Raw genomic sequence first — 72,089 nt, 5'->3', positions numbered from 1 at the left:
GAAGAGAGGTGAAATATAAGCTAGTTTAAGGGGGGGTGGGACAAGTAGAGCTGAATAGAGGGCCAGTGATAGGTGGAGATAACCAAAAGATGTCACAGACAAAAGGGCAAAGAGGTGTTGAAGGTGGTGATATTATCTGAGGAATGTGCTAATTAAGGGTAGAAAGCAAGACAAGCAAAGTACAGATAGCCCTAGTGGGGGTGGGGTGGAGTGAAGGAATCAAAAAAGGCTAAAAGGTAGAGATGAAACAATGGATGGAAATACATTTAAAAATAATGGAAGTAGGTGGGAAAAGAAAAATCTATATAAATTATTGGAACAAAAAGGGAGGGGGGGAAATCGGAAAGGGGGTGGAGATGGAGGAGAGAGTTCATGATCTAAAATTGTTGAACTCAATGTTCAATCCAGAAGGCTGTAAAGTGCCTAGTCGGAAGATGAGGTGCTGTTCCTCCAGTTTGCGTTGAGCTTCACTGGAACAATGCAGCAAGCCAAAGACAGACATGTGGGCAAGAGAGCAGGGTGGAGTGTTAAAATGGCAAGCGACAGGGAGGTCTGGGTGATGCTTGCGGACAGACCGAAGGTGTTCTGCAAAGTGGTCACCCAGTCTGTGTTTGGTCTCTCCAATGTAGATGAAACCGCATTGGGAGCAGCGAATGCAGTAGACTAAATTGAGGGAAGTGCAAGTGAAATGCTGCTTCACTTGAAAGGAGTGTTTGGGCCCTTGGATGGTAAGGAGAGGGGAAGTAAAGGGACAGGTGTTGCACCTTCTGCGGTTGCATGGGAAGGTGCCGTGGGAGGGGGTTGAGGTGTAGGGGGCGATGGAGGAGTGGACCAGGGTGTCCTGGAGGGAATGATCCCTGCGGAATGCCGCTGTGGGGGGTGAAGGGAAGATGTGTTTGGTGGTGGCATCATGCTGGAGTTGGCGGAAATGGCGGACGATGATCCTTTGAATGCAGATGCTGGTGGGGTGATAAGTGAGGACAAGGGGGACCCTATCATGCTTCTGGGAGGGAGAAGAAGGTGTGAGGGCGGATGCGCGGGAGATGGGCCGGACACAGTTAAGGGCCCTGTCAACCACCATGGGTGGAAAACCTCGGTTAAGGAAGAAGGAGGACATGTCAGAGGAACTGTTTTTGAAAGTGGCATCATCAGAACAGATGCGAAGGAGGCGAAGGAACTGAGAGAATGGGATGGAGTCCTTACAGGAAGCGGGGTGTGAGGAGCTGTAGTCGAGGTAGCTGTGGGAGTTGGTAGGCTTGTAATGAATATTAGTGGACAGTCTATCACCAGAAATTGAGACAGAGAGGTCAAGGAAGGGAAGGGAAGTGTCAGAGATGGACCATGTGAAAATGATGGAGGGGTGGAAATTGGAAGCAAAATTAATACATTTTTCCAGGTCCAGACGAGAGCATGAAGCGGCACCGAAGCAATCATCGATGTCCCGGAGAAAGAGTTGTGGGAGGGGGCTGGAGTCGGACTGGAACAAGGAATGCCTTAACCGAGGTTTTCCACCCATGGTGGTTGACAGGGCCCTTAACCGTGTCCGGCCCATCTCCCGCGCATCCACCCTCACACCTTCCTCTCCCTCCCAGAAGCATGATAGGGTCCCCCTTGTCCTCGCTTATCATCCCACCAGCCTCCACATTCAAAGGATCATCCTCCGCCATTTCCGCCTACTCCAGCATGATGCCACCACCAAACACATCCTCCCTTCACCCCCCCCAGCGGCATTCCGCAGGGATCATTCCCTTCCCTGGTCCACTCCTCCATCACCCCGTAAACCTCAACCCCCTCCCACGGCACCTTCCCATGCAACCGCAGAAGGTGCAACACCTGTCCCTTTACTTCCCCTCTCCTCACCGTCCAAGGGCCACATGTCCATCCTTGGCTTGCTGCATTGTTCCAGTGAAGCTCAACACAAACCGAGAAACAGCACCTCATCTTCCGACTAGGCACTTTACGGATTGAACATTGAGTTCAACAATTTTAGATCATGAACTCTCTCCTCCATCCCCACCCCCTTTCCGATTTCCTCCCCCCCTTTTTGTTCCAATAATTTATATAGATTTTTCTTTTCCCACCTACTTCCATTAATTTTAAATGTATTTCCATCCATTGTTTTATCTCTACCTTTTAGCCTTTTTTGATTCCTTCACTCCACCCCACTCCCACTAGGGCTATCTGTACCTTGCTTGTCTTGCTTTCTACCCTTAATTAGCACATTCCTTAGATAATATCACCACCTTCAACACCTCTTTGCCCTTTTTTCTGTGACATCTTTTGGTTATCTCCACCTATCACTGGCCCTCTATCCAGCTCTACATGTCCCACCCCTCCTTAAACTAGCTTATATTTCACCTCTCTTCTATTATTACTTAGTTTTGTTGAAGGGTCATTCGGACTCGAAACATTAACTGTGCTCCTCTCCGCAGATGCTGCCAGACCTGCTGAGTTTTTCCAGGTATTTTTGTTTTTGTTTCACATCTTCACTAGTCTTTCCAGAAGTCTTTCATCCCTGATTTGTTCCAGAGAATCTGCTCTGCACTCCCCCTAAGGCCTCAACATCCTTTCTAAAATTGATGCCCGATTACCAGAATTGGCCACAAGATTCCAGCTGGGGCCTCACCAGTGTTTTTTAATATATATATAAACGTTTAGTATAACTTCCTTGTTGTACTTTTATGGCTTTATTTAAAAAGTCAAGGATCTCATATGCATTTTAGACAGCCCTCTGAATTTGTCCTGCCACCTTCAAAGACTTGTGTACATACTCTCCCAGACCTCACTGCTCCTGCAGCCCTTTTAAAATTATCCCATTTAACTTATATTGTTTCCTCATTCTTCCCACAAGAATAAATAGCTTCACACTTTTCTGCGTTAAATTGCACTGGCCACGAGTCTGTCCATTTTACCTGTTCTCCTGGTCTGTTACTATCCTCTGTTAACTACATTCCTGAGTTTTGTGTTATCTTCAAACTTGATTATGCCCTGCATGTCCAAGCACAGGTCATTAATACCTGACATTATCAACAAATCAAATACAGTATTACACATAAATGTCTTAACTAAAATTAGTTTTTGTGTCAGGAAGGCTGTCACTGACGTAATGTTCATCAGGCATAAACCACTAGCCCTATCTGTGCACTGATGATACTGATAACTTCTGCACGTTGTTGGGTGTAACCTTTTCTGAGAAACGTTGTCATTTTCGATCTTTGCTGAGAAGTTTGAGAGAAGCAGTTGCATATCGTCTCTATAAATAAACTGCAGATGCGCTCGAGTCTCCAGACACTACTCACGTCCTAGTTTTGCTCTGGCACATTACAGTATCATGGGCTCTGCAGATTATTTATTTTTGATTTGATAGTGATTAAGTATTTGAACACCATTGAAATAGACTAAATATTTCCGGTTAAACTGAACTCTTTGTAGATAATCCTATGTTTAAAGGAACTTGATTTCAATTGTTTGTGTAATAAAGTATAGGAAAGAAAAGGCCAGCCAGTCAAATCCTTTCTCCCTACTCACAACATATGATTTGCCAGAAAAGAAAAAAGAAAAGCTCCACAAGGCTTTTCAAAAAAACAAAGTGAAAGCCCAAGATATCAATTCAACCTTGAATCTGCACTACTCAGCTTTGACTAGTGGCACTTATCAGCTGACTTATTCATCACGCACAGAGAAATGTGTCCCCTGCAACATTTCATCACTGTTTTTCTGTATATCCTTTAATCTCATGTACGTAGTGATCTGGATGTTCCACTGCTATCTGCTGATTAGTAGTAGAACCAGTGGGTAAGCTAACATACCGCTGAGATCTGAGTTTTCCTTTCCTCTCCAAGGTTGGCAACAGTACCCTTTCTAAGTTAACATCTAAGTTAAGGTGGAGACCATCAAAATCCCCAGGATATCCAATTGAGCCATTGAGCTGCCAAAAATCTTATTTAAAGTTATTTGGTACTTTAGGTAAATAGTAATTTGTGAACAAAAATAACATTAAAATCTGTACCAATACTTCAGCTGAGGTTTTAAGTTTAAGTTTGTAGAGAGACAGAGTGTAAATGGTGTCTGCTATTTAAAATTCAATTTTTTCATGGATTTACTGATCAGTTTTAGCAGATTCAAAATGGTGAACTTCATATATTCTTCGGGTTATAGATACACTTTTATTCATAACTTGTTTTGGTTATCAAAACTTAGATAATTTTACATGTAGGTCGGACAACATGGTTCTTCTCACCTGCTAAGTTTATTTTTTTTTATAGCTAGAGGACCAGAATACAGGGGTGTGGAAGTCATGTGGGCACTTTTGGCACCAGGCCTTAAGAAGGCATACTGGCCTTGGAGGGAATACAGCACCAGTTTATCAGAATGATATCTGGACTCCAAGGGTAAAATTATGAGGAGAGATTACACAATCTCAGGTTATATTCCCTGGAATTTAGAAGATGAAAAGGCGATTTAGTTGAGGTTTTCAAGATATCAAGAGGAACAGATAAAGAGAAACTATTTCTGCCAGCTGCAGAGTCTAAGGCTAGGGGGCATAGTCTAAGCATGAGATCAGAACCTTCAGGAGTGAAATTAGAAAACATTTCTACAGACAAAAAGGGTGTGTACTTTTTTTTGCAAATGGCAATTGATGCAGGATGAATTGTAAATTTTAAAAGGACGATTAATAGATTTTTGTTATCCAAAGGCATCAAGGGATACAGGAAAAAGGTGGATATAATTAGGTTAAGTCACAGATCAACCACGATCTTGTTGAATGGCAGAAAAGGCTCGACCAACGAAATGACCTACTCCTAGTCCTCTGTAAAACTGTGATAGATAAAATTAAAATGAGATTCTCTTGTTACCATGGAGGACATGGAATTAGAAACTCTAGAACTGAGCTATGTTTGTACTTTGATCCATAAACAATACGGCAGAAGATCAACTAGTATACAATAGAGGCAATGGGAAATTAATTTATGCCATTAACACTAATTTAATTTGTCTCTAAAACAATCATACCAAAATGTATTAATATTTCACATTTCAGATAAATTGTGACTATGGGCAGAATTTTCCCAGACTTGCACTGAGTGCTGTAGCGGACGGGTAAAATGGACTCCTACCCACCGACAAAAATGGCAGGTTTTCACGCCATATCGTCCTGAGCCCGCCTCATTATTTTATTCACTCCCGCGAAACACGCTGTTTCCATGGCGGGTGGGCTCTCATTCGCCCACCCACCATCATCCCGCTGTTGCAGCACACAGGCCGCCATCTTTAAAAGGCAGCCGCCAGCAAAGCGCTCATCTCCACCAGCTCACCACCGCTGCCCGGGAAACATGGCCAGCAAAGGGCAAAAGACTGCAGCCCCCCCACTTCAATGACAGGTCCCTCGAGCGACTGCTGGACGCCGTGGAGACCCACCGCTCTGGCCGCAGGATGGGTAGCAAAGTCACCAACCCAGCTTGGGAGGTGGTGGCAGCAGTGGTCAGCGCCAATGCCCTGCAGAGGTGGACAGCCACCCAGTGCCTCAAAAGGATGAATGATCTCCTCCATTCCTCCAGGGTAAGTCATTCTTTTCATCGCTCTCAACTCTCACACTCACAGACGCATCAGACATCCACAGGGCCCTCACTCACTGCCAGTGCAAGGGACATCTTTCACTCTGTCACACACACCATCCTTGTCCTCATCCCATCCATGGGACCACTCACCACCCATACAGGCCAGGCATACTTATCATCTGGCTCAGCAGGCATCCTGATACACTCCCCATCTCTATCCATGCAGGACAAACGGGCACACAACAGGAGGGAAAGGTCGCAGACAGGTGGAGGGATGCCAGAGATCAACGTTCTGACAGAATTTGAAAACAGAGCCATCCAGCTGGCTGGCGAGGATCTGGACCAGTCCTGTGCTGACGGTGAGGTCGGTGGTGCTCTACCAAGTGAGGATCCAGCAGTACAACATCCATCAGACAACCATGCTGTGAGTAATGTGTCCTGTTTCACAGGCCACTGCCATGCAGTAATTATCTCTCCTTGCTTTCGCAGGCACATCTGCCAAACAGCCGACGGAATCTACAACCCAGAGCCTCCAATCAAGCTCTGAAGAAACCTCTGAAGAGGAATCTGAAGGCACCCTCCCTGAAGTCCCGTCACAGTGCTCACCCACACCCTCCACCAGCGCAGAGACACACACCTCGGTGGGACCTAGCTTTAGAGTAGCCTCGGGATCTCAATCTGATGAGCACATCACACTGTCTGATCGACAGCAGGCGGAGGCAGGGACTTCCCAGGTGTCCGGCACTCGGAGGGCTGCTGGAGGCCAGAATGTTGCTGAGCCCGAGTCAGATGATGAGCCTCTGGACTCAGTCATGTCACAGTTGCTGAAGCTGCAAAAGCAAGCTCGGGAACATCAGGAAGGGATGTCCACTGCACTCCTTACATTGCAAGACATGATGGAGGAGTCCATTCGTCTTCAGGCTGAGGTAATAGCGCCGGCAACTGCAATGCACCGAGGTCAACACTGGCAGGATGGTGGCTGCCATGGTCCAAGACGTCACTCCTGCACTGCTGCGCAGGCTGAACTCCATCGCTGATGCCAGAGGGGTGCTGGGCAGCTTGATCTCACGCCAGCTGCTGTCCCTTCTGCTCATGGAGTCAACCAGGGGCCCTCGGGCACCCGTAGGGAGGAGGATCAGCAGGTGCACACTCTGGGGCCATCCACTCAGGTGATTCAGTGAGTGACCAGCCCATCCAAATCCCCTTTTCCTGTGACCTCCACAGCTCCAGCTTCACAGGCTGAGGAGAGCGCCACACAGCAGGGTTCTGAAAGCAGGCCGGGGCCCTCCATGTCTCGGCCCTCCAGAGGATGCCCGCCAAAGTCATCACAGTCAGCAGGCTGCCTCCACCTCTGCTGTGGTTGTCTGGGGAGCACCAAGACGTAGCCACAGAGTTGGGAAATTTAGGTAAAAGTAACTCTTTTTTGAGTCAACCAAAAAAACTAAAGTAACAAAATTAGGGACAAAGTAAAAGACAGCCCCTTAAAAGGAAACTGCAAAAACAAAGACAAAATTTAAAGGAAACTTGCAAACATTAAACCAAAATGTGATTAACAGGGTCAATAAAGCACCCCAGTCCCCGCGGTGCCCACCAAGCATGGGAGGCCTCGACTGCCTGCTCCCTCTGCAGGGACACGCGGCCACGAACAGAGCCATGGAAGAGGGGCAGACCCCCTCGACCGTCTGCTGCCTGGACCTGTTAATGGCCAACTTGGCCAGGCCCAGGAGCAGGTTCACGAGGAGGTCCTCCTCCCTCCCGGCCCCCCTCCAAACCGGGTGTCCATAGATCAGGAGCACGGGACTGAAAAGGGAGTGCAGCCTACAACACCCTGTATATACATGGTCCACGGACTCCAAAAGGCCACAAAAGACACAGGTATCTTGGGAGTCCGTGAACCGACACAACCTACAGTTGTAAGGGGCTGCTGCGTGCATCACCCTTCACCCCAGGTCCCCAATGGAAAGTGGGAGGACACCCCTATAGAGGGCCCCCCACTGGGGACCTCCACCCCCGGACGGCAACAAGGCTCACCCAGGTGTGTCTGGGCAGTGGGCAAGGGCAAGGAAGCAAAGAGTATGCAGCATCAGCCCATACAGGAATCCACTCCGCACCGTGCTAAAGGGCACGGAGGGCATTTCCGCGAGGCGACTCAGGTTGCTCCTGAGGGAGGGTTCGGAGCTTGGGGCCAATGTGGAATTCCACCTGAACAGGGGTACGCTCAGGTGGAAGACCACCGCGCACCTGTGCTCCCTCGCGTCCCAGTATGACACGGTCAAGCACGACCATCCTAAGGTCTTGAATGGCATTGGCCGTGAGTCGGACATCCATGGACGCACGATGCATCAACTCCTGCGGGAGCGTCCAGTCCACTCCACCACCGCCCAGCACGTCTCCGATCATGGTCACCCCGGCAGCCACAGCCCTCCTCTCCGCCAGTCACTGAAAAGGGTGGAGGGGTGGATTCCTGAGCAGTGGCTCTCTGATGATAGCCGCTACTCCTGACGGCGGAGAGCTGCATTGCGAGGAAGAGTTCCACACTTAGATCAGGTCCTGGTAAAAGACGGGCAACACCCGCAAGGAGTCATGAAGGCTCCTCAGGCCTACCAGCAGGAGCTGCGCATCATAATTCAGGTGGCGGAAGAAATACGTCACCAGGGCACAGCATCTCGGAGGGGGCTCGACGTAAAGGTATCGCTGCAGGGCCTGAAGGCGGAAAGTCGCCACCTGGGTGCGAAGGCACACCAACACCTGACTGCCCTCCCTAAGTGAAAGACTCAGAACCTCAGCAGCGACCCAGTGCAGTCTTTTGTCCCAGAAGAAGTCGACGAGCACTCTCTGGATTTTCGTGACCAAGTCCGGGGGAGGGGTCAAAGTGACCAGCCGGTACCACAACATTGCGGCAATCAGAACTCGACCCTGGTAAGACAACACTCGGAGCAGTCCTGTCCAGCGCCGCAGGCGAGTGGTGACTTTGGCCTCCAGCTCCTGCCAGTTCGCTGGCCAGGATTCCTCACTGGGCAGAGATGGACCCCCAGGTAGAGGAGGCTGGTCCTGCTCCAGGTGAAAGGCCTGAGCTCGTCGGGTAGGGGATCCATCTGCTGCTGACCAACCAGGAGTCCAGGCTTGCTCCAGTTGATCCTGGCAGAGGGCGCGGCAGAGTAGACCTCCTGGCACTCGTGCATCCTCCGCAGGTCAGCCGTGTCGATGAACACAAGGAGCACGTCGTCAGCATATGCCGAGAGGACTACCCCGATTCCCGGCCCGCGCAGAACCAATCCCGACAACCTCCTCCGCAAGAGGCGCAGGAAAGGCTCCACACAAATAAAATACAACTGGCCAGACAGGGGGCAGCCCTGACGTACCCCTCTCCCAAAGCGAAGGGGCACAGTCAGGGACCCGTTAACCTTAACTAGACACTCTGCGGCGGTGTACAGAAGTCGGATCCGGGCGACAAAATGCGTCCCAAACCCGAACGTTCGCAGAGTTCCGAGTAAATATTCGTGATCCACCCTGTCGAACGCCTTCTCCTGGTCAAGAGACAGGCGCTCGACAGACCAGCCCTCTGGGAGTAGTGGATAATGTCCCGGACCAGATGGATATTATCAAAGATGGTGCAACTCTGGATGGTGTAGGATTGGTCAGGGTGGATCATGTGGTCCAGCTCAGTGCCATGGCGAGAATACATGGCCCTGGCAAAGATTTTATAGTCCGTGCTGAGGAGGGAGACCGGGCGCCAGTTTTTAAGGCGTCGGAGATCCCCCATCTTAGGCAGCAGGGCAATCACGGCCCTGCGCCACGAAAGGGGCATCTCCCTGGTAGCAATACTCTCCCCCAGGACCCCCGCAAAGTCGTTCCCCAGGACGTCCCAGAACGCCCTGAAGAACTCCACAGTCAGCCCGTCCAGCCCCGGGGACTTGCCCCTGGAGAGACTGTCGAGGGCGCCGGTCAGCTCCCCCAGACTTATCGGGGAGTCAAGCTTTCCGGCGCCCTCCGGGCCGACCTGCGGCAGGTCCTCCCACAAAACTCTACGAGCATCCTCGCTGGACGGATCCAGAGAGAACAGGGCAGTGTAATAGTCTCAGGTAATGGTCCTGATGCACTCCGGATCCGAGACAATGGATCTGTCGTCGGCCAGCAGCGTAAGGAGCTGCTGACGGACCCCGTGCCTTTTTCCAGAGAGTAGAATAAGGTGGAGCCGCGGTCCAGGTCCCGGAGGAACCGGATCTGTGACCTCACGAACGCACCGCGGGACCTGATGAGTTGCAGGTCCCACAGCGCGCCCTTCTTCTCATCGTACACCAGCCGCAGGGCCAGGCCCGCCTCGGGCTGACAGAGACCTGCCTCCAGGTCGAGCACCTCCTTCTCCAACTCCTCGACCCTGGATATCTGCCTCTTTGTCGACCCCCTCGTGTACTCCTGACAGAAGAGTGGACGTGAACCTCGCCCACGTCCCTCCATAGCCTCAAGGAGGGGAAGCCTCCCCCCTTCCTTCTCCAGCCGGCCCAGAAACGATGGAACCAGACCAGGACCCGCTCATCCTCCAGCAGCAGCTTGTTAAAGTGCCAGGACGCGGACCCCGTCCGAGCACAGAATGGAGCGAGCTCCGCCCACACCAGACGGTGGTCCGTGCACGGCACCTGCTGCACAGAAGCCAATGGAATGCAGGACACATGCGCCTTCAAAACGTAAAGACGGTCGAGTCTGGACGCTCCGACTCCAGGTGACACGAAAGTGAAAACGCTGGAGTCAGGATGGAGATTTCACCAGACGTCCACCAAGTCGAAGGACCTGACCAGGTCCTGTAACTTACTCACACCTAGCGTGCGGTGCTGGGTACCGTGACGGTCCCGGGCCTCGAGGGTGCAATTAAAATCCCCCCCCGAGGACGATGCACTTGTCCGCGTCGATGGAGCCGAGATGAGTGGACACTTCCTCAAAGAGTCTCATTTGCTGCTGTGCACCCAGGGGAGTGTACACATTCACAAAGTGAAGCGCCGCACCCCCCAGGCGCACAGTAAGGTGCAGCAACCAGCCTGGCACCAGCTCCTTGACCCCCAAGATCTATGGCTGAAAATGTGGGGCCAACAAGACCCCGCCAGAACTGGAGGCTAGGTGAATCACATAGACCCCACTTCGCCACTCCAGGAGCCACGTAGCTTTGTCTCCCGGAACAGTCTGGGTTTCCTGCAGGAAGCACACCACATATTTCCCGTCCCGGAGGATCGGGAAGTTCTGGAATCTGCGCTGTGTGTCCTTGCTGCTGTTGGTGTTGAGACTATGGTAGTCGTCATTCTCAGAGGTATGTACCACCATCACCTAATGCAAAGTGCAAGAAGGAGAGGGCTATTTTAATCCTTCCTGTCCTTCAGGAGCCCAGTGAGAAACATGTGGACCCTCCTCTTAACGTTCCGGTCCAGCCCAGGGGCCATGAGGGCCTCAAGGGCGGAACTGAACACGAGGAAAAGAATGCCACCGGCCCAGGGTCAAATGGGCCCTGTCTCGGCAACCGCAATTACTCGCTAAAAAAACCTGGAGCTCCCGAATGGGGATGAGGGGAGAGTCAGTGGGGGGCACCAAGGGATCCACCACTTCACCCGACAAAGACTCTAAGTTGTTCCCAATATTCACCACTGAAACTCCGTCCTCCTCCAGGTCATCGCCCTCCAGCTTCCAACCCCTCCCCCGTATTGAGTACGTGGGCTGGTTCGGAGCTGCCAGTCGGCTCCACCTCCACCTCGATCCCACCCCCAGGATCAAGGGCAGAGGGGCCCTCTCTGGTCTCCTCTTGGGGATATGGGCCAAAGGGCGATGGTGGCTCAGAGCCCCACTCTCCCCCCCCAGGCACAGGGTCGCCCGGTGAGTCCAGAAAAAGCTCTGGGCCTAGCACGGAGGCTCCCGGTGCTGAAGGTTGGAAGGGAGCCGGGAGGCCTTCCTCACCACCGCCGGCCGTGGACCCAGCGGTCGGGGCCCTGAAGGGACTGCTGCAGCCCCCTGGTGGGCCAGATGGCATCTCGGGGGTATAAGGTGGGTCGGAGTGGGGCACCACCGCCAGGGCGGTACCTTCACCGACCCCCGAGGGGCCCTGCTGAGGGGACTGCAGCGAGGGAATGGGGATTTGGGCTCACTCCAGAGGGCAGAGCGAGGACTTACGAGGCAGAGACGCCACCAACTCTTCACTGGAGGAGGGGACATATCCGACCTCGCAAGTCGCAATGCCCTCCCCCTCTGAGGGTTGGCGTCTCTTCCAGGGTAGGTTGGAGTTTGTGGAGACATCCATCCATGAGGCCCCCACCGCCCTGTCCAGCCCCTCCGGATGTTCCGCCCTCTGGGGTTTGGGCAGCTCCACCCTCTTTAATCGGACCACCGGCTCAGGGTCGCGCACCCCACCGCCTCCGGACCCGGGAACCCGCGCGGGTACGACGCCGGGCCCAGCACATGGCGCTGAGGCACACACGTTCACCACGCCGGGCCCAGCACATGGCGCTGAGGCACACACGTTCACCACGCCGGGCCCAGCACATGGCGCTGAGGCACACACGTTCACCACGCCGGGCCCAGCACATGGCGCTGAGGCACACACGTTCACGACGCTGGGCCCAGCACATGGCGCTGAGGCACGCACGTTCACGACGCCGGGCCCAGCACATGGCGCTGAGGCACACACGTTCACCACGCCGGGCCCAGCACATGGCGCTGAGGCACACACGTTCACCACGCCGGGCCCAGCACATGGCGCTGAGGCACACACGTTCACCACGCCGGGCCCAGCACATGGCGCTGAGGCACACACGTTCACCACGCCGGGCCCAGCACATGGCGCTGAGGCACACACGTTCACGACGCTGGGCCCAGCACATGGCGCTGAGGCACACACGTTCACCACGCCGGGCCCAGATGGTTTTTGTTCCCCTGAGCCAGTGTCTTCAGGGGTGTGGAGATCAGGGTGGGTTTGGGGGATCTGGTGGGGCGGGGCGCCTCCAGGTGGCGGGTCTTCCTCTGCACCTTCTTATGGCCCGGAGGGCGATGACCTGGAGGAGAACGGAGTTTCAGTGGTGAATATCGGGAACAACTTAGAGGTCGGGTGAGGTGGTGGATCCCCTGGTGCCCCCCACTGACTCTCCCCTCATCCCCATTTGATCCCTAGTCCAGGGCCTCTTCCCTGTGCTCTGTGCAGCCTTCAGACCACAGTGATGGTCCAGCCTCACACTCCCTGGAAACATTACTGATGCCTGCACCTCAGCGGTGCTGGTCGTTACTGCCAGAATGTAGTCGGCGGGAGCCCAGAGTTCTCTCATACTCTCTGTGTGCTCTCAGCTCCTTTAAGGTGGGGCTGGCCCCCATCACACCAGCATCTGCGACCAGTGATGCTGTGCACCAGCTCCTGAAGGCAGACACAGCATCAGATGCATCTTAAGTTTCATGGCTGCATCTCTAAGATGGCCCAGATCATGGAGCGCAAACAAGCTGCCCTCGGCCAGACAGGAGTCAGACATTCTCAAAGGCCATGTGAAGATCTATAGAGTGTCCTCGCTGCATGTTGTCATCATCCTCCTGCAATCAAGTGACTATTAGGGCCTCCATTGCATCTCCATGACAGGAGCATTCTCACAGAGGGTATTGACGCTGCCATAAGCCAGACACGAGTCAAACATTCACAACTGCGATGTGAGGATCCATGGGGATACCTCATTGCATGTCGTCATCATCCTCCACAAATCTGGCAGCTATGAGGGCCTCCCAAGTGCACCTGCCTCGTCTAGCCAGTGTGAGAGCCTCATCCCCATCGTCGTCACCACCGAGGACCCACTCACCCTCATCCCCGTCAGCGTCCTCCTCATGGGAGGGGACATGCAGCTCTTCCACCTCCTCCTCAGCCAGCTCATCTCCTCATTGCAGTGCCAGGTTGTAAAAGGTGCAGCAGACAACGATGATGCGTGACACCCTCTGTGGACTGTATTGCAGGGCTCCACCAAACAGGTTCAGACACTGGAACTGCATCTTCAGCATCCTGATGGTCTGCTCTGCCAAGTTTCATGCTGCTGCATGAGCCTCATTATAGCGTCACTCTGCTGCAGTCTGAGGCCGCCACATGGGTGTCATCAGCCACGGCCTCTGCAGGTAGCCCTTGTCCCCAAGGAGCCAACCCTGCAGCCTCTGTGGACCCTGGAAGACTGCAGGGATCTGTGAGCGACTCAGGATGTAGGCATTGTGCACACTCCCTGGAAACCGTGCGCATACCTGCAGGATGCGTTTCTGGTGGTCGCACACCAGCTGCACGTTCAGTGAGTGGAAGCCCTCGCAGTTGATGAAGTCCACTGAGTGTAGCGATGGAGACCTGAGCACCACATGAGTGCAGTCAATCGCACCCTGCACATGTGGGAATCCCGAGATCTGGGCGAATCCAATGGCATTTGCATCCTGGCTGTCCCGGTCCCGGGCGAAATGCACAAAGTTGTGTGCCATGGAGAAGATGGCATCTGTGACCTCATGGATGTATTTGTGGGTGGTGGATTGTGAAATCCCACAGGGGTCACCTGTGGAGCCCTGAAAGGAGCCACTGGCATAGAAATTGAGCACCACGGTCACTTCCACAGCCACTGGCAGTGGATGCCCTCCATGTCCCCTTGGCACCAAGTCCTGCAGTAAGTGGCAGATGTGAACGACCAGGTCCCTAGACATGTGCAGTCGTCAGCGACACTGATTCTCAGTCATCTATGGGAATGGTAAGTGGCGTCTATAGACCCTGGGTGTCACTAGGCGCTGACCAGCCACAGCTCACTGTCACTCCTGGGCAGCGTGTGCGGGACCCCCTGCTGCCCCTTCTTCATGAGGTTGCTGCTCCTACCTTTGTGCAGCCAGGAGCCTCAGTCACTCTCTCCTCTGTCTTCTACCATTTCTGTAGACCATCAGGCATACAGCTGGGTCACCAGGATCCATGATCCTGATGTGGTCCTCCTGCAGCATGAAAGAGAGAGAGACGTGGTTATCATGGCTGTACTTAGCACCTTTCCTAGCCCTGTGTGACTGCCCCTTAATGCTTCCTGGAGAGTGCTGGTCACCCCTTGGATGGCTAGAAATGAGTGCGCTGCATGGCTGTCCGGTCAACCTTGGACATGGGGACACTGGTCCAAACCAGGATGCTGAGATTGCAAGGGGCTGTGAGCACCTCCAGCAGTGACTGCTACATGGCCAGCGTTGGCGAGGAGATTGTACAATGTATGCAGTCCAACTGCTCCACGGTCCAGTAAAATCGTAGCGGACTCGAAGTCTGTGCCAGGGGGGTGGGGGGTAAGTTATGGAGCGCTTGGTGTCCCTTTGGTGCCGCCACGTTGCTTGCATGGGTGGGCAGGCTAGGAGCCCAACCCCAGTCATATCACTGTGGCTGTGCCTGATCTGTCTCAGTTGCAGAGGCATGGTCCGTTTATTCGGGTGTCCCTAATGCGTGGCCACTCCCCTCGCTTACCCTGCCCCCCACCTCGATTGCCTGTGCACGGGATGCAGCACCAGGGCAGCACTTGACCCCCTCCCCCTGCCACCGACAGTGGTTGCCTCCGAGGCTGGCCAGCACTTGCCCTTGGACAACCCCCCCCATCCCGCCCCCACCCCACCACCTTGCCTCCGGGCCAGGCATCAGTTGCCTCCTCCCCCGGCATCATGAGGCCTGTAAACACCAGGCGAGCTGTGGAGAACGCTGCTGCTCACTCACCTCCGTTCCCCCAAAGTGAAGGCCGAGGCCACCAGGTGCACGTCTCCTGCGTGCTGTTGTGAAACACGTCGGCGTGCTTTCCCGCCAACATGGACGGATGGTACAGTGGGTTTCCAACAGCCTGGCGGGATGGCCTTTTAATTACAGGCTGATGTGTTACAATTAGCTCCCCACTGACCGTTGGCGGGAAACACAGCCCCACCGTCAGCAGGCTGAGTGGACGATCGTGTCCTGCCTTCACGCCGTCTTGGAACAGGTCACGCCATATTTTCCGTGGTCGCCACCTATCATGCCCGCCACAAGCAGGCCTGGAAAATTCCGCCCTATATTTCTATTTCTAGAATTCTATTTAATTTAAAATTTGTGACGGGTAGTTATTGCACTTTCAATGTATGTTAAAACATTTAAGGCAATTGTGTCATAAATAGAAACTGTTAACTCCAAAGGAAAATACTGAGCATTCAATTCTGTATTGAATTTATTAACATTAACATTAATCAAAATGCTGACCTTTTCCCAAGATACAAACAGTACTTTAATCTTGCTTAGTGTAGGAATGGCACACAAGGGGGGCAGGGGGGGTCCAGTGATCTATTGTAAAATCCAATTTCTTCATTCACAAGCTGCAGTTAGACAAATATCTCTTTGCTTTCCTCCTTGTTAGTGATGTTTAGTTTTCTTTGAATCTTGTCCACTAGTTAAAATTTAAATCAAGGCAACTTTTCAAGTGCTAAGCAGACACTCTTGTAGTCATGCACTGGTTTCCACTGATCTGGTCTTGTATTATAACTGTGTTGCTCAGTAATCTGTTCCTTTGTAACTACATCTGTTCTGTTTCACAACAGCCTTTTGTGCTCAATACAGAGCAACAAATCAATGAATGATTGGCTTGTTGTCAGTCAACCAATGCTCCATAGCTGAAAGCAATTCACATTTGACCAGAGGAGTTTAATTCTACAAGTGATATAATGAGGAATTTATAGTGTGGCTCAGTTCATAGCACCCTCGCCTTTGAATCAGAGGGTTGTGGGTTCATGTCCCACTCCCGGAAACCAAGAACTGTGATTGTACTCAAAAGAGTTGCAATCTGTGACTGTTGATAACTCGAAAAAAAAAGAGTATCAATATGGATAAGGTTCAGGAATTTTCCATTGTTCTTAGAAATAACTAATTTGTTGCATCAAAGACTGGTGCTGAAGCTTTGCTGGAATATCTACATATATTTTGGATCACGAAGGAGAAGTAGTGCATGCGTGTTACCATTGCACTGCCCCTACCTTTCACGATGGCAGTAAGCAACTCTCAAGTGTTTGTTTTAAATAAATATACATTCATACAGGACAGTCCATTTAACTAAGCACAAAACTTTCCTTGTTGTGAAATGCACATTTATCAGCAGTGCTGTTTAAAATTTTGCTACAAATAGCGAGCATGTTTACTCTCCTGAAGGTAGCACTAAACTGTAAAGGACCATCAAATGTTCTTTAGTTTTGTGAAAACTCTTAATTTGCTGCTATAAGACCATGCTTTATATTGAAAATGACTTTATTTAAGTATTGGGCAGAAACCATTTGACTGAAACAGCAATCTCTGGAATGAAAACTTAAAACAACAGTTTCTAAGATGGCTGAACATTTGCAATGACTGCCTTACACATTTAAAACCCATTAAAATGGAGTTAGCATGTCTGGAAGAATCCATCAAAGACCTTAGAGGAATATGAATGACCACACCTCCTGACTCATTCACAAAACACCCAGACAGCACCCGGGTATTCAACTGGGTGGGGACAAGCCATTAGACATAATCACTTCAGACAATGGACTCTGGCTGAGAAAGGAACTTGTCCAGCCATAATCTAATCATGTCTACACCATGGACTTGGAATCAACTTACTATGACCATGTTGGGTGGCTGGTCAGGTGGTGAGAAGGGATCATGTGGTGGGCAAACTAACCCTCATTTGTGTTTAAGAAATTGCTTTTCTCCAGGCCACAAAAACAGAAGCAAAAGAGACGCCAAAGATGTAGGACACCTGAGTGGGACACTCTCTCATGCTTTTTCTCTCGTTCTCCATCCAGCCTGCAAGTGGAGCCCTGCCTGTTGTTTGACCATCCACACACCACAGAAAGTGTTTTAAGAATCAACCCAGCAGTGCTACCTCCATAAGAAAAGGTGAATTGTCCACCTTGATACTGAACCCAAAGGGCCCATCGAGCTCAGCCTCAAAGCATCCAAGTCATCAATCTACAAGATCTGTACATCATTAACTTTTATTGGACTTTAAAATATCCAGGTGCTGTCTGGGTGTTTTGTCAATGAGTCAGGAGATGTGGTCATTCATATTCCTCTAAGGTGATTGTTTTTGATGGATTCTTCCAGACAGGTTAACTCCATTTTAATGGGTTATAAATGTGTAAGGCAGTCATTGCAAATGTTCAGCCATTTTAGAAACTACTGTTTTAAGCTTTCATTCCAGAGAATGTGGTTTCAGTCTATTGGTTTCAGCCCAATACTTAAATAAAGTCATTTTCAATATAAAGCATGGCTTTATAGCAGCAAATTAAGAGTTTTCACAAAACTAAAGAACATTTGATGGTCCTTTACAGCTTACTGCTACCTTCAGGAGAGTAAACATGCTCAGTATTTGTAGCAAAATTGTAACTGCACTGCCGATCACCCCACTTTGTAACTTACATGTGTTTACACACATGAGCCCTTGAATTAATGAGTGTGAGAGAGTTGGAACTTTTTTATTATTCTTATTAGATTGGATGTTAAGTACAATAAATACTATTTTCTTTCCAAAGTCTTACAAGGTAACCTGTCTGTGTGTGTCCTTTACAGTCACCACACATAAACAGTTAAACACTCACTGAATTGGCAAGCATATCCTTTTTTTTAAAAAACCTGTTGTGCTCAAACGAACATTACCTTTTACCTTATGAACAAAATATCCTTTGTTTTCTCCCTCTCAAATTGTGCAAGATTATAACAAAAACTTTTAATTGTCCTTAGTATAAATCATTAGGCACACTAGCGATTATACTGTGGGAAATAAGCACCATAAGGAAATGTATGCTGACGTGCTCTGGAAAGGTTTGTCAAACAAATTAACCACAACAGAAATTATCTCAAACTAGGCCAAGCTTGACAAGCCTCATAAGTGTTGAAAATATGTGATAATGGGCCAGATGGGGGAAGATGGGTGGCATTGTGGAAATGTCACTGGATTAGTAATGCAGAGGCCCAGGTTAATGCTCTGAGAACATGGGGTCAAATCCCACCACGGCAGCTTGCGCAATTTAAATTCAGTTAACAAATCTGGAATATAAACTACTCCATGGTGACATTGAAACCATCAGTGATTGTTGTAAAAATCCAACTGGTTTACTAATGTCCTTTATTTAGGGAAGGAAATTTGCCATCCTTACCTTGTCTGACTTACATGTGACTCCAGACCCACAGCAATGTGGTTGACTATTAACTGTCCTCTGAAATGGTCTAGCAAGCCACTCAGTTCAAGGGCAGTTAGGGATGGGCAAGAATTGCTGGCTTTGCCAACAATGCCCACATGCTATGAAAGAATAAAGACATCTTTTTTGCGGTGGCAGACCATTGAATGGCATCTGCCGTTTATTAGATTTGTCCTTGCACACTTCAGCTCAAAAGATTTTCCCACAAAGTTCCTGAAAGTCCAAGCTGATAATGGCTCAACAAGAAAACCGGGGAGCTGACTGGACAGAATGAACATCAGGGTTACCTCCTTAACCAATGAGAGTTAAGGATTGGGAAGTATACACAAGAAGGACTGAGAATTGAAGGGGATGAATTCCATGTCAAACCAGATACAGAAAGAAAAATAGAGAGGGAAAGAAAGACTGGATTAAGAGACAAAGTAAGAAAAAAAAAATTAAAATGTGATTTTTAAAATGTTCCTGAAAGGCTCAAAACCTGAAGAAAAAATACTCTACACTTGTAATAGTTAATTTTCCATGCCAGAGGGATTGATTGGCAGTCATTATCACATTGCTAAAAGGGTACTTAAGCTTGTACTAGCTTAGCACTACTTGTGAGTTTAACAAATATCGCAGGTTCCTTTGAGTGAAAGAAATGGGAGGCCAAAGGGAAGATGCCATCTTTGCAAAATGAGAAGTGTAGCAGCACAGCTTTTACTCCCTCCAAGCTTGTAGGTAACTGTGTGAGTTCAAAATTCAGTCACTGGCACCAGAAAACAGGCCGCAGGGTATTTCAGCGTCTAGGTCACAATGTCAAGAGCAGGTTCTCCAATCAATTGGCTGATACAACAAGAAATCTCCACTTTTGCGGTGAAAAATTTGGTGGGTCAGCCAGAGATCTATTTAATATAGAATGCACATTTTTAAAAAAGGTTGCATTCCCTTCTGGCTGATTTTCCTGTTGGGTTAGTAGGGCAAGAAGCTGATACAATGCCAGTTATCACCTATGGATCTTTGTATAGTTCATTTTTATACAGCATCTCAGTAAGTCATTAGTTTCAATGTTCTTCGATGCAGAGTCAAGGGAGTGTTGAATGGGTAACAGGTTTTGTGAATGCTGAGGGACATTTTCTCATTTTTCAGGTAAGAGGATTGGGTAGGTCAACAAAAGTGTTGCTCTAACAACCAACCTGTGGCTCTGCTTTGTGCTGTCTCTCTTTTTGTGGTTACCCCCATCTTCATCCAATTTTTCCTCACCTAATGATGTGTGGTTCCTCATTGTTATGTCTCATCAAACTCATGGCATTCTGCAGGCCTGGTAATGTAAACTAAACGCATGCAGCACACTTTGTCTGGGCTAGATGGTAAGGAGCCCCTAGAGTGACCAAGGCACTTGAACCTTTACTTCAATATGTGAATGGACTCTCTAGCATGTTCTTGATTGTCTCAGGGTTTGATTGTGTACTCTGAAAGCTATATGAGTGCAGGCCTGTTATGCCCTGAATACGAGGGAAGCTGGCTCCTTCTGCAAATCTGAGAGCTATTTTGTCATGGTTGCTGATATTCATTGGTAAGGAGATACACAAGTTTACTCTGCCAAAGAAGGCACTAGTCACCTGCCTGATGCATCTTTGTACTGCAGACTGGAAGATGTGGATGAGGTTCCCTGTGGCAGTTAGGAAGAGGCCTGTGGCAAAAAAGGTAAGAGCAGTGGTAACTTGAACAGCCAATTTAAAAGCATAGCCCCCCTGGTCTAAGCAAACAGCAGTTCCAACAGGCTACACACATACTTAATCAACAGACTGCCTGGTGAAATGCACCCTCCTCATGTCCTGCTGCGCCAGCATAGTGATTTAGCCCATGGGCTAGGTACCATCTTCCACAAGCAGCTCCCCTCACCTGTTATCTTCAGGCCCACCTGCTACATGTCCTGGTCGCTGAGGTTTCTGCTCCTAATGTTCCGTCCTGCAATTTAATCAAATTCAGCAAATGCTGTTCTCACAAGTCAGAATACTGTACGAGGGTGGGTAAGGAAGAAAAATCAAAGAAAACTGCAAGCAAAATGGAAATGCACTGCTTACAATGACCCACAGATTCTAACGACATAAGTGCCTGTGGGTGAATGCCCCTTTAAATCTAACTTTAAGTCATGTTAATCAGTTTATGAAGCCAATCCAGCTGTTCAGGGGGTCTATAGTTTGCCTGTCTTATGACCCATGCAGTTAAAATCACTTTGGAGCTCTAATGACATCTGGGGATTTGAACTTATTAAAGATGCACCTGCCTTTTTCTGGTGAATGCATTCGTCACTCAAGTCAGCACTGCAGTTAAAATGGCCGTCGACAGATTCTTGTCAGAGTCGGGAGCAACTTTCACCACTCATCCACCCCACTCCCGTTGAGCGGCTTGGGTTAAAAGCAGAGCCCTGTAAACGAGGACTGTATTGTAAATAGCACAGCTATTCTGCTAGTCATTGTGTAACAATTGGTGCTTTTTGTACATAGCTAACATTGAATTAATTTATTAGTATCAATGTCAGCAGTTAACATTTTTTATTTTCATAATAAATTACAGATGATAGCATTTCATTCATGGTTGATAAAACATAGAGCTCACTGAATTGTGGTAACATGATTAAAAGCAAGAATTGTTAACTGGCTATTTAGCTCATCAAACCTGTTTATTTAACAGTCAACCCACTCAGTCAAGGAATCTATCTAACCACCTAAGTTGAGTAATTCCTGTCCCTTAAGGTAAAAATCCTTGCTAATTTTCTTTGAACTAAATGAATCAATATGCTTCAGAGGTTGGATCCCTAAGATGCAGGCACTATGCCAAATCTGACCTTGCTAATGACCTATATAAGAAAATAGTACATTTATCTGCATCAAAATCCACTTCTTCACTTTTATTATTTGCAAATCTCTTTGAATGTTATCAAAATCTCACACTTATCACCTGACTGTTTGGTTTGCTGCCACTGAGAGATTTGGTAATATTACAAAAGTGTCCTCCACATTATTCATGAAAACTGTGAACAGCAGGGAACCCAGAACAGATATCTGCAGAAATTGAAGCAAGATACGGCAGATGCTGGAAATTTGAAGCAAACGTCAAAAATGCTAGAAGCATTCAAAAGGTCAACGTCTGCAGAGAGAACTGGGAAGGTAATGTTTGAGGATGAGCCTTTCACCTGCAGAACTCTTTAGCTTTTTATTGGTTTGCATTGTCTCCCTTAGTGATAGAATTGCTAAACCTTGATCACTTTACTTAATTTTAAAAAATTAACAGCAATAGACCAGATTTTGCTGTAGCAGGGCATCTTAACTGTGTTTGCCATCAGTCAGCTCAAAAAGCCCTAAACGTTACTAAACAGGCGATGACCTGACAGGGCGATATCCAGGTTGGCGGCGCACAGGCGGAGTTTCCTTGGTTATTTTTCAAGGAAGAGCTAATTAAGGACCAGCAGGCAGGGTAGCTGACCAATGAAAGGTGGTAGACTGGTCACAGTGCCAGCATCTCCCACGCAGCAACATTTTTAAAGGTATAGGTGCAACACTCAGCCAGGCAACAGACGCGGGCAAAAAGGAAGGGGATCTACAGAAGCAGAAGCAGAGCAGGGAAGGCTTCAGCACAAAGAAGGGTCACTCCACACTTCAGCGATGCCGACCTAGAAGTGCTCCTGTAGGCAGCAAGGCAACGGAAAAATGTCCTGTGTCCAGCAGACGGGAAGTAGAGGCCAGCACGTTTCACCAAGAAGGCATTGCTGGAAGTGGCAGACATACTAAGCAGCTGAGGGATCGTTGCAAGGGCCTGGATCCAGAGCAGGGAGAGATTTAATGACCTGCTGTGGTCTGGAAAGGCGAGTATCATTCAGAATTTTAAACCGGAAGCTCGGCATCAATTAAAAGGCACCCATGAAATGTGAGGTTGGGTGGTTGACCCCTGGACGGGGCAACACCAGGCACCAAAATCCACAGTGAGGCACCCAGTTCGCACATGCCCAGCTTACGACACTAGCCCAGCAGTGTGGTTCTGCATGTTTACAGTGCCTCAGAGTGACCAGCACAGATGGGCCTTTGGACAAGAGGGACATTGTGTATATCTGCTTGAAGGAGAAGTACACTCAGAATGCTGGGAGCATCAATGAACTGAGGTGGGGTGCATTTAGTCGCCTTAGTGATACAGCTGGAGGAGGAGGCCATGGAGCTGGGTGATGGCAGGGTAGCCTGTTGCTGAGCGCAAGGCAGATGTGCAATGAAGAGTGGCCCAGCGATGCTCAGATCCAAGCAGATGGTAAGCTTCTGGTGTCATCTGGCGAGAAATGTATGAACATCTGTCAGGTGTTTAGAGGGGAGGTCAAGTCCCCTGCACAAACAACAGAGGAGTCCATCCATGTCATGAGTGGCACTATTTTCCTGGTATGTGAATGCATAGCGCCTTCCATTGAGAGAGTGGCGACCCTCAAGAAGAGACACATGGAACATAGCACCGATTGGATTCAGGGAGTGCACACAGACTTCCATAGCATAGCCTCATCCGGGAAGTCTATGGAGAGATGGATGAGAGAGATGAACCACTCCAGGCAATCATGGGGCCTGAATGGGCAGGCTGAAGGCAATGGGAGCTCCTTTCAAGGCACTTTGATCACTGAAGGCTGATGCTTGGCCTTGATGTGGTGACACCAATGCTGCATGCTGGTCTGATGACTGAGGCAGTCCCTGCACAGATACAGATGGCCCTAAATGTGCCACGCCCCAGTATGGCTCAGACAGCCAGAGTTCACATGCCACGGCTATCTAATGCACCAAAGCAGGAAAGGCAGCAGGCTGACACCAGATTAACTCCAGGCACATGGGAGCACCCCAGAGAAGTGACCATAAGCGAGCGTATAAAGAGATGGTCTAGTACTTGGAGGTTCATTGGGTGATAATTTATTAAAAACAGAAGCCTTTAATATTTTATGATACATAAATGTGTTGATATTCAATGTATACTGAATTCTTTGTGCAGCAGTTAACAGTAACCAGATGTGGAATTAAATATATAGACAGTCTGCAAAGGTGAGTGCCTCATGAGTGCTTGTGTTGACAAAAGGCCTTAACATATAGAACTGATAGGTACAGAGAGATGGTAAAGGGCCTTTAACAAAAAGGTCAGCACGATTGCCTCTGGAAGGGAACATCTTGGTTTGGTGGACTCTTGCACTTGTCCTCAAGTGAAATGTCAGAGACTCATGAACTTCCCTCCCAGGCATATCACTGTCCTGTGAGCCAGGCCCCGTGTCACTATCTTCATTGGCTGCTCCCTGTTGATGCCCCTCAGCCTTATCCTCATTCCCTGTGGCTCACTCAGTGGCCAGGATTTTTTGGCCCCATCATGGTGGGACCTGCCATGGAAGATTCAGCAGCCCAGCCAAAAGTCCATTGACTTTCGGTGGGACCAGATGATCCCGGCGGCAGGCAGGGGTGGAAAATCCCACCCAGCGTCTGCCTCTGGCTCCAGTGCTGCTACTCTCTGGAGCACCAGTCCTGCCATATTGTACAAGCAACAGATGCTAGCGATGCAATGGTGAGGGTGCGAATTGCAGGGTTCCTCCAGGTCTATTGAGGCATCTAAAGCTTATCTTCAGAAGACCAATGGCCTGCTTGGTGGTGGCCCTTGTAGTCATATGGCAGTGTGTCCTCTGCCTGTGTGCTGGGGTTAAATACATGGGTCAGAAGCCATATCTTCAGTGGATACCCCTTGTCTCAACCAGGAAGACATTTGGGCGGCCTGAAGAGCTGAGGCAATTGGGACTGTCTACGGATGTAGAAGTTGGCAGCATCTTGGAAACCCTGTACACTCCTGCATGAGCTATTTACGGTGGTCAAAGAGGTTTTGAACATTGAAGGAGTGGAACCCATTCCCGTTCGCAAAAATGCCTGGCTGCTCTGAGGGGACCTTAATTGCCACATAAGTGTAGTCAAAGAGTCTACAGAGGGATATAGACAGGTTAAGTGATGGGCAAAAACATGGCAGATGGAATATAATGTAGGAAAATGTGAGGTTATGCACTTTGGCAGGAAGAATAGAAGAGCTGAATATTACTTAAATGGAGAAAGACTGAAGAGAGCTGCAGCACAGAGGGATTTGGGGGTCCTCATGCATGAATCCCAAAAAGCTAGCGTACAAGTTCAGCAGGTAATAGGTAAAGCAAATGGAATATTGGCCTTTATTTCAAAGGGAATGGAGTATAAAATAGGGAAGTCTTGCTAAAACTATACAAGGCATTAGTTAGACCACACCTAGAATACTGTACACAGTTTTGGTTCCCTTATCTAAGGAAAGATATACTGGCATTGGAGTCAGTCCAGAGAAGGTTCACTAGGTTGATCCCGGGGATAGAGGGATTTTCTTGTGAGGAGAGGTTGGGCCTGTACTCATCGGAGTTAAGAAGAATGAGAGCCGACCTTATTGAAACATATAAGATTCTCAGGGGGCTTGAAAGGGTAGATGCTGAAAGGTTGTTTCCCCTTGTGGGATGGCCTCGGACCAGAGGGCATAATCTCAGAGCAAGGGAGTGCCCATTTAAAATAGAGATGAGGAGGAATTTCTTCTCTGAGGGTAGTCAATCTGTGAAATTCTTTACCACAAAGGGCTGTATAGGCTGGGTCGTTAAATATATTCAAGGCTGAGATAGACAGATTTTTAATCAGTAAGGGAATCAAGGGTTATGGGGAAAAGACAGGAAAGTGGAGTTGAGGATTATCAGATCAGCCATGATCTCATGGAATGGCAGAGCAGACTCGATGGGCCAAATGGCCTACTTCTGCTCCAACGTCTTATGGTCTTATAATAGCACACTGTACCTGGAGAATTCCAGCCATGTCCCTAGAGCTAAGTGCCCTCTCTATCTGACTGGCCTGATTGGTTGTGTACTTAATATATTGGCTAGCCCGATGATATGTGGCATCCATGACCACCTTTATGAATGACATGAGAGATGCCACATAAATCTTCAGGCGATCCCTGGAACGAACCACAGGTGAAAAGTCAGTAATAATTATGTCATAGTGGGGTACTAAGATATTTCGGGCTATAATTAGTAGCCTGTGCTGGGTTTAGTTTGTATCTATTGCACAAATACAACTTAATGATATGAAATGCAAGTGAAAAGTGAGGCAGATGCCGAAATGTCAGTTTTACAAAGCTAATGGCAGAGTGGCACAATTCGGCCGACGTTTGGATATTAACATTCAGCCACGCCTGAAGTTGTTGTAACATTTACCCAAAAATAATGTTGGGCACCATTAGCCTAGCCAAATTTCTTTCAGCAAGCCCTTTTTCAGAGATTCCTCTCTGAATACAGTGCTTTTTTGCAATGACATACCACCATGGTGTTGCTTTGGCAGACTTTGCAACAGCTCCTCAACTCTTTTTTATATGTTAGATTTCTCATGGAACAAGATTCAGGGGAAAAAGGCAAGTAATGTGAAAATGTATATGAATTGCTTTAACTGTTATAACTGTTAATAAATAATTCTATCATTTTGGCTTGCAGTTGTATTTAATCATGTTTGACCCTAAAATCTTATGCATTATTCAGTAAGTTTCATTAGCACTATTGTGTTGTATAGCAGTAACATATTTCCTTGCTGCTGAATTCATCATCAGGATTGATGGTAAAATAATTCCACACACTGTTTGCTAGGTTTGAAAAGGAACAAAACAGCGTGGGAGGAACTGCAATAGTGAAGGTGACAGAGACATCAGTAGCCATTCTTTTTGTGGTTGACAGCCTCTGTCAGATACACAAGCATACAAGGTTAATGTGAAGTGTTTTCCAGTACCTCAGCAGAAGCAACTGCAGTAAATTGAAGAGGAACAAGATGAATAATCTTTGTAAATACAAAACATCATTGCAAGATTGAACATTTCCATAGATTCAACTTTATTGAGCTTGTTACCAGAAAACCTCTCTACTGGCTTCCACCAGTACCTCTGCCACACTGAATGGAATATTTTCAATTTGCCATTACAAATAATGCCTAAAGATCCCAAGTAACATATGACTTAAAATTTAGCTCTTCAAATCTATTAGAAATTTTCTGGCAGGTGCTATCTGCTGGTATCCTTTATCAGAAGTGACAGACTGGTGTTGTTTAAACACTCAGAAATGGATTAGAAATAACTTATTTTGAGAACACAACTTATTTTGGTGGCAGAGGGGCTGCTGATTCACAACTACTTACGTTCATTGTTCATTTATTCATTGATCTTTTGTTACTTGGGAGTAGGACAGCCTTTTGTAGCTAATAATGAAGGTTATAAATGTTTTCTAATTTTATCAGACATACATTTATTCGTCCAATGCAACAAATGTAGTGATTTCTGTTTCCAATACAAATTTTGAAATAATTATTGAGTAGGACTATTCAATGTGGACTATTTAATGTTAATTCATAGCAAGAAATGTGTTAATTTTTCTGGTCATAATTTGATTTTCTTAAATTGCAAATAGAAACATCAAGTGGGGGGAAGAGAAAATGGTCAAAAATCCACACATTCACCCCAATGTGTGATAACTTAATAGCCTTTTGCTTTAAAACATGCAACTGAAGACTGCAAAAAATATATTTTTGGATGGAGACTTCATTCTGTCTAAAGCTTCTTACTACTTCTATAATTTATTTCATAAGTCCTTTTGTATTGCTGAAAAAAGAGACATGTCTAAGTTTTTTCTTCTTGCACTCATTAGGACATTTCACAAGAATACTAGTGTAAGGGGAAAACAACAATTTATACTGCATGCGAACAAAGTGCTGATTGGTTGGCAAATGGCGTTGCCATGGGGAACACATCAGTGATGGTGACTGACAGTTAACTGCCAAGCATTGTTTGCAATTAAACCAGACAACTTGACCCTGATTGATCAAGGCATTGCCCTGAGGAATGAGTCAGCACATGGCTGTCACTTATTTTGTTTAGCTGAAACAGGCACATGTTATTTCTGTCTGCAAAGAGCAGGGCCCTGTGTATTAATATATGTAGCTTCCAGTACACACAAATGCGCCACACTGCAAGCCCAACTGATAGTCTTAAATTGGTTGTCAGCGTAATTCTTAGTGCACTGAGGATTATTTAGCAAACGATGTCCAACCGCAGAATCACATCTAATGTTGGACACTGTCTTTTGAGTTTTGCAAACCTCGGCTGGTTGGGTACGATCTGTACCTTGCCCATTGTGAACAGTGGCTGGGACATGCTGTTTAATGCAACCCCCCAGTCTTTGGGACGTACGGCCTACATGCCTAGCATCACAATGGCACTGAAATTCATATGTTACATTACTCATTTGTGTGATAGGCAGAACGCCTTTTTGGCTTGTTGGCAGCATGCTGTTAGTGGCAAATACCGCTCATGGTGTTACTGCATAACATCAACATGAAACAACTAGCTTCTGTTGCTCAAATGTTTGAGATACCTTGCCCTCCCAGGGTAATCTGAAGTAGACTGGGCGCTTTTCAGGGCCGAAAGTGACGGCCTTAAGCCTGTTCAGGAGTTTGCGTGAAATGATCTGATCAGAGGAGACATTATCCTGCAGGATGCCTTTGATGTGCCCTCTTTCAGCATCAAGCCTACATGGTGAGCAAATGACGCGGGCCTTATTTACAAGGTCGCAGATAAGACCAATCATATAGCGTGTGGAACTGTAAGAACCCCAACATGTGTATTGAACAGTGAAGATAGGTTTGTCGTAGACCATGGTAGAGAACCCCTGGCAGATTTCTCAACGAGTATATTAGGGAAGGGGAGTTCATTTGACTGCTCCTTTTCAAAGGTGAATTTGAGCACAGGATGGAGCCGATTAAGACATGTAAGGAAATTATTACATGCAGCTGTGGATTTAAGTATAGCAAACGTATCATTCACATATCAGAAATATGCAAGGTGTAGGAGGTTAGGTGTCATTCCATCGAAGACATGTTTGTCATGAAACCCGACAAAGATATTTGTGAGAACTGGGCCTAGAGGGGATCCCATGGCAACACCATCTATTTGAGCATATAGTATCATTATAACTGAACTCAACGCAAGTTACCGAGTTCTTAAGTTCATTAATTCACGCATTGGTGTTGGGCCTAGATCGCCATGATATAGTGCTGCAGCGCAAATATCTATGGCTTCCTTGAGTGGAACATTGGTGAATAGGCTAGCAATGTCAAATGAGCACATGGACACAGCATTGCTATCGATATGCAAGTCCTGTATGGCCATTGCAAATGTGAAGGAGTCCTTCACCGTGTATGTGGAAACTTTGGTCAAAACTTGTTGTAACAATTTGCCCAATCACTTGGCCAATTCATGTTGTGCAGAACCAGTCATAGATAAGATAGGTTGTAAAGGGACTTCACTTTTGTGTGACTTGAGCAGCCCATACACTACTCATTTGACAGGGTCAGGATCTTTGAAATAAGTGAACAAGGTTAAAGTTTATTTAAAAGCCCAAGGTAATAGATCATTTGGGCCTGTGCTTTCCAAAGGTCCCATGAAGTGTCATGTCATTGGGTCAAACATGGGCAAAAAAACCTGCTAAGTGCCTTTTTCTGCCCTCTCTCAGCTGTTGAATCAGTACTGTTCCATGTTGAATACCACTTGGAAGAAGCATTGAAGGTAGCAAGGGCTCAAAATGGGTGGGGGATTTCAATGTTCATCACAGAGTGTCTCAGTAGCACCAGCGCTGATCAAGCTGACTGAGTCCTGAAGAACATAACTACCACAACGGGCCTACGGCAGGCAGTGAGAGAACCAATAAGAGGAGAAAACTTACTTAACCTCGTCCTCACCAATCCATCTGTTGCAGATGTGTCCATGGCAATCTTGGTAACAGTGACTATTATACAGTCCTTGTGGAGATGACGTCCAGTAAGGATACCCTCCGTCATATTGTGTGGCACTACCAATGTGCTAAATGGGATAGGTTTAGAACCAGATTTAGATAGATCCAGCAGCTGAAAACTGGGTATCCATGAGGTATTGTGGACTTTCAGCAGCAGTAGACTTATATTCAGCCACAATCTGTAATCTTATGGTCTGGCATACCTCACTCTCTACCATTACCATTGAGCCGGGGATTAACACTGGTTCAAGAAAGAATGCAGGAGAGCATGCAAGGAGCAGCACAGGACATACCTAAAAATGAGGTTCCAACCTAATGAAGTACAACACCAGGCTACTTGCATGCAAAGCAGAATACAATGGACAGAGCTAAGTAATCCTACAACCAACAGGTCAGATCAAAACTCTGCAGCCTTACCACATCCTATCCTGAATGTTGATGGACAATTAAATAATGCTAAAACAGTTGCAACCATCTTCAGCCAGAAGTGCAAATGGGTGATCCATCATGGCCTGCCCCTGAGGTGCCCAGCATTACAAATGTCAGCATTCGGCCAATTCGATTCCATGTGATATCAGGAAATGGGTGAAGGCACTGCGTACAGCACATGGTCCCTGACAACGTACCGGCTGTAGTGCTGACAATTTGTACTCCAGAACATGCCTCTGACCAAGCTAAAACACTGGCATCTACCCTACAGTGGGGAAAATTGCCCATCTAGGGCATGTCCACAAAAAGTAGGATAAATCCATTGGAGTATCAATTACCAATCATCAGGGAAGTGATGGAAAGTGTCAATGACCATGCTATCAAGTGGCACTTACTCAGCAATAACCTCCTCACCAATGCTCAGTTTGGTTTCCACCAGGGTCACTTGATTGCAAACCTCATACAGCCTTGGTCCAAACATGGACAAAAGAGATGAAGATGGTAGGTGAGCTACTAATCAAACAAACTGCCTTGTCCTGGACATTGTCGAGCTTCTTGATCATTGCTGGAGCTGCACTCACCTAGATAACTGAAGAACATTACAGCACACTCCTGACTTGTGCCTTGTAAATGGCGGCCAGGCATGGGGGAGTCGAGAGGTCAATTACGCGCCTCAGAACCTGCTCTTAAAGCCACAGTATTTATATGGCTGGTCCAGTTCAGTTTCTGGTCAATGATAACCCTTGATGTCAAGGGTAGTCACTCTCACCTCGCCTCATGAATTCAGCTTTTTCGTTCATGTTTGTATCAAGGCTGCAGTGCAGAACTGAAACTAAGCGTTGGTGAGCAGGTTGTTGCAGTGTCAGTGCCGCTTGATTGAACTATTGATGACACCTTCCATCACTTTGATGATCAAGAGTCACCTGATGAGGTGGTAATTCCCCGGGTTGGCTTTGTCCTGTTTTTTGTGGATAGGACATACCCATGGGCAATTTTCCACATTGCCAGGTAGATGTCAGAATTGTTGTGTACCAGAACAATTTGACCAGGTGTGTGGTGAGTTCTGGAGCACAAGTCTTAAGTTCTTCTGCCAGAATGTTGTCCGGGTCCATAGCCTTTCCTGTTTCCGTTGCCTTCAGCTATTTTTTTATATCATCAGTGAATCAAATTGGCTGATGACTGGCATCTGTGATTTGGACCTCAGGAGGAGGCTAAGGTGGATCATCCATTGACACTTTTGGCTGAAGATGACTGAAAATGCTTCAGCATTGTATTTTGCACTGGCACGCCAGACTCCCTCTTCATTGACTACCTCCTCCATCACCAGCGCATGGTGGTAGCAATGTGTACCATCTACAAATGCACTGTAGCAACTCACCAAACCTCCTTTGACTGCCCCTTCCAAACCAATGACCTCTTGCGCCTAGAATAGCAGGGACAGCAGACCCATGGGAACACTACCACCTACAAGTTCCCTTTCAAGTCACACACCATCCTATCTCGGAACTTTATCGCTGTTCCTTCACTATTGCTGGCTCAAAAACCTGGAACTCCCTTCCTTACAACACTGTTCAGGACGGCGGCTTACCACCACCTTCTCGGGGCTAATTTGGGATAGGCACCAAATGCTCGCCTTGCCAGCAATGCTCACATTCCGTGAACTAATAAAAAAAAGGTAGTTAACTTAATGTATCACTTTAATTCAGTTAGTTGGATTACTAAAGTTTGGTGAGTCTGTAGTACATGTAGTAATTATGGTTTTATTTAGTGTGTAATGTACCTTTAAGAATAATGGGTGTTAGGCAAGATCACATGATCTGTAGTAACCAATAGGAGAGTGGCGCGGGGTACCTCAGCAGTCAGTGAAGTGTTAGAGTTGCAGTTGAAAGCACATGTGTGGTTGCTGCTGAGTATATTGTAAATAAACTTAATGTTTCCACCCAAGAAGTGTCTGCAGATCAACTCTATCATCAATAGTACAACTCGGCCACCCTACAACAGTACATGACCATCTTGTATCAATTTTCAGCCAATAATGTGTTCAATATCATTGTCTTACCCACAACACAGTATATATTACTCTGTTGTTCCTCATGAAGGACATTGGAGTAATGGCTGTTTTTATTGCCTTATAACAGTCCAACATGGAACTGTCTGCAAATCATATTTTGGAACTGATCTTGAAATTATCCCGTTGCCAGTGTATCGGGTATTTATCTGGAGATCTGTATCCACAATTGCTTGATCTTTTTCACCTGCCAGAGCACTTTATTCAAATATGGGAACTGCAGACCTAGTGTGTGACTGTTTAGGTTCAATTTGATACCTTGTACCACTGAATCTAAGGGTCATGGTGATAGTAGGAATAGCAGCACAGGAAGGGACAATGACATGGGGTTCCTACAGGATGTGGAATCTTCAAGTAGCAAATATTAACTCGGACATTATCTATGAAAATTGTAACAAATCCTTGAGCTCAGAACATTAGGCTGTTTTAAGACCATAAGACATAGGAGCAGAGGTAGGCCATTCGGCCCATCGAGTCTGCTCCGCCATTCCAAGAGATCATGGATGATCTGATAATTCTCAACTCCACTTTCCTGCCTTTTCCCCATAACCCTTGACTCCTGTACTGATTAAAAATCTAACTCAGCCTTAAATATACTTCATGGCCCAGCCTCTACAGCCCTCTGCAGTAAAGAATTCCACAGATTCACTACCCTCTAAAAAAAGAAATTCCTCCTCACCTCTGTTTGAAGTGGGCACCCCCTTACTCTGAGATTATACCCTCTGGTCCTAGACTCTCCCACAATGGGAAACAACCTCTCAGCATCTACTCTGTCAAGCCCCTAAGAATCTTATATGTTTCTATAAGGTAGCCTCTCATTCTTCTAAACTCCAATGAGTAAGGCCCAACCTATTTAATCTCTCCTCTTAAGAAAATCCCTCCATCCCCGAAATCAATCTAGTGAACCTTCTCTGGGCTGCCTCCAAAGCCAGTATATCTTTCCTTAGATGAGGGAACCAAAACTGTTCACAGTATTCTAGGTGTGGTCTAACTAGTGCCTTGTATAGTTTTAGCAAGACTTCCCTATTTTTATACCCCATTCCCTTTGAAATAAAGGCCAACATTTTGTTTGCCTTACCTATTACCCGCTGAACTTGTATGCTAGCTTTTTGGGATTCATGCACGAGGACCTCCAAATACCTCTGTGCTGCAGCTTTCTGCAGTCTTCAGTCTTTCTCCATTTAAATAATATTCAGCTCCTCTAATATCTTGTAAATAAAATAACATTCAGCTCATAATGAAATAATATTCAGCTCTTCTAGTATCTAATAATTTGTATCAGCTCCTCTGATACAAGTTGGAAAGGATCTGAAACTTCAGAGGGGGAGAGCGCATAGAGATCAGGGAAATGAATGGGAATAACAAATCATTGATCATTGTTCCACGATATTTTAATTATTCACTTATTGATTGGGAAAGGGAAGAATTAAACACAAAAAAGGAGTAGAATACTAAAATATGTGCAGGTCTCCTTCCTCGAGTAATATGCTTGTCCATATAATCAATGGCATTGCTTGATGTAGCTACCAATAATGAAATGGACAGTGTAAATTAGTTCAAAGTGAGTGAGCATCTTAAGTGTAGTAATATGATTATGTTTTAAGGTCTAAATAGAAAGGGGGACAAAAACAAAGGCACAGATTGGAATAAGGTAGAAAGATAAAGGGGCTGATTTCTCAGGGAGATGGGAGCACAGGAAGTACGAAGTGAGCAACAGACATGAATTCCAATTCTCATGGGCACTTCTAATAGCCTGGGCCTCCTATGATTGGTAGGCTGCCAGGCAAATCACATTAGCCCACCTACTTTGTGTAATTTCTTCTGTATTACGGACAGGTGAGAGAGGCAAACTGAACTTCTTTATCCTCTCACCGTCTGTCCGTAAGCAGAGGCGTTTTTGAATTATTTTTAAAGTCAGCTGCGGTGGGTTTCTCCTAAACCCTCAGTTTGTGGGGTCCAATTTTTGTAAATAACACGCAGCAAACTCTCTTTATGATTAACTCAGGAGGTTAATTTATTTCACGTTCAAGCCTGTGTAGGATGGGATGTTCGCAACCTCTCTCTCTCTCTCTTTCTCACTCACACACACACACAAAGTGAGATAGAAGAGAGGGACTTTTTACAACTAGGGATAACAACAGTAAAAGAACCACACAAATGAATATTAGTTCATGTGATTTCCAGAGTCCAGAAAGTCAAAGTCCAGAGTGGGTTTCCTTTGTGGCAGAGCTCAGTTCAGATGGTTACTGGTTGGAGACAGCAGCACAAAAATCCTTGAAAGCGAATGAGGATACTTTTAAAATAAAACTGGCTTTGAGGAGTTGAGAGATGATGGTCAGCTGCTTGGTCAGCCAGGAGACCTGCTGCTGTTTCTTTTCAGGTTGGAATTAATCAGAAGACTGCTTGTTTCTTGGTTCTCAACTGAATATAGAGATTTCAAAATGGTCACAAGTCATGTGACCTCCTTTCACCACAAAGATTTCAAAGGGATGTTTATCTGGGGTCTGGGTCTGGCCTTTGTTTTATGTCTTATAATGTCCCAGCCATTAGCCTCTGAAAGAGTCACCATCCATATTGAGGATCTTGTTTTGGGGATCATTGTCTGGGCAGACCATGTGACTCTACTAGGGTAAGCTTATCAAGATGCAAATGATATCCATTGTCGTCTCAATGGTCCCCTTTTGAAATGGACCTGGACAGTTCCAGGTGTGAGACGGGTCTGCAAGAATAACGAGTTTTGACCTGTGCGAATCCTCTGGTTTTGTGATTATAATGTCCTTACAATGGGATGCGAGATTCCACAAGAATGAGAGGGAAACCCTTTTGTTCTTGTAACTGTTGGAAGCTTCCAGTAAAGATGGTCAAACTGCGAGTTATGTGACCTGTAGCAGCCATCTTTTGGTTCAGCAAAAGTCAATTTTGAAAAAGCAAAAAATAAGTTTGATGTGCACAGTTTTGATTTCTTTTCATATCTTATTGACATGACACTTGTAAAAGGGTAAATGTACCTTTTAAAGGAAGATTGCATTCATGGACTTTCAAAACTTGCCAACTTCTTATTTTAAATGCATTTGACTTTTCCGATGACTGGAATTCTTCTCCAAATTTTCAAACATTTTCCTGGAAGTTTTATTGTTCGAGGAGGACCCTATCATTGTAGCATCATCAGCATGGAGCAGATGGCACTGGCAATAGGTGACAAACCTTCACAGCATCAGAGTGACAAGGTTGGCAGCTCCTCTGACCAAGATGACTTGAACCTTTTTACGAGCCACAAGCAATGGCACTGTTAATGTTAAAGCTTCAACCAGTAATGGGCAAGCTTTTCATGTTGGAATATCCCGCCTCTCGATGCTTCTCTTCCTCTTTTTAAGTCCCTCTTAATGGGAAGAACCTGCTCCCCAATTTGCTGAGGAAGACACCCTAGAGCATGACAATTCTCCTGAGGAAGCATTGTCACATGTTACAACCCTTCCAGGCACCGGCCTGGAGATCGGATCCTCAGTTGGGGTAGTCAGCGAGGTAGAGGGGCCTGCACCTGGTGAAAGGCACAGCATAGGTGAGTATAGTATCAGGTACTGGTGGCAGGCCAGCTTGGAATAAGGCTCAGCATCGGTTGACATCCTCTGCCAGCTCTGCAAAGAAGAACAAGGATTCAGACACCTGGTATCAAGCCATGAAAAGAAAAATGCATGAGGCACACCAAGGAGTTGCTATCCTCTCTGGTCAAGAGGTCTCAGGTGCAAGACTCTAATGCATCTTACATGGAGCCCCTGGACCTATCAAGACACCTAAACCATTTGTTTTTAGGAGACCTGTAGTGAGCTTGAAGATGATCCTCCTCATGGCATGGCTCCACAACAACAACAACAACAGCTTATCATCATTGATGTACTGAAGTGTGGCAAGATGCTTCACAGGAGCGTTATAAAACAAAATATGACACTGAGCAACGTAAAGAGATATTAGGTCAGACAGCAAAAAGCTTGACCAAAGAAAGGAGGAAAGCAAAATGGCAAGGTAGAGGGAGGGAATTCCAGAGCTTGACAGCCCAGGCAACTGCATACACAAGAGGCCAGAGTTAGTGGAGCGCCGATATCTAAGAGGGTTGTGGGGCTGGGGCAGATTACAGCGATGAGGGGCGGCGAGGCCATGGAGGGATTTGAAAACACGGATGAGAATTTTAAAATCAAGACATTGCTTGAATGGGAACCCAGTGTAGGTCAGCAAAAACAGGGGTGATGTCCGAATGGGAGCAGATTTTCCGGATGACCGCAAAATTTGTGAAGGGTAGAATGTGCGAGAGCAGCAGGAGTGCATTTGAATAGAGGTAATGAAGGCATGGATGAGTGATATAGCTGAGCAACTCAGGTGTCATGGCCTTTTGAATGGGTGTTAATTTGGTTAGCCTTTGTCCCCAAGTAGTCATCTTTTGTTCATGCCCTGGTGGAAAAGTATAGGGTCAGTGGGGGTGTGTGTTCAATTGCTGCAGGATGGTGAATCATACCAGTTACCTGTCACAGATCCGCATGATCCTTCTAATGTGATTACATATTAGCTGGGCATTAATTGAATGAAACCTCTTGCAGTTAACAAAAGCTTCTGGCTGGTCCTGCATTGCCCTGATGACAATGAGTCCAGTGAATAGCACCATGTACTTGAAGAAAGCAAACCCAAAACGATCCCTCGTTTTTGGCTGTTTTTGTGGATTGATGATGAGCTGTAGTGTTTCCCCCTGGCAATTGTCATCTGAGATGTGATATCTACTCAAAAGCTGGATGGTTGCAAAGTGTTGGAATATATACTTACACTTACTGTCTGATATTGATCTTTAAGTTGTGGTTGGTGCACTGAGTTGATGAAGGAGTAAATGCTAATGCGCCCATATAACTGACACACTGGTGTATTTATATCCAAGTAAAGTAAAATAAAATGGATTCTTTATCATTTTAAGTTAGTCATGTCTTTTCTGTTATATCATGAGAACGAGCAGAACCATGATATTGATGCAAGCACAAAATAGGTGCAAAAACACCACCGCCTCAGAATGAAGTGTGTTTGCAAGTGTTTGGAACTTGCAGAAATGGACGTAATTGGGGCAGTTTTCAATCCAGTGTAGATACTAACCTGAAAAATGGTCACGTCGTTAATTCAGCATTGAACAGCGAATCTATACATCAGCATAAAGAATTTCAATTGCAGATTTTTAGGCTGAAGATAAATTGTTCATTAAAATGTTGGTAGTGAGGATTTAGGTCATGAGGTCTGCTGCAGAGAACTGTAAAACTTCATCGATCTTATCTTTCTCTTAGCGTTGTTTTTCCGGTGTAAAAATAAAACCATGATAGGTACACCCTCCGCCCACCCCATTCTAACTAACAGATTTTTTGCTTGGGGCAGGATTGTGCACTTCGCCGTGTTTCAACCTGGTATCAATTGAGAGCTGACAAAATGCACCCCTGGGTGCAAATCCTCCGCCGAAGCGGATTTTTACCATTCCCATCGAGAGACCGGAATGCCTGTTCAAAGTGAAGCGTTGCTTCATACTGAAACCACAGCTCGTAGGTGGAGAGCGGGGGGGGGGGGAACAAAGCTAACGAGGAAGTGATACTTGTGTGTGGTATAACGGCAGTCACGCAACTTTTCGGATTGCTGATGGAACTGGTGTGACTGTTCGATCGCCTCGAATTAGTGACCAAGGAAAGGGACACAAATGGACCATCCGCCACTAAACGTCTCCCTGTGATGTCGTGCATTACAAACACGGCGGGCGATCAGTAATTTTCCTCCCAACACAAGGCTCAGGAAGACAAAGCACCAGAAAAAGGATCAGACTTTGAAAGCTCAGAAACAACAACAACAACAAAAAAACCCACCGAGTCTCAGGTCTCGACAACAAAAAGGCAGAAAAAGTGATCCGTCTTAAAAAAAACTAAAAAACAAGGATTAATTGAGGCGATCAATTGGTAACCTCGGATATGCAAACAGCTACCGAATCGCCCTTTAATAACTCAGGAATAGGTGTATTCTCGGAAGATGCCAACAGCGTCCAGAATCATAAAGGTGAGGGGAATTTGCCGCCTTGAATTGCCTGAACAGAGAGATACGACAGTTTTTGCTGATGGTGCTGCATTTTGATGGCATGTCTCCCTTTTTGGACGCCATTGCAAATACATACCTGGAGTCAGTGTATTTGCACAGTGTTAACTGGGACAGAAGCCCGGCCACTTAAATATTCTGGTACAAATTTCCTGCAGTAAGATTATCCACCCGCTGTCATCGGGTGAAATACTACAGATTCCAGCAGCACTGTCACAAGGGCAGGACAGCAAATCTCACTTATTCACACTTGCCTCGTTTTACCATTTAAGAGGATTTTTAAGGGGACGTTTGAATATCCCATTGCAAACACAATCGTCTTGTCAGATTTGTAAACCTGAGTTTAACTTTTCAAACAAGGTAAAATTATAGAGACCTAAAGGAAACTAGATTTGGCTTCAAATTGTTGTAGGTCAAATTATTTAAATAGGAAAAAAGATATGAGTGACTGGAAGACTGGGCTGGAGGGATGTTTCGGTGGAATTGTTTAATCGCGGCAATTGGTTTAAGAAATTAGTTTCTGGCTCATCTTTGTCTTCTGGGTACATTGGCGGCGGTGGAGCGTGGTGAGCGCCCCCTCCCGATGAGATGGGGGAAGGCTGAAGATGCTCAGTCCGGTCCCCGCTCATTAGTCTGGGGGGAATGCAGAGGTTGTTCCAAGGCTTAATTCGAACCCTTTATCCATTTTCTCATGGAAATATTTTCTGAGTTATTTTCCTGCAGATTTACGAGCTTTTATCAAGAGTGAACGATATTCGTTGTATGAATAATGCCCTGTTTTTATGCAATAATTTTGAACGCTTTATTTTTTTTTTGGAGAAGTAATGTCAGGTTCGAAACGAAATGGGTTTACGCCTCTTCCTCTGATTTTATTAAAATACTGTAGCCATCGCAGATAGTTTCCCGTTTCCTTGTGCAACTTTATTTTGAGCTTAACTAAGTCTGTTTTTGTAGTGTGTTGCATTCTGCATGACAACTGTTTTCTCATTGATCAACTTAACATTGAAATAGAGGAATAATTGAAATTGTACATTCTCTTGTTCTTGAAACCCAGTGTACGACCACTTCCGCCAACAGTCTGTCGGAACATCAAATGATCAATATTTCATGCAGTTGTACGGAAATAAGATCTTCACTTCCTTTTGTTGCACTTAAACACGCGCAGTTTTTAACACTGATGCTTTGGTTTAGGTTCCTGTGTTAATAACTTAAAACAACCTTGCTTTTAAGGAGCTAGCACAGTGGTTGAGAACCCCGAAACCGACAGAGAGAATGCAGGCTTTGATGCTTGATCATCCTTATAAACTTTGGCCTGTATAGGAGGATAAAACTCAGCGGTATCCTCTAAATTTTGCACGATTCTATACCATGTGGCCTGTTTTTTTTTGCCTGCTGTGAATCTACACAAAAGTTCTTGCTTACTGCAGATGCTTGGGATAGAAGGTTTTATCTCAGTCTTGCTGTTCATTAATTGATTCATTGGGAGTGAGGTAAAATACTTCTGTGCTCAGCAGTGCACACGTGCATTTTGGTTATGTGTGAAATGATTCGAGTTTGATGGATTTAAAATGAAGTTTTATACCTAATAGAGTTTGTTCGACATTGAACTTTCAAAGGTCACTTTATTATTTAAGCAATCCAAAATAGCCCCAAATCTCATTGAGGAAAAAGAAAATAAAATATCACTTAGTCATTTATGGACTGCTGTCTGTCAGTTCCACATGGGCAATATGGTTAAAGTGGACTCAGAAACAACTGGATACTGGATTCACCACTATTCGGTGTGAGGTTGATTAAGTGACTTGTAGAAAAATAATGTTTCTGACAAATTTGAGTTGTTGATCAGCCTAGCAAGCATCTGGTCTTCATTATGATACTTCAATTTTGCTGTTTGCAGTTTGGCGCAGAAGATTCGGTTATCCATGGCATTTGAGGATTCTTGAGCAAAGTGTCCAAAGTAGACTAACAAAATTGGTCAGCACTGGAGTTAATGACTATTGATGCATTGTGATATTTACAATAAGGTACCTCACAAAAGGTGAAAATACAAGATAAGGTCTCATGGAGTTTGGGGTGATATATTAGCATCAATTGAGGATTGGTTAACAGACTGAAAACAGGGAGTGGAGCTAAATGGGGCATTTTCAAGTTGGCAGACTGTGCCAAGTGGATTGTCACAAGGATCAGTACTAGGGCCTCAGCTATTTACAATCTATATTAATGACTTAGATGAAGAGACTGAGAGTAATGTATCGGTGTTTGCTGATGATGCAAAGCTAGGTGGGAATGTTAGCTGTGAGAAGGAGACACAAGGTATTTTAAACTCTGGTTAGGTGAATGGGCAGTGAGGAGGCAGATGGAATACTATGTGGGGATGTGTGAGGTTATTCACTTTGATAGTGAGAATAAAAAAGCAGAATATTTATAAAAAGGTGTGAAACTTGTTGATGTTCAGAGGTACCTGGGGTGTACTTGTACAAGGAACACAAAGTTAGCAAGCAGGTACAGCTAGCAATTAGGAAGTCAAATTGCATGTCGGCCTTTATTGCAAGGGGGTTGTAGTGCAAGAATAAGGAAGTCTTGTTACAATTGTACAGGGTTTTGATGAGACCACACTTAGAGCACTGTGTGCACAATTGGTCTCCATATTAAAGGAAGAATATACTTGCGTTGGAGGTGGTTCACTAGCTTAGGTCCTGTGATAAAAGGGTTGTCCTATAATGACAGGCTGAGTAAATTGGGCCTGTACTCCTTGGAGTTTAGAAGAATAGGAGGTGATCTCATTCAAACATAGAAGATTTTGAAGGGGCTTGACAGAGTAGACACAGAGGTCGTTTCCCTTGGCTGGGGAATCTAGACAACAGGGGCACTGTCTCAGAATAAGGGAACGTTCATTTAGAACTGAAATTAAGTGAAATTTCTTCACTCAAAGGGTTGTGGATGCTCCATTGTTGAATATATTTAAGGCTAAGATAGTCAGATCTTTTTGGTGTCTTGAGGGAAATGGGAAGCGGGTGGGAAAGTGGAGTTAAGGCCGATGATCAGCCATGAAAATATTGAATGGAGAAGCAAGCTTGAGGGTCCATATGGTCTACTCCTCCTATTTCTTATGTTCTTGTGTTTTTAATGATCTGTTATTGCCAGTTGATGAGTGCGTGTTCTTGGCATCAGCACAGCTACTGCTTGTTGAAGGCTGATAGTTGATGTGCTTGGGTCCTAACCAGAGTTTAATTTTGGTGCCTTATAGCAGTCAGTCAGCAGTATGTAACTATAACATCTCTGAAACTTTGTTTAATGAGTACTTTTGAAGAAAGGACATGACAGATCACAAGAGACCGATTCATCAGTTCATTCCTACAGGAATAGTAAAGTGCAGCTGGATTTCTTCCAGCTGAAAGTAAACAGCCTTGAGCAATAGCTGGAGACATTCCATAGTAGTACAAAAGTGAGACAAGAAGTTCAAACTGTAAAAGTTTATGCATAATGGAAAATACTCCATAACATGCGTTGCTTGCGTACATACAGATAGAAAAGAGGAGTGAAGTAGAGAAGGGGCAACAACTGACCATTGATCAATAAGGGAAGAGGAGATCGGAATAGCATGTAGAGGAGATTCCCTTGTTTGGAATTATCTAAATAGTTTGCTGAACTGGATGCCTGCAATGATAAGTGCCAGTGAAACAGAAGGACAATAACAAGCAGCATCTCGACTCTTAAAGCAAGTTGTTTCACATGGGGGGCGGGGGAAGCTGGTAAAGGTACTGGTGAGAACAGGCAAGCGGTAGCTGTATTGATTAATTAGAGGAATAGGAAATCTTTATTACAGCTATGACTTTGAATCATGTATTGCCTCCCAGGTGCCAAGATTGAGGGATGTAATAACATGGCTAGAAATACTTACAGGGAAATGTTGCCAAAGCTATTGCTCGCACAGAAAAGGCTAGTGTAAGAAACCTGGGATAGGTATCCAGATATATATTTGTCAAGGAAGCAGAAGACAAATCCTTAACCCCTTCACCATAAATTCTTGCCAAGGAACTGTCTCCAGTTTACCACCCGGTCTACACCTAGGAGTGAATGATATTTTTATTTGGCTTGCAAAGGTTTCTTATGCCAACCTTGTTTAGTTTGTATTCATATTTACCTCAAAAACCTCCAATTAGGATACCCACTGCTAATGCAGGTCATGCATTAATTGCTTATTAACTTCAAGATCATGATTGGCAATACTGAGTATGTTTTTAAAAGAGTAGATGGGGTTAACTACCAAATAAATGAGAGCTTATAGTGGCAGTCCAATTCTACCACACTAACTCCACCTTAACTAGTTTTCAGATTGTCAAATTCTAGTTGAAATCAATATCTAAGATTGGTATAAACTGGTGAGATTAATTTACACTTAGCTTGTCAACTATGTAATAAGTCTAACAGCATTAGAAAGCAGTCTGCTGGTTTCTATGTGCTGATGGTTAACAATGTTCTAGAATTTATACACCTCATAGTTATAAATTGAGTGGTTTACCCCAGGCCACTGGTGTTGGCTTCTGGGACATGAGAGCGATGAACCTCTAACTCTGCAGTTGATGTCTGATGCTTTCAGATCCTCTGCCTCTGGGCCAATCCACCTTATGCACTGGTCTCAGTATTCAAATGAGCTGACTTAAATCTTATCTTAAACAAAAAATAGAAAATACATGGAAAAACTCAGCAGGTCTGGCAACATCGGCGGAGAAGAGTACAGTTGATGTTTCGAGTCCTCATGACCCTTCAACAGAACTAAGTAAAAATAGGAGAGGGGTGAAATATAAGCTGGTTTAAGGAGGGGAGGGGCGGAGAGCGTGTCAGCTTGTTCCTGCCCCACGGAACTCATTTCTCGCTATCTTGACTCCCTCCTCTCTCCCCTTGCCCAGTCCCTTCCCACCTACATCCGTAATTCCTCTGACACCTTACGTCACATCAACAATTTCCAGTTCCCTGGCCCCAACCGCCTCCTCTTCACCATGGACGTCCAATCCCTCTAAAGCTCCATGCCCCACCGGGATGGTCTGAGGGCTCTCAGCTTCTTCCTCCAACAGAGGCCCGAACAATCCCCATCCACCACTACTCTCCTCCGTCTGGCTGAACTTGTTCTCACACTGAACAATTTCTCCTTTAACTGCTCTCACTTCCTCCAAATAAAAGGTGTGGCTATGGGTATCTGCATGGGCCCCAGCTATGCCTGTCTCTTTATGGGGTATGTGGAACATTCCTTGTTCCAGTCCTACTCCGGCCCCCTCCCACAACTCTTTCTCCGGTACATCGATGATTACTTCGGTGCTGCTTCATGCTCTAGTCTGGACCTGGAAAAGTTTACTAATTTTGCTTCCAATCTCCACCCCTCCATCATTTTCACATGGTCCATCTCTGACACTTCCCTTCCTTGACCTCTCTGTCTCAATTTCTGGTGATAGATTGTCCACCAATATCCATTACAAGCCTACCGACTCCCACAGCTACCTCGACTACAGCTCCTCACACCCCGCTTCCTGTAAGGAATCCATCCCATTCTCTCAGTTCCTTCGCCTCCGTCACATCTGTTCTGATGATGCTACCTTCAAAAACAGTTCCTCTGACATGTCCTCCTTCTTCCTTAACCGAGGTTTTCCACCCACGGTAGTTGACAGGGCCCTCAACCGTGTCCAGCCCATCTCCCGCACATCCTCCCTCACACCTTCTCCTCCCTCCCAGAAACATGATAGGGTCCCCCTTGTCCTCACTTATCACCCCACCAGCCTCCGCATTCAAAGGATCATCCTCCGCCATTTCCGCCAACACCAGCATGATGCCACCACCAAACACATCTTCCCTTCACCCCCCCGGCGGCATTCCATAGGGATCGTTCCCTACATGACACCCTGGTCCACTCCTCCATCACCCCCCCCCCCCCCCCCCCCCCCCACCCCCTCCTGAAACCAGCTCATGTTTCACCCCTCTCCTATTTTTACTTAGTTCTGTTGAAGGGTCATGAGGACTCGAAATGTCAACTGTACTCTTCTCCGCCGATGCTGCCAAACCTGCTGAGTTTTTCCAGGTATTTTCTATTTTTTGTTTTGGATTTCCAGCATCCGGAGTTTTTTGTTTTTAAATCTCATCTTCCCTGATCTCCGAAAAAACTTGCACATTTAATATAATACTCTGGCGAGAGCAATGAGGACGATTAAAGAAAACACATTTAAGGGGAAGCTAGATTAGTGCATGAGGGAGAAAGGAATGAAAGGTTATGTTAGATGGAGTAGGGCAAGGGAAGGCTCATATGGAGCATAGACACCAGAATAAAACATTTGGGGCAAATGGCCTGTTCCTGTGGTGTAAACTGATGACACAAAGTTGGGTGGGAAGGTGAGCTGTGAGGAGAATGCAGAGATGCTTCAGTGTGATTTGGACAAGCTGTGTGAGTGGGCAAATACATGGCAGATGCAGTATAATGTGGATAAATGTGAGGTTATCCACTTTGGTAGCATAAACAGGAAGGCAGATTATTTTCTGAATGGCTATAAATTGAGAGAGGGGAATGTGCAAACAGACCTGGGTGTCCTCGTACACCAGTCGCTGAAGGTAAGCATGCAGGTGCAGCAGGCGGTAAAGAAGCCAAATGCTATGTTGGCCTTCATAGCAAGAGGATTCGAGTACAGGAGCAGGGATGTCTTGCTGCAAGTATACAGGGCCTTGGTGAGACCACACCTGGAATATTTGTGTGCAGTTTTGGTCTCCTCATCTGAGGAAGGAGTTTCCTGCTATAGATGGAGTGCAGCGAAGGTTTACCCGACTGATTCCTGGGATGGCGGGACTGTCATATGAGGAGAGATTGAGTCGGTTAGGATATTCGCTGGAGTTCAGAAGAATGAGGGGGGATCTCATAGAAACCTACAAAATTCTAACAGGATTGGACAGGGTAGATGCAGGAAGGATGTTCCTGATGGTGGGGGAATCCAGAACCAGGGGTCACAGCCTGAGGATACGGGGTAGACCATATAGGACTGAGATGAGGAGAAATTTCTTCACCCAGAGAGTGGTGAGCCTGTAGAATTTGCTACCACAGAAAGTAGTGAGGCCAAAACACTGTATGTTTTCAAGAAGGAGTTAGATATAGCTCTTGGGGTGAAAGGGATCAAAGAATATGGGGAGAAAGCAGAAGCAGGCTATTGAGTTGGATGATCAGCCATGATCATAATGAAGGCAGAGCAGGCTCGAAGGGCCGAATGGCCTACTCCTGCTCCTATTTTCTATGTTTAACTCTATGTAAAAGATATGTACAAATAAACAATTACGCAGCTAAAATTTGCAAAATTTTAAATATTCAAACAAAAAGCATTAATTTGATTAGAGCCGTTTTACTTGATTTGTATGTTGCTGCAGTCTGCTGCACAACTTACTGTTAATTAGACAGACCAAAATGAACGTGGAGATATTATCTCTTATTTTGAACATAGTGGATTACTTACTGCTTTAAATATTCACATTTTTTTTATTTGTTCGTGGGATGTGGGCATCGCTGGCTGGGCCAGCGTTTATTGCCCATCCCTAATTGCCCTTGTTCAGAGGGCAGTTAAGAGTCAACCACATTGCTGGTCTGGAGTCTCATGCAAACCAGACTAAGTAAGGGCAGCAGATTTCCTGCTCCAAAGGACATTCATGAACCACTATTAAGATATTCACATTAAGATAGATTCTTCACACTAGTGGTTAATAATCCACAATGGTTTCATGGTCATCATCAGACTTTTAATTCCAGATTTTTATTGAATTCAAGTTTCACCATCTGCCATGGTGGGATTTGAACCCACGTCCCTAGAGCATTACTAGTCACTGGAATACCAGTGCCACTATGCCACCTGCTCCCCATTATCTAGTCCCTAAAGAACTGAGTGTGGAGGTGTATAATCAATCCCACTTAAAACTGTTTGATGAGCATCTACCTATTATGCACCACTGCAGAATATACACAGTAGGAATTATTATACCATATGCTCAACAGAAGCCTTGGATTCAACACTGAGTTCACAATTTCAGTTCATAACCTCTGATCCCCATTTTTCATTGGCAGCTGTTGGTGTTGCCATTTACACCTCCTCTAGACCCATCTTTTTCTTTACTTGCTGCATTACCACCCCTTTTGTCATTTAATCTCTCCTACCTTCCACCCTGTCACAGACCTTTCCTTTTGTCCTTTCCTCCCCTCCCACGTTCCTTGCCTCTCTACTTGCTTAAACCCTGTCACATCAGAACTTTTCCAGTTTTGATGAAAGGTCATTGTTCTGGAACATTACCTGTTTCTCTCTCCACAGACACTGCCTGACCTGCTGAATATTTCTAACATGTTTTTATTTATAGTTTCATTCATTTGCATCATTATAATTCTCTTAAATAATTCATCCAAAATCTGAGATGTCAGAAATAGTATGTATTAATCAGACTAATTTTCAGAGTATATTATAATTGTGCCCATGAAAGTTGTGTGCGTAATCAAAACATAAATTGAATTAAATGAGTTGCAATATTTAGTTGAATTACATGTTTACATTTCATTTCATATGGATAAAATCTTCCATTATTAAGTCTATTCATTCCATTTAATTGAGCATAATTATTTGCAAAAAACACCTTAGTTATATGTGACTTTACTCCAAGGTCAGTTTCATAAGTTCCAAGTTTTGATGTTGGATTTCCAGATGAAATTCTTTGTTCTAATGTACCCAGTTTTTAAACTGACATCCATGGACCATAGATGGTCCACAAGTGGGTCCGTAAGATCATCAGATTTCTACCTATTTCTACATATGAGCCATGCAATGTATGTGCTATAAGCACAGTGCTTCAAGACTTCTGGACCTTTTTCCTGTTGTAAACGCAACTGAATCATGAAAATGTTAAGAGTCATGCATGAAAAGTGGCAGAAATTGCTGAACAGAAGTTACAATTGAAAACTCTTTTAATTTAATCTTAACAAAAATGTAAGTGCTCCCGAACGTGTCGTAGGTATAAGTCCTAAGGTGTCAAATGTCAATTTGACTTTGACAGTGTTCTAATAGTGCCCTCAGTATAATGCTGGTACTTCTATTTTTACTGAAGCTGAGACTGTCTCAAGAGTCTAATAAAGTAACACATTTTTAAAGTGTGCTTGGCATAATGCTGCTGCAAGACCATTGGCACCACTCATGCATGTATGTAACTATCATCTTAACAATGAATGGAGCTGGGCTCTGATGAGCAGCAGACAGAGCAGCTTGTGCAACCTACAGTACCTTGTAAATAGCCAAATAACGCTCCACATCATCAAAGAATGTAAGAAATAAAAGCAAGAGTAGGTCATACAGCTTCCCACTTGCTCTGCCATTCAGTAAGACCATGGCTGATCATCTACCTCAACCCTCAACTCCACTTTACCACCCTATCCCCATATTCCTTAATTCCATCATCACAGCCTAGTAGGATCCAAATGCAGTGATGTGTCTTGCTATTTGTTTACTTTGCCATTTTTTTTTGTTTATCTGGTGGTAGGGCGAGTCCTATTTCCTTGCTGATGCTGTATTGTACCTCCCTCCTTGACATGCTGGTATTGGTGACATCATCCACATAGAAGCTAACAACACCCACCTTTACACCACCTACCTCTGTGCTGTCAGACTGTGCTTTCAGTCACCCAGGCTCTCCTTTAAGACCTTGTGTAAAATTGCTAAGAATCAGCAGGTGCACACTTCAGAAAATATCAACAGATGGAGTTAGTTTAAAGGTTCTCTATTACCAAATTCTTTGGGGAAAAAAGAAACTGATTGTGAATGTTACACTTTCCCTTATTCTTGCTGTTGATGTGATGGTGTGTTAAAGAAAGTGGAGACAGGTAAGTACACTTTCAAACATCATTTTGAAGGGGCTTGGCTGTATATTCTTCATCTAAATCACTTATGAAGATCAGTTAAATCCTCTTAGTCTATAGGCCTGATCTGAGTATACAACTAAGTATGCTAATTCGGAGGACCGCAAAATCACATTGTTAATCAATTATGCTAATAATTTAAACAGGCAGTTTCTTATGAAATAGCTAACTAAAAGATCAGAATGCTAGGCTTGAGGAAAACTGGAGTGGAGCTTAATTGTACTGGTGTTAATGTTGATCTCCTACATGGGCACAGAAACTGCTTGGCATTTCAAAGCTGGAAATTGCAAATGTTCAATAGTGATATCCGCTGCATTACAATATGCTGTTCTGTTTCTGTAGAGACAAGTAGCACAGACTTTTGAATACTCTGGTTTATTGGTCATAGCAAGCCACATGTGCTTCCTTATTCTGCTTAAGCAAGACCCATAGCCTGTTTGTGTTCGTGTTATTATTTCATCAGAGCAATGTTTCACTTCTGGAATTGTTGTCTACTATGAACTGGACTTCCAACCACAAATATTTATTCCATGTTTTATTCCAATTATTAGTGTCTCTAACCTTCATACGACTATGTAAAACAAGGATATTTATTCATTCATTGAGTTCGTTCCCAATTGCGTACTACTCCCATTTTGCCTAATTCCTTCTAGAATGTTCACTATTTTAAACTCGCAACAGGGAAGTAGCATTGTCCTTTTGTTTTTTAAAATTTTACAGAATATTGTTCTCTACCTTAAAATACGAATAATGCAGATTTTGGAAGGTAATTGAATACTGAAATATTGCTGTTTTATTTCAGCTGTTTCGAAGTATGAAGATTTTGGTTTTAAAGTTGCAGTGGTTGCTTCCATTGTCAGCACAGCTGTAATTTTATTGATGAGCATGGCTTTTTTAACCAATTGTCTTATCAAATGTGTGAAGAAGAATGAAAGAAGGAAACAACAGAGGTAGGAAGGATGTGAATGAAGAATGTATTAAATTGTGATGTTATGAGGATTGTTGTTTCTTCGCTGCCAATTTTCTCCCATCAGCCAGGTAAACACGCCTCAAACATGAACTTAGACGGTGAGTGAAGGCAGACAAGCCTTACTGTGGGAGGAAGCACAACCAAGCTTGATTGTGCCCACGTACAAGTACTTTCAATAAGGGTCACTGGATAGCCACCAGCAACAGGAATCCTCCCTGTTTTAGTTTTCCTGACCCAGAAACATTGGCAATACCTCCCCTGTTGCATCAACTGAAATCAACTAACTCAGCCCAGCCTAGAGATGTTACATATTTATTCAGAAGATTCTTGCTTTGGCTCACAAAGCGAAGCAATGCCTTGTTATAAAAATCAAATGGGTCAGCACACTGAGTGTTGGGGAGTGGTTTCCTGCAGCATTAGTTACCAACGTGAGCTGGGTTGTGAAGAGATGAGACTTTACATGCTTTCCCCAGGAAAGGAGCGAGGGCTTGAAAAGTGAGTCAAGCCAGAAAACCTCTGAGTCCTTTTCAGTATCCGGTTGCACAGCTGAGCCTTTCTTCCTCTCCTTAATGGCACAAAATTGGTTGCAAGTGGAGAAGAAAAGCTTTCAAAAATTTGGAGGAGAATGTCTATGATATACGAATTTATAAAACTGACAGACGGGAAAAGACCAACTGCTCCACCTAACCTCACTTGCATAATTGTGATGCCTTATGCATTCACTTTCTACCCAGCCAAAGCCATGTAATCTTCAGGGAGAGGTCAAAACCAGAAGAACATGCAGGTTAATTAGGGGGACAAAGTAATTTTGTTTCAAACATTATTTTAACTAAATCCTGTAATTTTTTTTTCAGAGGATTGCAAACTTGGTACCAGATTGAATGTAATGTAATGGGAGAGTCAGGAGACGTTTATCGTGACCATAAAGGCAGAAACAATAACAACAACAAACTCGAAGATAATATGTTAACTAAAGAATTAGAAAGGAATGCACTGGACAAGAAAGGACTTTTCAGGTAAAATTGTTTGAATCTACGATTGCCAGAGAACTTGTTGAATGTAAGTAGCTACATTGCGTTAAGAATAATACACCTTTCCTTAACACACAATAAAATAGAGGTCCCTGATAATTTAATTGATCACTGCCTAAAATATAAAACTGAGCTACACAGATCTTTGAAAATACCACATATGAACCCAAGTCCACGCTGAGCTAATCGATCACAGGAGAAGAGTAAAATCAGCTCTCACTCCTTTTTCAGTGCCCTTTGGTAGAAAGGAGTGTGGCCTGAGTGTTGCTTTCAATTCATGTCTTGCAGCAAAGTAACCAACACTTAGTGTCAAAGATCAGGTGGCACTAATGGCTGCTGAAGTGAAATACTGGAGGTTGATCAGCACCTGTGGGATCACAGAGCAGTATGAATCAGAGCTTTTAATGGATGGGGGATAAAATGTAGTAAAATGCCATGATACTGCTACTCTGAAAGGATGCATATAAACGTTAATATTCAATAATAATTTGCTGCTTGCTTCTTTATTTTCTGGTTTTCCAGGACTAACATAGTAAAAGTACTTTGGAAGTGAAATGTCCCCTTCCTGCGAAGCAGAAAGCCCTGTGCACTGCAGTTTGGCTCAGTCAGGAAGTTTTATTAGCTTTACATAGATCACTCTGAGATATTTATAGGGAGCAGTGTCAAAGAAGTTAAGCGATTTTTGTCTATGATGGGTCATTTATTGGATTATTTCTTGATGGTCACAGCACAAAGGGTTTAAAAGTGGCTACTCCTAGCAGTTTCTGCTGGCTGTAAAGGGTTTGTGTGGCAGTGTGGTATGCTGATAGTCCTATGCATCTTTTGCTGCCGTTGTCCTCGGACAGAGATCAAGCTCAAAGATCATTCCAAGTTTTTGGAACAAATCCAAGTGATTTTCCAGGAAGGGGTCAAGCTATTCCATTTAATCACAAGAATCCTGTAAATGACTGACCATATAACGTAGTTAAGAATAATTGTTTTTATTACGTTTGTTCTGGGATGTCTTCAGAAAAATGTGGAATTATGTCTTGGTCGATGTCGAATGAAACTTTTAAAAATCTTTCACAGTATGTGAGCGTTGTTGGCATATGATGCCCATTCCTAATTGCCCTTGAGAAGGTGGTAGTAGTGAGCCACCTTCTTGAACTACTGCAGCCCATGTGGTGTAGGTACACCCGCAGTACTATTAGGGAGGAAATTCCAGGATTTAGATCCAGTGGCAGTGAAAGAATAGTTCCAGGTCAGGGTGGGTATGTGGCTTGCAAGGGAACTTGTAGGTAGTGATGTTCCCATGAGTCTGTAACCCTTGTTCTTCTGGGTGGTAGAAGTTGCAGGTTTGGAAGATGCTACCGAAGGAGGCTTGGTGAGTTGCTGCAGTGCATCTTATAGATGGTACACACTGTTGCCACTGTGCACTGGGGGTGAAGGGAGTGAACATTTAATGTGGTGAATGAGCTGATTAAGTAGGTCACTTTGTTCTGATTGCTGTTGAGCTTCTTGAGTGTTATTGGAACTGCACTCTCCCAGCAAGTGGAGTGTATTCCATCACACTACTGACTTGTGCCTTGTAAATGGTGGACAGACTTTGGGGAATCAGGAGGTGAGTTACTCAATCTCTGACCTGCTCTTGTAGCCACAGTATTTATATGGCTGGTCCAGTTAAGTTTTTGATCAACAGTCACCCCAGGAAGTTGATGGTGGGAGATTCAATGATGGTAATGCCATTGATCATATTAGGAGATGTTTAGATTATCTCTTGTAGGAGATGGCCATTGCCTGGCAAATTTGTGGCACAAATGTTACTTGCCACCTATCAGCAAAAGACAAGGTAGAAGCGTTCACAACGATCTTCAGCCAGAAGTGCCGAGTGGGTGATCCATCTCGGCCGCCTGCTGAGGTCCCCAGTATCACAGATGCCTGGCTTCAGCCAGTTTGATTCACTCCACCACTCCACATGCTATCAAGAAGCTACAGCACTGGATACTACAAAGATTATGGTCCTGACAACATTCTGGCTTGTACTCCAGAACTAGCTGCAACCTGAGCCAAGCTGTTCCAGTACAGCTACAACACCGGCGTCGACCGGCAATGTGGAAAGTTGCCCAGATATGTTCTGCCCATAAAAATCAGAACAAATCCAAGCTGGCCAATTACCACCACATCAGTCTACTCTCAATCTTCAGCAAAGTGATGGGAGGTGTCATCGACAGTGCCATTAAGCAACACTTACTCAGCAATAACCTACTCACTGATGCTCAGTTGGGTCCTTCCAGGGCCACTCGGCTCCAGATCTCATTACAGCCCTGGCCCAAACATGGAGAAAGAAGCTGAACTCCAGAGGTGAGTTGAGAGTGACTGCCCTAGACATCAAGGCAGCATTTGTCCGAGTGTGACATCAAGGAGCCCTAGCAAAACTGGAGTAAATGGGAATCAGGGGGAAAACTCTCCATTGGTTGGAGTCATATCTAGCACAAAGGAAGGTGGCTGTGGCTGTTGGAGGTCAATCATCTCAGTTCTAGGACATCACTGCAGGAGTTCCTCAGGGTAGTGTCCTAGGCCCAACTATCTTCAGTTGCTTCCTCAATGACCTTCCTTCCATTATAAGGTCAGAAGTGAGGATGTTCACTGATGATTGCACAATGGTAGCACCATTCACAACTCCTCAGATACTGAAGCAGTCCGTTTCCATATGTAGCAAGACCTGGACAACATTCAAGCTTGGGCTGATTAGTAGCAAGTAACATTGCATCACACAAGCGCCCGGCAATTACCATCTGCAACAAGAGAAAATCTAACCATTGCCTCTTGACAGTCAACAGCATTGACCAGAAACTGAACTGGATCAACCGTGTAAATATTGTGACAACAAGAGCAGGTCAGAGGCTGGGAATTCTGCAGAGAGTATCTCACTTCCTAACTCCCCAAAGACTATCCACCATCCACAAAGCACAAGTCAGGTGTATGATGGAATATTCTCCACTTCCCTGGGAGGGCAGCTTCAACAACATTCAAGAATCTTGACACCATCCAGGACAAAGCAGCCCACTTGATTGGCAACCCATCCACCACCTTCAACATCCACTCCCTTCTCTGCAGTGGCAGTGTTGTGTACCATCTACAAGAGGCACTGCAACAACTTACCGAGCCTCATTTGGCAGCACCTTTTAAACCCGCGACCTCTACCACCTCGAAGGACAAGGGCAGCAGACACATGGGAACACCACGACCTACAAGTTGCCCTCAAAGCCACACACCATCCTGACTTGGAACTATAATCGCCGTTCCTTCACTGTCACTGGGTCAAAATCCTGAACACCCTTCCTAACAGCACTGTGAGTGTACTTACACCACATGGACTGGAGCGGTTCAAGAAGGCAGCTCACCACCATCTTCTCAGGGACAATTAGGGATGGGCAATAAAAATGATGGCCTAGCCAGCAACCCCCACCTTCCATGAAAGAATTTTAAAAAACAAAAAAGCCCAGGCCTGAACATTTCCAGATCTTGCTGTATACAGGCAAAGGCTACTTCAATATCTGAGGAGCTGTAAATGGCACTGAATACTGTGCAATCATCTGTGGACATTCTCACTACTGACTTTATGTTGGAGGAAGGTCCTTGATGAAGCAGTTTAAGATGATTGGGCCTAGGACACAGCCCTGAGGAACCCCACCAAGATGTCCTGGGGCTGAGATGATTGGCTTCTAACAACCAAAACTGTCTTCCTTTAGTGGAGAGATTCCCCCCCGATTCCTATTGACTTCAGTTTATAACCAGTAAAGGCAATGGGTGGGTCAGCAAGTCCTTCATAACGTACAGCCAAGTTGGAAGTGGATCAATGGCAGCAAAAGATCCCCGGATACTTATTTCTAGGGTCTCTTTAATGTTGAAGGTTAGTGGACAGAAAGCATTTTTGTTTTTGACATTTTGAGTTTAGTAAAGGGTTGAAGTACTTTAAATGTGCTACTTTTATTGGTATTGTTTATTTACCAGTTTAATGTAAAATAGATTTGTTGCAACAGCCCCCTCCTGGACTTTGCTGCCATAGCCTTCTCCTGTAGCCACCCCCAGCTCCCCATTCTCCTACTGGTCAGCACTGGTGTTTTCTGCCATAAACAGCTGAGCAACTGATCAAACCACCTTCATGTGAGGGGCTGCGCTCAGTGCTAAAACCACACCCATTATTTTTATAAACTTGCAATAATTTAAGCAGAGATTGAATTTATAGTGCTGCTGCTATGATATATGGCTGAGCCATAAGTATTAATGGCAGGTATTACTTGGAGTATCCATTCTCCCCGGATGGGTGATGGGGGCATCTACCACTCAAGTGCCTGAAATCTCAAGCGGTAGAGCTGACTGGGGACAGTTGATGACTCTGATGGCAGTGAAGGAACAAAAGTACATTTCCATGGCATGGCAGATGGTAAAGCAGGACCTCAGCGCTTTGGAGGTTTCCAGTCAGCTAAGCTTGATGCAGAGTAGTGATCTCAAGCCATAACCATTTGTCTCTCCCTCTACGAAAAGGAAGTACAAGGTGAAAAGGACACGAGTGAGTTGCCAATGGCTAGGGCACCCAGGGTTGGTGGAACCCTAAATGCGACTGGCAAAAGGCCTGACCAGGCACAGGACAATGGATGACTAGGGTTACCTAAACCCTCAAGGGAGGTCAGACTCTGAAAGCAGATGTCAAACCTACCCGGATAGCCGCAGACTCCTGAACATAGGAACCTGAGATGTTAGAACAAACTGGCCAGCATGAGCAGATCCAGATGGAATGTGAAAGACATTCACGTTGCTAAGATTAGATAGCCAGGTTCAGGACAACTGAACATAGAGGAAGGTAGAAGCTGTACTATTCTGGTGGGGTTGATCATCAATATGGTATGGGGTTTCTGGTGTCCCTGAAGCTGTGGAGCGCCATCACATGTTTGAAACCAGTTAACAACGGAGCGGTTGTGATGCAAATTGAGGCTAAACCAAGAGCAGTGAACCTCAGCCAAGTATACTGCCAACTATAGAATTCTCTGAAGATGATGTTGAGGAGGTGTTTGTGGTCTTTCAAAGAATAGTCAATGCCATCTCCAAACGTGGGAGATTAGTAGTAATGGGAGACGTTAATGCAAAAAAAAGGAAGTGAGGCAACAAAAGTGCTGTGGAAAATTTGGCTTGGGTGAACAAAATGATAGAGGAGAAAAGCTGAAGGATTGGCTAACTAACAACAAACTAGCTTACGTAAATACATGCTTTCAGCACCATGAAAAAGAATGCTAGGTGTGGATATTGCCCAGTGGATAGGACAGAAACATGATTTATAATATTTTGGTGATAGTAATAGAGCAGAATGTATTGATTCCAGAAAGCTGAGTAGTGCAGATTGTGAGTCTGACCATGAGCTTGTATGAGCCAATGTTAAAGGCACTTAGTGGAGACGGAAACATATAAAGGGAAACTCTCCCAAATGACAGGTGGATTGTTTACACAAGAACTCCGGTACATTTGAACAAGTCTTACAGCAGAAGGTGGTTTCAAATGGAGAAGCAAAACCAACTTGGGAAAGATGCTCGTCTGCTATAAAAACCGCATTGAATAAAGTGTAGCCAAAAGCTGAGACTGGCAAAAAAACACTGGATATCAACCGAATGTCTGAAGCTGATAGAAGAACGCTGATGAGCAAAAATCTCTTCAAAAACATTGAAAAATGCTTGTACAGCAGCCTAAAGGACCTGGCTGATAGCAAAGGCGCAGGCAGCAGAAGATGCAAATTGTAAAGGGCAGTCCAAAGAAGTATACAAGGTTGTCACGGCTCTGTCAAAGAAAAGAAGTGTAATAACTGGCATTGGTGTGAAAGGGGCAGACAGGAATATGATCTACGAGGTTGATTAGATAAAGGTAGATAACAGTGGCAGCAATACTGCACCCAACTCTGTGGTCCAGATCTGAATGCAGCTCGTTACACAGCCTGTATCTTGGGAGGATTTGGAACCAGAAGTGCTGATTAGTGAAGTTGAACATGCAGTCAAGAATCTGGAGAACAGCAAAGCGACAGGCCTAGATGACAAACCTGCTAAAGCTGAGACTGGAGGAATGACGGCAGTCAAAACCATGAAAGAAATCATTAAGCTGATATGGAGAAGTGGAATTTGGTCAGTGATTAGCTAGTTTCAGAGCTGATGATGTTGCCAAAGGTTCATGACAGCCAAAACTACTGGAAGAATAGAACAATTAGCCTGATAAGCCATGCCTCCTAGAAATGATCAAAGTCTCTCATACTTCATCACAACAAGGAACAGTTCAGTTTCACTGCAGATGAGGGACATCTGATGCCTCTGGTGCTGTGCAACATAATTGAGAATTATGTCAAAAAGCAAAATGGCAAGAAATTATGGGTACTCATTGTACTTTACGCAAAGGCCTTTGATTCAGTTCACCATGCAGAGCTATCAAAAACCTGGCACGGGTTTGAATTACTACATCACTTAATCTGGCTCATTCAGAGACTTTATGAACAGGCAAAATGTGTGGTACATGTACTTGGAGACAAGACAGAGCCATTCAGTTTTGGCAAAGGAGCCAGACAAGGATGCCTTCTTTCACCACAACCTTTCAATGCCATAGGAGAAAAGGTCATGAGATAAGTCAGCTCTGCTCTCCCAATACATCTTGGGGTCAGTATTGTGGGCCACAAAATCTGGAATATTGGACTTTCTGATAACATTACCCTAATAGCCGAGGACGAGCAACAATTATCCATTAAAGCTGAAGTGCTGAGAAAGTCAAGTTTGATGTTTAGGTTGAACATCATCAACGGCAAGACTCACTCAATGACAATTCACAGTGAGAGCAGTGTGACGATTCAATTTTAATTTCTGGGATTGAAAGTGACCATAAGTGTGGATATCAGCGCTGAAATTTAGGCAATTGCCCACTATACTCATCAGCTGAACAAAGTATAAACAGCCTACATTTGAAAAAGCAACTTGCGAAATCCGCGGTATGGAGCATTGCACATATGGGTGCAAGAGCTGGATGGTCAATAAGTCTGATATGAAGAGGATTGCAGCTTTTGAAATGTGGCTCTGGTGAAGGCTCCTTTAGAGTCAGCTGGACAGAGTGACGAACCAATGAATTTGCCTGCAGGAAAATCAGAGTCCTAGCATCTCGTGGGCATTTAGTTGAAGAGAAAAAGTAGAAATTGCGAAAGTGCAACCATTGGAAAAGGCAGGGTGAGCATCTGGTGTTTGTAACAATAGAAGGTGAAATCAGGAAAGAACAGGCCAGGTTAGAGAAGGACTGGATGGGTGGACTACATCAGAATTTGGATGGAGGGAGGAATAACAGTGGTGTGCAGAGTTGCAATGAAGAGGGAGAGATGCCTATGGCTCCTTCTGGAGTATGGCTAATTATGGATGGATGGTTCTCCCCAGTGTAGCGGCCTCATAATTAAAAAGCAAAACTCAATGACTAAGGGATCTGGAGTAAAAAATAAGTCAAGTTGAACCAAACAAAGTTCGTCTGATGCTGGAGCAAAAGAGATGCATAATAATGTTACTGCATGGAACTATTTGAATCCCATGTGCTTTGAAACAAATTTTCAAGGCTGCCTCAGTGAAATATTGTGCATTGTGGCAGTGAGCTATATAACTTGCCAGGTTCCAGTTTTGATCCCCGCTGTTTCTGATTTAGATCCCTTAGCCAGGCTGATGGTACTACACTTGGTTCTACTACCTGGACTAAAGAGGACAAGTATTAGGCAGGATTTCTGATCAGTGAGCCTTATAGGGAATCCCATGTGTGTCTGCATTAGGTGAGGACAAGATCAGATTTGACTATATTGCCCTCTAACAGTGGAGTTGCTTGCTGACACTATGCACACCCATGGTTGCAGAACAAAATGGTTGCGGAAAGCTGAACTGACCAATTATTTTTATATCTACAAAAAGTGCTTTATGACAAATATTTCATAATTTTGGTTACTGTGAGCACTGTTAGCTTTTAAAGTGTATTTTATTGAATGCAGGTGCCAAGAGAAGACTATAACGGACTTTGAAATCACAGCTTGTTGCAGGGAAAATGGACCGCAAGTAATTTTTCAGCCATGGAATCCACAAGTTTCTAGAAAATACGGATTCACTGAATCAGAGATTTTATTGAATTCACTGACTGACAGGCACGTTATTCAAATGCACGAGTCTCATCAATCTCAAGACAAACATGGACACCATATTCCAAGACACCATCCTTGACACAGGAAGCACTGAACATCTGTTGGTATAGTGTTCAACTGAACAGAAATGTCACAGAACATAACCTTGGGAGTGACATGTGCCTTATGATTAACATATCAGCAGACCTGGTTTTATTAAAGTTTTATTGAGGAAATGTTTATACTCAAAAGAATGTTCACCAATGATAATTGACTATTTCAAGGGGTTCATGTTTTATAAATCCTATCAAAGATCATGAATAAATCATTGGCTGTGACATTAATAATTTAATTGCAATTTACCACAGTACAATATTTGAAGCATGTAAATTATTGTTTACTCCACAGTAACTAGCATACAACAATCGTATGCCTGTCTTAAAGGCTGAATAATGTACTTGTTAAATTAATTATTTTCATTATTGTTGGCGTTTCTGATAAAACAGAATTCCAAACTGAGGTAATTAAACCATTATTGCACTAGCTACTTTCAGGTGTGTTGTGTATTTAGGTCATGTGCAGCTGCTTTTTGCCTTGAGATTTTTTTCATCCAGCCACTCCACAGCTAGAACAAGTGTCGGAGTGAGAGTGGCTAATTTAATACTTCTGCTGGAAGCAGTTTGGTGATCTAATGCAATCCCTATTGTGCTGAACTAATCCTGTTAACATTGAATAACTGCATTCGTACAATTTGTGTACGAGGTTAGTCAAAAATAACTCGTACTGAAGCTCATACCTATGCAGTTACTGTCAAGATGTCTTTGTGATTTTTTCATTTTTGCCATGGTATTTTCCTAATATTGGGAAAGATCTGTACACAGCTGTTTGAAAGCTGGATTGCTGGCCTGTACTGTTTATATTGCTTGAAGCCAGATTAAACTTGATTATACCAGTATTCAGCAGCATCTCTGCAGTACATGTACTGTTCTGGAGTCCCTCAAAGATCAATCCTTGGCCCACTCTCCTCATTATCTACATGTTGCTCTGTGATGACATCATTCATGGACTTGGGATCATTGAAAATGAATCCTTTGTCACCTGCAGATGATTCAATGCTTTCCTGGCTGATCTTCTATCCTGGAGGCATTTGTAATGGAAGGGGCTGAAGTAGAGGCAGAATCAGGAGATGTTATTGAGAGGGAAGAGGCCAGCCTTTGTAGTGGAGACAAAACAAGACAGAAGCTTAGCTCAGGATCAAACCGGACACTGAACTGGCAAAGCGAGTTTGGGGCAGGGATCAAAGACAATACTGCAGTCTTATTAATGTTTAGATGGAGGAAATTGCAACTCAAGATGTCGGACGAGCAACCTGACAACACAAAGACAATGGAGAGGTAAGGAGAAGTGGTTCATTTCCTTGGGCAGAATTTTCAGGTCAGCGTATGGTCACCTGCCCAACCCGCTTGAGCGTAAAATAGCGTGTGATGACATCAGGCGAGCGTCCCAACACCATCCCGTGCTCGGGCGATATTTTAGTTGGCGGGTGAGCACAAAAGTTGGAAGCCTGCCCACCGACAATTAATAGGGCAATTAAGTCCATTAAAGTTGTAATTGTCCCCAATTTTTCATGGTCCTTCCAACCTCACGGTTGGTGGATGGGCTCATTGGCCAGGTGGCCTTTGCGTTTTTCATGAAACCTCATCCAAGGGTGGGATGAGGTTTCCGTTATTAAATAAAAACAAGCTATGGACAGCATTTTTATAATGTATATGTTCAGGTGACTGTTTGTGATGGCTTGGACATTTTGGTTCTGATTTTAAAATCTTTATTTAATACTTTTGAAGTCTTCAGTTCCCTGGGGCAGTTCTCTGCCTTCAGGGAGCATTCATTCCACGCCCACCCCCCTACCCGGCAGCACTGAGCGTTTCAGCACGTGCTTCGCGCTGGCTGGCCGTTAATTGGCCAGCCAGTGTGAAATCATGGTCGGGGGCCAATCGCGGGTCAGCAGTCCGTTCCCCGGCCACTCCCGGACCCGTCAATCGCGCCCACCCGCCGACCTGAAAATTCTGCCCCTTGTACCAGAAATAGTTGCACTGACGGTTAAAGTTGCATCCTCTTCTGCAAAGATCGGGTTCCATCTCTCTATTCATGCAAGGTAAAGATATTTAAATCATATCTTCATAGAGTCCCCACTGTTCATTTGTTTATTCCTGTTTCAGTTTTTCCTCTGTTTTTAATTGTTACTAGGTTACTGATCAAAATATATTGGACTCCAACCTGAATCTTAGCTTCTCCTCCCTCTGCCTTTTTCTCTTTTAGTCTAACTCTCTTCTCAATTTCTTTCGTCTTATTCTTCTTTAGTCTGTTCGTCTTTCTCAGTTAGCACGCCTGACTGTCTTCTTTAGTTTTTGTGATTAATCTAAATCTGTTCTTAGCTTTTGTCGTTCTGTATTCACTGTCTCTTATATCTGAACAGCAAAGTGATTTAAGGGAATGTGGCTTCTCATTGTTCTTCAGGTTCTGGAATGTGCTTTAATCTTAATTTATGAAAACTGCTTGTGGCAGTGTTATTTACGAGAATCATGATACTAAAATATCTGTCTCGAGCTTTTGACTATTGTTCAGTCTTTCCTGTGAACTTTCAAACTTGGATGCCTGAAAGTTGGAAAGCAATCAAAGACGCAGCAGAAGTTGCCATTTGGCTTCATTTATTGACCTGCCCTCGCTGGATTGTGATGTTTCAAATCAGAGTAATTCCTGTTGCCTAAAGAGTTCCAAATATCAAACAAATTTGTATTTTAACCCCCATCTCGATAAATTCCATCCTCATTCATACTAAGCATGCATTCTATTTGTTTTGGTGTGTTGGCTATTTTGGCAAAAATTTAATCTGTTTTCTGCAATTATTTTGGTAGCCTGTGTAGATTTTATATTAGACACAGAGCCAGTATTGATTTTCACATTTGAAAAGGTAAAACTCTATCCTGGTAAATGACACTGAGGCTTTCAGTTTCCATTGTTACTAGATAGAATACAAAGTACCCCATAAGATCATCCTATTTGAAACTAATGTGACACGGGACCCTTTAAATCAAGTTTGCAATGCTGTAGGATCTTTCAAAGCATGATTGGATTTCTCCATCTGCTCAGACACTCTGGAAATGTGTCATTTTAATCTTTGTTGTGTTCAGGATCAGATACGAGTGAGTTAAGAGTGAGGAACTGTCATGACATTCATTTCTCACAAAGGAATTTTTTTTTTAAAGAAACATTGGAGTATTTAATAGGGAGCATCTTTAATGTGGTTTCTTATTAATTGCATTCATTTATTTACTTCCTGAAAAAGTCAATGACTTTCATTTTTCTCGTGGAGTCAGTCCCCGACGCAAAGAATAGGGAACTAATGTGGAATTTGGATTGCTAACAAGGGGCATTACATTACAGATTCTGGGCAGAATGTTCGAGGCAAGGAAATCAGCACTTCAAATGAGCAATTTATGAAAAACTTCTAAGAAATGGACCTGAGTGTGTAATTAATCCATATTTTACCAGAAGTGATATTGCTCACAAGGAGTAGGGGGTGCATTCTTTCCGATGGTTTCAGTGGGAATGTGTCATCAAATAAATGTTTGATTTCTGAGTCATTACTGCCAGACAGCACAACATGTGGGCCATTAGAAATATTGACAAGGATTTCATTCTGCAATCAAGATGAGCTGAAGTTATGGAGTTATGGAAAGGGATTGTTTAAAGTGTGTATGCGTTCAAAATCGTAAATAAAGAAATATCTGCGGAGTTGCTCATGGTGAGTAAGGAAAGGGATTGTTTAAAGTGTGTATGCGTTCAAAATCGTAAATAAAGAAATATCTGTGGAGTTGCTCATGGTGAGTAAGGAAAGGGATTGTTTAAGTGTGTATGCGTTCAAAATCGTAAATAAAGAAATATCTGCGGAGTTGCTCATGGTGAGTAAGCAGATAGTATTAAGCCCCTATCATTATAAAAGTTCCTAAGTGACTGGAAAGAGTCAAATTCTGCATTATATGTTCCAGAAATTTTGTCAATTTTTTGAGCATCAGACTATGTAATTTCATCTGTTGCTTTGTGAAAACCATGCCCAAGTTGCCTTTATTTTTTTTTGTTTTGGTTCTTTTACTGATGTATTTAATTTGATCTCTTTTTAAAACCCCAGGACACACACAATGAAGATGATATGCAAGATGTTCCAGATGGGCCCATTGCTGGCTGATTGATAATGATAGCTATTTCCTGGTGGTTGGGTGGTTGCCTTGGCTGTATTACTCAGTCGGCAGGCCGTCAGAGAAGTCTATCTTATGATTTTTAAACATATAAAGGATTTTTGCACATCACGAGTTTGTTCCACATCAATGTCTGTACAAACAGTCTACTTCAAAATGGTGGAAAAGCATCAAGTAGGCTGTTAAATCTCTAAGTTTTCTTAGGGGACTTTACCTCAGAAAATAAATCCTTTTCAAAATGTACATATATTTATTTCTAAAACTGCCATTGCGCCCCTACTGAAAAGTTTGCAAATAAGAGGCACGGTAAAGTAGAATTTTACAAAGTTCAGAATAGAAATGTTTTCATTGGTGACTCACCTAGCACCAAATTTCAAGGTTTCATTTTAAAAATAATTTCATCTCAAGTGGAGCATATACATTATATTTTTTGTGCAGAGTTTAGAGGTTTTGTGAACATTTAAAAGCCTTTTATCATCAATAATTTCTGCGTTTTAAACTGAAATGCTGAGGGAGTAGTCTGCTTAATGGTGGTAGAGCAGCTCTCCTGCCCTAACAAATCTGGGTAGACTCCACCAGCTGAATTTTCCTGTGGAGAAAGATCAGAAATCTGATGGGACCATTTCCAGGACCCAACCCCACTGGTGTCTGATGTCTGCCCTCCCCCCACCCCAAGTGTGATCTTAAGTGAGGCCACCAATTGAGAGGCCATCTCCATGTTTGCTGTCTGATTAAAGGCAGCGGGTGGAACTGTGATGTGGGAGGCCCGAGCAGTACTGCACGGCTGGCAGGAGAAGTGGGTGCTGCTGAGGCAGAAATGGGATCACGAGGGCACCTCAAATGCCCATAGCTGTTAGGGCCATCAGTGTGGAGGGAGTGCCCCTTCGCAGAACTGATTGTGACTGCAGCTGTGGTCTTTTCATCCTTGCGGCTTCTTCATTAGGCCAGTGAGAGGAGGTTCCAATGGTCCTGTTTGGAGAAACGCCTTTGTGCGTGGTTGCCTGTTGTGTACTGTGGCTTGCACTGTCATGTGGCATCTGAGTCATGTGACCTCTGATGTAATTCCTTTGAGTAAAGAATTCAGGCAGAAGCCATTTTATCCATCACAAAAAACATGGAGCAGGACCTTTTGTCCTGTGGGTGGGTGCGCATGTGGCCAACCCAAATGGGAGTGAAATAGCGCGCGATGACATTGGGCAAGTGTTTCGACGTCATCGCGCACTCTCACGATCTTTTGGTCAGCAGGTGAACACGAGAGGCGGCAGCGCACCCACCGACAATTAAGATGCCGATTAAGGTGCCTAATTGATTAAGTTGCATTTTTCGCTGCCCGCTCAACCATTCGGTTGGCAGGTGGGCAAATAGGCCAGGTGGCCTTTGCATTTTTAATGAGATCTCATCCACGGGCGGGATGATGTTTCCAACGGTTACTAAAAAAAAAAGTTACCAATTTTACATGTCCCTCTTCATGTGACTAAGTCACATGTGGGGACATATTTATATCATTTGTAAAAAGTTTATTTTTCATTTTAAGATCCTTCAGCTTCCTGAGCTAGCTTCAGTGCGCTCACCTGCTGTTATGACACATCAGTTGATAAAGTCTGAGTTATTTAAAATCCCAGAGGGAAACTTTAAACAACTGTTATAACCTATGTTTTCAATTGGTATGTTTGAGATGCAGCCCTGAATTCAGAAATGAAACCACCAAGCCTCCAGAGGTTTTTTATATCAATAAAATTAAACATTTATTAATTTAACCACAAATTTAAACACGTTCACATGTCTACAAATTACTACTATAATAACTTTTAAGCAAATCCCCAAATTAATCACTCCCAGGTAATCTTCCCCAAGGCAACAATAACCCATAGGCTTAAACAGACACCAGGCAAAGCATATTTTATCTTACGAGTTCAAAATGAGGTTCCTTTCAATGTATTCCTTCGCAGACACAGTGGTAGGCTTACTGGCTTAGATCTTACATGCCTCTGACCCACACACAAAACTCTTCTGTATATACCAGACGGCCTGGCATTAACCAAGGCGCCAGAAATGACAACGGCAATTGCAGCCCTGTCGACCCTGCAAAGCCCTCCTTACTAACATCTGGGGGCTAGTGCAAAAATTGGGAGAGCTGACTCACAGATGAGTCAAGCAACAGCCTGACATAGTCATATTCAAGGAATCATACCTTACGGATAATGCCCCAGACTCCACCATCACCATCCCTGAGTATGTCCTGTCCCACCGGCAGGACAGACCCAGCAGAGGTGGCATGACAGTGGTATACAGCTGTGGGGGAGTTGCCCCGGGAGTCCTCAACATTGACTCCGGACCCCATGAAGTCTCATGGTCTCAGGTCAAACATGGGCAAGGAAACCTCCTGCTGATTACCAAGTACCAGCCTCCCTCAGCTGATGAATCAGTTCTCCTCCAAGTTGAACATCACTTGGAGGAAGCACTGAGGGTGGCAAGGGTGCAGAATGTACTCTGGGTGGGGGACTTCAATGTGCATCACCAAGAGTGGCTCAGTAGCACCACTACTAACCAAGCTGGCTGAATCCGAAAGGATATAGCTGCTAAACTGGGTCTGCAGCAGGTGGTGAGGGAACCAACAAGAGGGAAAAACATACTTGACCTCATCCTCACCAACCTGCCTGCCGCTGATGCATCTGTCCATGACAGTATCGGTAGGAGTGACCACTGCACAGTCACTGTGGAGACGAAGTCCTGCCTTCACATTGAGGATATCCTCCATTGTGTTGTGTGGCACTACCCCCGTGCTAATGAGATAGATTTTGAACAGATCTAGCAACTCAAGACTGGGCATCCATGAGGTGCTGTGGGCCATCAGCAGCAGCAGAATTGTACTCGAACACAAATCTATAACCTCATGGCCCCGCATATCCCCCAATCTACCATTACCATCAAGCCAAGGGATCAACCCTGGTTCAATGAAGAGTGCAGGAGAGCATGCCAGGAGCAGCACCAGGCATACCTAAAAATGAGGTGTCAACCTGGTGAAGCTATAACACAGGACTACTTGCCTGCCAAACAGCATAAGCAGCAAGTGATAGACAGAGCTAAGCGATCCTACAACCAACGGATCAGATCTAAGCTCTGCAGTCCTGCCACATCCAGTCGTGAATGGTGGTGCACAATTATACAACTCACTGGAGGAGGAAGCTCCACAAATATCTCCATCCTCAATGATGGAGGAGCCCAGCACATCAGTGCAAAAGATAAGGCTGAAGCATTCGCAACAATCCTCAGCCAGAAGTGCCAAGTGGATGATTCATCTCGGCCTCCTCCGGAGGTCTCCAGCATCACAGATCCCAGTCTTCAGCCAATTCGATTCATTCCACGTGATATCAACAAACGGCTGAAGGCACTGGATACTGCAAATGGGCCCCTGACAATATTCCGGCAATAATACTGAAGACTTGTGCTCCAGAACTTGTCGCACCCCTAGCCAAGCTGTTCCAGTACAGCTACAACACTGGCATCTACCTGGCTATGTGGAAAATTGCCCAGGTATGTCCTGTACACAAAAAACAGGACAAATCCAACCCAGTTAATTACTGCCCCATCAGTCTACTCTGGATCATCAGTAAAGTAATGGAAGAGGTCATTGACAGTGCAATCAAGCCATACTTGCTTAGCAATAACCTGCTCATTGATGCCCAGTTCAGGTCCCGCCAGGGCCACTCAGCTCCTGACCTCATTACAGCCTTGGTTCAAACATGGACAAAAAGCTGAACTCCCGAGGTGAGGTGAGAGTGACTGTCCTTGACATCAAGGCTGCATTTGACCCAGTGTGGCATCAAGGAGCCCTAGCAAAACTGGAGCTAATGGGAATTGGGGAAAACTCTTTACTGAGTGGAGTCATACCTAGCACAAAGGAAGATGTTTGTGGTTGTTGGAGGTCAGTCATCTCAGCTCCAGGCCATCACTGCAGGAGTTCTTTGGGGTAGTGTCCTAGGCCCAACCATCTTCAGCTGCTTCATCAATGACCTTCCTTGCATCATAAGGTCAGAAGCGGGGATGTTCACTGATGATTGCACAATGTTCAGCACCATTCGCGACTCCTCAGATACTGAAACAGTCCATGTCCAAATGCAGCAAGACCTGGACAATATCCAGGCTTGGGCTGACAAGTGGCAAGTAACATTCGTGCCACACAAGTGTCAGGCAATGACCATCTCCAACAAGAGAGAATCCAACCATTGCTCCTTGATGTTCAATGGCATTATCATCATTGAATCCCCCACAAACAACATCCTGGGGGTTACCATTGACCAGAAACTGAACTGGACTAGCCATATAAATACTGTGGCTACAAGAGCAGATCAGAGGCTAGGAATCGTGCGACGGAATAACTCACCTCCTGACTCCCCAAAGCCCGTCCACCATCTACAAGGCACAAGTCAGGAGTGTGATTGGATATTCCCCACTTGCCTGGATGAATGCAGCTCCCACAACGCTGAAGAAGCTGGACACCATCCAGGACAAAGCAGCCCATTTGATTAGTACTACATCCGCAAACATGCACTCCCCCCACCACCGATGCACAGTAGCAGCAGTGTGTACCATCTACAAGATGCACTGCAGGAATTCATCAAGGATCCTTAGACAGCACCTTCCAAACCCACGACTGCTACCACCTAGAAGGACAAGGGCAGCAGATAAATGGGAACACCACCATCTGGAAGTTCCCCTTCAAGTAACTCACATTCCTGACTTGGAAATATATCACCGTTCCTTCACTGTTGTTGGGACAAAATCCTGTAACTCCCTCCCTGACAGCACTGTGAGTGTACCTACATCTCATGGACTGCAGCGGCTCAAGAAGGTAGCTCACCACCACCTTCTCAAGGGCATTCAGGGATGGGCAATAAATGCTGGCCCAGCGAGCGAAACCCACATCCCGTGAATGAATAAAAAAAAACCCTAACCTTCCCTTTGAATGTAAATTCTCATTGTATCACCAGGCCCTTTGAACTCCACCTCTTCTAACAATAAAACCCCTATCATTGTATCAGTTTTATTAGTAATATAAGGATGTTGCTTGGTGTCTCTGAGCTAGGTGCAAGATTTCATCCCGCATCTTTGAATGGTTTATTCAACAAAATGCGAATGTACTCTTTACCTTAACTATTTCACCATCTCTAAGTTACTATACATCAAAGCACCCAGACTAGCTGGCTTTAATCCAATTAAGACACACACCCACCCACAGGCACAGACCCTAATACAAGTCCAATTTAAAATAGTTTCCAATAACATTATATAACTTAATATCTTCATGACACCCGCACATGTGCACACTTCAGCGCTCGTGCTCCTCCCGCCCCCACCCCAGCAGCGCTGAGACTCTGACCGCAGATTTCATGCTGGGTGGCTGTTAATTGGCCAGCCAGGGTGAAATCGCAGTCGGAACCTGTACGCGGGCGGTGGTCAGTCTCGCGGCTGTTCCTGGGTCTGTCCCCCGCACCCACCCAGCGAGGGGAAAATCCTCCCCATGCTGTCAGAAGTGTGTAGCTGAAATTGAGTGGATTTTGATCGCTGGAAGAGAGCCAGCCACTGTAAGAAACACCAGAGAATAATTAAAACTTCAGTTTGCAATTTTGTACAGGACATTGACTGCTGGGTGAGTTAGTAAGGCTTTGAATGTTCCTGTACCTATGGAGATGAAGGGAGATTTGAGAATCAATTAGAAATTCTTCCAGTCTCAATGGCAGAATTATGAAATTGCCACAGAGTTAAAGGAGAAGCCCAAACAAATAAAAGTAGCAACTGTGTTATCAGTGTTGGGAAAAGAGTGCTACAAAGTGCATTGCACCTTAGACCCTCACTGAGAAGCAGAAAAGCCAGCCTTGTGAAATTTTGGAGGCCTTGAAGATCCATTTTGAAGCTTCTACTAATGTTATTTATGAATGCTGTATGTTCAACACCGGAGCTTAGAAAGAGGTGGGGGGAATATTAATCAGTATGTTACTGCACTGTGACGTCTAGCTGAATCTTGAGAGTTTGAGCAACTGAAGGATGATCTAATCAGAAAAAAGGATTTTCTTAGGAGCAAGAGATCCCGCTGTGAGAGCACATCTGCTGAGAGAAGAGAAACTTGCTCTCAAGAACGCTATTGACATGCAGAAGTTCTGAAGTAATTAATCATCAGCTAAAGGGTATTGATGGGAGAACTGATGAGCTTTGCACTCTGCAGAGAGGCAGTTCAGGCCTTTCAAATGCAAGACAATGGAATAAAAGAAGAGCTATTTACAGAAGGGCCAGCAGGAAGATTAAGGCACAGGATGTAAATATTGCGAAGGACACCACACAAGAGAAAAGGAACCGTGTCCAGCATGGGGAAAGCAGTGCTTTAACAGCAAGAAGCTGAAATCGTTTTGTACACAAGTGTTTTGCTGGAAAGAAGAAAAGCAAGAGCAAAAGCAATAAAGCTGGAGAGGTGTCGGACGGTGATTCTGATGAATCACTCTATACCCTAGAACAGGTTGACACCATCAAGTCTCAAGGTAAAAAATGGATCACAACTAGTGGAATGATGACTGCAGATGGAAAGCATCAAGCTAATGCGAAGTATCAGATAGACACCAGTGCTACGTGCGACATCATGAGCCTCGCTGACCCGTGTGAAGCTACTCAACATGGTGACCTGAAAATGAAGCCATTGAAGGTAAAGTTGAGGCTATATGATGGAATGATGCTCATGCCAAGAGAACAAACTAAGCTGAGAGCCCAATGCAATGGGAAGAAAGAAGATCCACAGTTCCATTTAGTTGACACTAAGGAAAATCATCTCATCTCAGCCCAAACAAGTCAAAAGCTTGGACTGGTAACCCTCCACATACCAGGTGATGCAGTGTTTTGCATGACACCAAGCCATTGACTGCTGAACAGGTCCTGACAAATTACAACTGCCCTCAAGTCCAGCCTGGAAGACAAGCTAGAGGAGCTTGAAAAGATGGGAGTAACCGAGGAAGTGATAACTCCTACAGACTGGATTAGCAGCAGGGTAACAGTGAAACAACCTGGAAAGCTGAGAGCATACATAGATCCAAAGGACCTCAATAAAGCTTTGAAGAGATCTCACTATCCCATTCTAACAATTGATGAAATTTTGCCGCAACTTGCTAAGGTCTTTACCACCTTAGATGTGAAGGATGATTACTAGCAAGTGAAGTTGGAATTGAGTCGAGTCTGAGAAAGGCAAAAGAAGTGCTTTACTGGCCAAACATGAACAATGAAATTAAGGACCACATCAGCCAGTGCAGCGCTTGTAATGGACATCAAGCTAAGCAAGCTAAAGAGCTGCTCATGGCTCATGACATCCCAAATAGACCATGGATGAAGCTTGGAGTTGACCTCTTCACTCTCTTTGGAACTGACTATCTTGTCACGGTTGACTACTATTCAGGTTACTAGGAGTTAGACAAGCTGACATCAATAGCTGCCAGTGAGAATGTAGAATGGCTGAAAGCACACTTCAGTCGTCATGGTATTCCTGACGTGGTGGTGAGCGACAATGGCCCTCGGTTCATGAGTGAAGAATTCAGACACTTCATGAATGATTGGAGAATTCAGCACAACACGTCATCTCCACGGTACCTCCGATCAAATGGAAAGGCTGAGGCAGCAGAGAAAATTGCCAAAGGGATCATCAAAAAAATCAAGTAGATCCAACACAGATGTATACAAGGCAAAAAGCAGGATAAATCCAACCTGGCCAATTACCGCCCCATCAGTCCACTCTCGATCATTAGTAAAGTAATGGAAAGGGTCATCAACAGTGTTATCAAGAGGCACTTGCTTAGCAATAACCTGCTCACTGATGTCCAGTTTGGGTTCTGCCAGATCCACTCAGCTCTTGACCTCATTACAGCCTTGGTTCAAACATGGACAAAAGAGCTGAACTCCCGAGGTGAGGTGAGAGTGACTGCTCGTGACATCAAGGCAGCATTTGACTGAATTTGGCATCAAGGAGCCCTAGCAAAACTGGAGTCAATGAGAATCGGGGGGAAAACTCTCCACTGGTTGGAGTCATACCTAGCACAAAGGAAGATGGTTGTGGTTGTTGGAGGTCATTCATCTCAGCTCCAGGACATTACTGCAGGAGTTCCTCAGGATAGTGTCCTCGGCCCAACCATCTTCAGTTGCTTCATCAATGATCTTCCTTCCATCATAAGGTCAATAGTGAGGACGTTCGTTGATGATTGCACAATGTTCAGCACCATTCGCGACTCCTCAGTTACTGAAGCAGTCCATTCCAAATGCATCAAGATCTGGACAATATCCAGGCCTGGGCTGACAAGTGGCAAGTAACATTCGCGCCACACAAGTGTCAGGCAATGACCATCTCCAACAAAAAATCTGACCATTACCCCTTGATGTTCAATGGCATTACCGTCACTAAATCTCCGACTATCAACATCCTGGGGGTTACCATTGACCAGAAACTGAACTGGACTAGCCATATAAATACTGTGGCTACAAGAGCAGATCAGAGGCTAGGAATCGTGCGATGAGCAACTCACTCCTGCCTCCACAAAGCCTGTCCACCATCTACAAGGCACAAGTCAGGAGTGTGATGGAATACTCCCCACTTGCCTGGATGAGTGCAGCTCCCACAACACTCAAGAAGCTTGACACCATCCAGGGCAAAGCAGCCTGTTTGATTGGCACCACATCCATAAATATTCACTCCCTCCACCACTGATGCACAGTAGCAGCAGTGTGTACCATCTACAAGATGCACTGCAGGAATTCACCAAGATTCCTTCGACAGCAACGTCCAAGCCCATGACCACTACCACCTAGAAGGACAAAGGCAGCAGATGGATGGGAACACTACCACCTGGAAGTTCCCCTCCAAGTCACTCACCATCCTGACTTGGAAATATATCGTCGTTCCTTCACTGTCGTTGGGTCAAAATCCTGGAATTCCCTTCCTAACAGCACTGTGGGTGTACCTACACCACATGGACTGCAGCGGTTCAAGAAGGCAGCTCACCACCACCTTCTCAAGGGCAACTAGGAATGAGCAATAAATGCTGGCCCAGCCAGTGAAGCCCACATCCCGTGAATGAATTTTTGAAAAAGGTGAATTTAGAGTGGAGAAACACACATACTGAAGGTGTGGAAGGTAGCCCAGTCCAGTGAATAAATCACGCTGCACCCAAACTACTCTTTCAATAGCTAAAAAACTACTGAAGCCAGAAGTAGTAACAGGAGTGAGTGACAAAATCAAAGTGAAACAACAGCAAAATTTCACTTCGATAAAGTGGCCAAACCATTGCTAGAGTTGAGAATTCGAGAGCCGGTCAGAGTGCAAACATACAACACACTCAACAAAAGTCACTTGGTAACTTGGAACCCGTGTAAAGCAATTGTCACCTCAATGGTACACAGTGATGGTGAACGACCAGATATATTGTAGCAACCGGAGATGCCGTTCCTTCACAGTAGATAGCTGATGAGGAAAGTTGGTTTTGTATATATATATATATATATGTATAAAGTAGCTCATCATAGTTTCTGTTACTCAAGCAGTTTTTC

At 45.0% G+C, this 72,089-nt stretch overlaps 1 protein-coding gene across 1 annotated transcript; it reads left to right on the top strand.

Moving 5' to 3' along the window:
• Window positions 1–37,482: 37,482 nt before the first annotated feature.
• LOC144681674 (uncharacterized) lies at window positions 37,483–59,215 on the top strand. Its single transcript, XM_078543493.1, has 4 exons — window positions 37,483–38,164; window positions 48,916–49,063; window positions 49,938–50,099; window positions 58,135–59,215. The coding sequence occupies exons 1-4, from the start codon at window positions 38,080–38,082 to the stop codon at window positions 58,358–58,360; spliced, it is 621 nt and encodes a 206-aa protein (XP_078399619.1). The 5' UTR covers window positions 37,483–38,079; the 3' UTR covers window positions 58,361–59,215.
• The last annotated feature ends 12,874 nt before the right edge of the window (window positions 59,216–72,089 follow it).

This window comes from Cetorhinus maximus, chromosome 6, assembly GCF_964194155.1.
Source record: "Cetorhinus maximus chromosome 6, sCetMax3.hap1.1, whole genome shotgun sequence".
Taxonomy (NCBI): Eukaryota; Metazoa; Chordata; class Chondrichthyes; order Lamniformes; family Cetorhinidae; genus Cetorhinus; species Cetorhinus maximus.
This window is presented reverse-complemented; position numbering and strand designations above follow the sequence as displayed.

Bases quoted from the DNA above. Each gene is read 5' to 3' on its own strand.
- LOC144681674 (XM_078543493.1), top strand. From the start codon at position 38,080: ATGCAAACAGCTACCGAATCGCCCTTTAATAACTCAGGAATAGGTGTA. The intron at 38,165-48,915 runs GTGAGGGGAATT...GTTTTATTTCAG, and splicing joins CAGCGTCCAGAATCATAAAG to CTGTTTCGAAGTATGAAGAT. The intron at 49,064-49,937 runs GTAGGAAGGATG...TTTTTTTTTCAG, and splicing joins GAAAGAAGGAAACAACAGAG to AGGATTGCAAACTTGGTACC.